Genomic DNA, 54,721 nt, shown 5'->3' on the forward strand with positions numbered 1-54,721 from the left:
ATATTTGACATTTGTGCTCAAAAGATACATTTTATGAGTGCGGCAAAAAGAGAGACAAAAAACCAGAAAGAAAAGGTATGAGAAATGGTCTATAGGTCAGAATATAAGGCAGGAATTGGTTGGAGATGTGTGTGGATCTGGTGGATATTGAGTGGAAAAAGATCTGGTAGAAGTTGGAGGATTATCGCGGATAGATAGAAACCAAGAAATCTCTGGTCTCTCCTAGTTTCACCTAGAAAACGACATTTATGACAGAAATCCATCAAAAAGAACTCTTTTTGGACACTTTCAGAGTTCTCAAAATGATATACCATCCCCCCCTACGTTTGCACGCTTTCATCGGTAGCATAAAAACTTTCAACCGAAATGATTTAAGGCATTCCTTCAGTCAGATTTGAAGCCAACAAATGATTTTAGTTGGACTTTTTTTGGTGGGAGGCCTTAATTGCCGACAAGATGATCCAATTTTAGAGATAGAGAGGAAAACTATTGGAAAAGCACACACACACAGACACACACGCACATGGATAGATAGATACGGCTGCCAAATAGATACAAAAATACGTAAAAGATTCTAAGCAAATGGAATAGATACAGATACAAATTGGAATACGAAAACTGAATGATTCAGCCACACCTCTCCTCGGTGGATCTTCTCCTATACTGATGTAACAGAAACGGATGTTTACATAGACAGCTGCTGTACTGTACTTACACTTATGGCGCGTACTGTTGGGCATTTATATGTAGATGTGGATGTGGAGCTGCTTTTATCATTCCAGAACTGAAAGTTAGTCGCTCTTCTGTTGCGATTTCTACCTTTCTTTGTGGCTTTTGTTTAGGCCGCTCACGTTGTCACAGAAACACGACGACGCGCAAGGAGGGGGCCACAGGGGGACAGCGGGACAGGGGGGGCGCGAGGTTAAGGTGTGGACGGTTGACAGGGGGAGGGTTGGGATAGGGCCCAAAGTATGTTAGAAAGTAAAACGCGCGAAACAACAGCAACTATTGATTACTGCGGCACAAAACACAACACAGCACTCCGTCCCACGACGGACAACGGGGGCACTCGCGGCGTACTGGGCGGGGGGGAGGGGGGACCGCTCCTCTCACAAGCCGTCGCCGGCTGAAGTTATCGCAGAGTTGGGAGTCGATTTTTGTTGTGTTGTGACAGGTCCCGCCCGCTGTTGGCGCGTTTCCGTAGACAAATCCAATTAGCGATACGAAATGCGCACACCAGACAGACACACCGACGGTTTCCTCGAGATAAAACCTTTTAAATCCGTTTCAAAATCGCCTTCTTTAAATGCAATTTTCCCAACAAAAAAAAAACAACAAAAAAACGCCACAAAATATTTGAAAAATCCACCAAAAAGACCACGGGCGCGTAGGAGAACGGGAATGCCGAGAACGCCCCGGATGACGGCGGAAGGACGGTAGACGGTAGATTGCGAGGCGCACGGGAAGACAACTAAAGCAAAACTGAACAGAAGACCAATCCGTAACGGAATCACAACCAAATAGCCAAAGAATAAGAGAGCTTTTCCACTCAGAACAGAGGCAAAAACACTCGGGCGGGGGGGAAAGGCGTGAGGGAAAATTCTATTTTTGCCAACAGAAAAAACCGACTCAAAGCAGATGAAAATGTTTATAGAATCGAAAGAGTGAGTGGCAGTAGTGGGTGCATGGCGCGCCGGCGTCCCTCGGAATGAAAGTGAATATTGTGTGCGTGAGGGCGGGAAAAAGCATTGAAAATTAACTTATAACGGTGCGGCGCACACTCCACTCACCTTGACATTCGACAGCTGGGAAATCTGTGTCGGGCATCAACAGCTGTTTGGATAGAATACTTTCGATTCAAATATCCTTCCATTTCCTTGTCCAAAGTTATCCAACTCCAAAATTGCCTTCCATTTCCAAAGCTTCCTTCCATCCCCACACAAATGCACTTTTTACACACGCACTTTACACACACACAAACACTGCATTTACCGGTTGACAGAAGGCGCAGGGGGCCCTAAAACCACGTTTTGTTGTTGCCGCAAAAGTCGTACATTTGTGCCGCCAGCAAAACTTAAAGCAAAAAACTTACCTATATATGGCTGATTGATTGAGCCCTATACCTGAGCACCTATTAAACGCTAAACTAAGCACTTAATCACATCATTTTAATTATTAACAACTATCACACACACACACACTTATGGCACGCGGGTTAATAAATTTTCGCGCCGCAAATTGTTCCAATGGGAATTTTGGTTGGTTTCGGGTTAAATTTTTCCGCACACCGCGTAAAATCAGCAACGGTGGCTCTGCATAGGCACAACAGTACAAAGGATAGTATATTGAATCGATTTCGGATCAGTATTTATTTAATTAAACCAATAAAACTTAGGAAAACCGGATATTATTTTGGAATATTTTGTTTGGACAGTGTTAGTGTTGTGAAATTTGCAGGGCAAACATATGACTGGCATGTCTAGACTCTAGAGTGGGAAAACGCTGCGGTTGGCAGAGTTGCAAAATGTCGATGGTCTTGCAGCCCTAGAAAGAACGCATTTGGTTAAAACGTGAGAATTGATTTGAATTTCTCAGCCAAGAACGCATCAAATACCAGCCAAAAATGGCCCGTTCTGAGGTGGAGACCAAACCGAAGCCCAAGGGCAAAAAGCGCAAGCACGAGAAAGCAGCAGCTGCCTCGAATAACAGCAGCGACGACGAGGTGGCCACCAAAAGTTTGATTGTGGAGCCCGAAATGGAGGAGCAAGCGCAGAGAGCAGGTAAGTGGGAGCATTGCTGTCCCAGAGAATATCCATTTACCTTGCAAATCCATTCAGGCAAGCGTAGGCAAAAGGAAAATGACGCCTTGGCCAAGCAAAAGCGCATTAAACAGTCCCCAGTAGCCGTGGCCCCCGAAGAGGTGGAGGATAACCCACAAATTAGTCCCCGGAAGGTAGCCAAACGCAAGCAGCGTGAGGAGGCGGCTGCCCTCAAAGCGAAACGCAGCAAGGACGATGGGGACGATGATGAGGAAAACGAGGAGAGCCTGCCCACAGATGCACAACTGCAGGAGGCCTCCAAGCCGGAGAACACCAAAGCCATTGTCACCGTGCGCCAGAAGAAGAAACAGAAGCATCAGCAGCGTCTCGAGGCCCAAAAGGACCAGAACTCCAACAAGGAGGCCAAGCGCAATGAGGAGTACCTGCTGCAGTGGAAGAACTCCCGGGCGGAGTGGAAGTTCGTGAAACTACGCCAGATATCCATACAGCAGACGGCCTTCGATGAGGAGAAGCTTGCTGCAGAGATCTGGGACATAGCCCTGGAGTATCTGGCCAGTTCCCAGGGCGCAGCTCGCGCAAAAATCAGCAAACTGGCTGATGAGGTCATCGAAAAGCTGGACAAAGAGGGAGAGAAGCTTGAGGATGAGGCGGAGCGCCAGAAACTGATAGAATCTACACGCTATCAGCGAGCCCGTGACCTACTCCAGAGCTTCGATTGAGTGTTACGCCTATTGTTAGTGTTTTTTCTCTAGAATTTAATAAATAAAACTCTTTCTATTTTGTAAATTACAAGTCCACGTAGGCCAAGAGCTTGTCCATCAGATCCACGCGCTGCTGCAGCAGCTCCTGCTGCTCTTCCTTCAGCTTGAGCTTCGACAGCTGCTCCTCCTGCAGCAGAAAGTGCTGCATGAACAGACGAATGCTCTGCTTGAACTGCTGCAGCTTGGAGTTCTTGGCAATGCGCTCGAACGACTGCTGCAGCTCTCGCTCGTCGCTGGCGAGTAGCAGCTTCACCATGATCTCGCGCATGAAGAAGAAACTAAGCCTCTCCAGCTGCATAAAGTCAACCACTTTGAGCACAGACAACTGCAGCCCCGCGGAGAGTATCAACTGCTGCAGAAAGCTGGCAAGATTGCGGATCTGCGCCTTCGACAGCGATTCAATGTCGTTGATGCGATCCCAGGTGGCAAATTGAAACGCCAGCTGGTACTTTCGATTGTACTGACAGAATTTGAGGGCCAAATGCGCATAGTAGGGATTCGCGCGGCGCTCGTTGAGGGCGCAATGTATGATCACATAAGCCACCGCGCGCTGATCCTTTAGCGACAAGTGGAGGATCTTCTCGAAGGCATCCACGTAGTCGGCGGCACTCATGATGATGCAGAAGATATTCCTTCGCTCGGCTGTGTTCATCTGCTGCTTTTTGGCCAGCTCCAGCAGTTGATCGGCAAATCCCGCAGAGGATCCCGACTGGTTCGGCTTCTGCTTGGATGCCGTGCCCATTTCGTTGAGGTTCCCCGTCCAGGCAGAGCCCACAATCCACCATTTGCCCACCTTGTCGGCGCGCAGCAGATCCGCCAGCGCGATGTTGAGGGTCACAACATAGCGATCGTTCTTCAGCATGGCCTTGAGCCGCTTGCGCAGGTTCTCCGCCAGCTCGGGGTCGTATTGGGGCAGCTTGTTCATGTTGTTGTTCTTCACGGCATTCAGTATGTCCACCATGAAGCGCAGGCGGGGATTCTCCTTGAGTTCGAGCGGTGCGGCGGCAATCTTTGACTGAACATTCTGCATCATGGTCTTGAAGGCCAACGGATCGTCCTTGCGCAGGCGGAACCCTATCGACTGGAAGATCAGCAGCAGACATTCGACTGTCTTCTCGCAGAGGTTGTCGGCCAGGCGACCGATCAGCTCCATCAGCAGACTCAGTTCGTAGATCTTGAAGATGTACATGTAACAGAGGAGCAGCACAACGTTGTTCAGCTGCTTGTCCTCCACTGCCAGGCTGGCCAGATGCCCATCCTTCAGATGCCCGTCAAAGAGCTCCACAAAGGTCTGCAGAAAGTGTGCGCCAATCTCGCTGCCGATTTGCGCGTGCAGATACGCCAGCAGCACCATATGCTCTTGGACCATGCGCTCCTGGGTGCGTGTCGGTCCCAGCAACGCCTCCTGCAGCAGCCTTGTGAGCGTCTCGTTCATGTTGTAGCGGGAGTTCTTCATGTAGAGGGCCTCAATGCCGACGGCAATCTTGTGGAGATTGGCCTCGGACAAACGATTCAGCAGACCCTTGCATTGTTTGAGGAGGCGTGCCAGGATCTCGGCCTGCTTTTCGTTTGTGCCGGCACTGGCTGCTGCCATTAGGGCACGCTGATGCGGCGGTATGTACTTCTGGCCGGCGGCTGTGGCCTCCTGTTCGATGGGATCGGGCAGTATGTTGCCCTCGGCGTCGCGTTTTCGGCCATAGATGTCTTCCTTGACTATAGGGAGGGAGATGTGAGTTTAATGGAGGTGGGACCCACTTGGAGATACTCACATTTGGACGGCTGCTCATCCTCCTGCTGGTCTTCATCGTCTTCTTCGCTGTACTCCTCTTCGGAATCATCCGTTTCGCTCTCCTCTGCTCCTTCCGATTCACTGTCGCCGTCGCCTTCTGGCAGCTTCATTTCCTCGTCTTCACCTTCATCCTCGTCACTCCACATGCCCGCCTCTTCCCTCTCCTGCTGCTCTTTCATCTGGCGCTTTCTCTCCTGCTTTTCCTCCCACTTTTGCTTCTCCTCATCATCGTCCAGGCAAAAGTCCAGCAGGTAATCCAAGCCATCGTTGAACATCTTGCGGACCAAACGATTCTTGTCCTTGCTTTTGTTGAGCTTCAGCTTCTTCTCCAGCTTGGCGATCTCCCGGTCCTCCTCCTCATTGTCGACCTTTAGCTGCTTCACCCGCTGCTTGCGGGCCTTGCCCTGCAGCTCCTTCTGCTGTCGCAGCTCACGTCTGCGCACCTCCATCTCATCCTGGCGCTGGATGGCGCCGCGCTGCACCTTCGGCTTCTTTCCCAGCGGTTCATAGGTCTCCACCTTTCTGCTGGCGGGAAGGAGGGCATCTACCTCGGCATCGCTGAAGTCCGAGGCAATGGATTCGTCATCATCCGCGTCCACTTCCCCAGACAGCAGCTGTTCCACGGGAATCTCCTCGGGATTCACTTTCGCTCTCCTCTTCTTCTTCTTCTTCTCTCGGCCGCCCTTTGACGACTGCGCGGCCGCTTCCGCAGCGACCACGCGCTGTGTACCGTTTGTTTTTCCCGCATGGTAGAGCCTCTTGTGGGTTTTCTTCACCTCCTGTTTCTGTTTGCGCTGCTCCTTGCGGGTGAGACGCTTCTTCATGGGCTCCTTTTTCCTGATTTTAACCATTTTATGGAGATGATGGCCTGATGGGACTCCCTCAGAATCACATTTAAACAATCAGCTGTTTTGACGATCCAGTGTTGTGTAGCACGTGTATTCACCTGCACGCTTTTTGGCATTATTTAGTGCATTTAAGGGGAATTCAATTTTATATTAATTTGCATTTTATTGAATAAAAACAAACATCAACATTCAAGCCATGTCATCGCGCTGGTACCCCATCTATCAACGCGGCAATCCCCAGCTGCGGGTATTCCTGCCCAACTTCTGGATGAAACTGGTGCGGCCGGAGGAGGCGCAGCCGCCCAATGTGGTCACGTTTTCGGTGTCCACGGAAATGACGATCCACGATGTGCGCAGCTACCTGGAGAAGATCTACAAGCTCCCAGTGATAGATGTGCGCACTCGCATCGCCCTGGGCGAGACGAGGCGGGACCAGACCTATGGCTATGTCACAAAGAAAGACGATGTGAAATACGCTTATGTAACGCTGGTAGGTGCAACATGCGGCATCATCGCATCTCAATGGGGGGTGGTGCTATCTAATGTTTTCCCTTCTTGCAGCCCAAAACGGAGGAATTCACCTTTCCCGAGCTGTTCGAAAAGAAGGCCGAGATTAAAGAGAAGGAGGAGAAGTCCATGGACGAGTCCAAGAATGGCTTCCGCAAGTTCCTGGATCGCAATAAGAAGCGCCCCGGCACGCCCGGCTGGTACTCCATTTAGAACATAACATACGTTTAAGGCATAGGATTTAAGATATTTGTTGTTGCAACGGCCTATTAAACATTTATTTCGAAAGTCCAAAGAAGTTTTGAAGTAACTTAAAGCTTAGCTCCATTATGTTGACATCTTCTATGCTTCGACTAGTTCTTGGATTCCTTGACAGCGGCAGCGACCCAGGCGCGGATCTTGTCCTCGTCCTGGAGTCCAACCATGCGCTTGATCTCCTTGCCATTCTGCAAGACCACAAGAACGGGCACGGCCCCCACGTCGTAGTCGAGGGCCAGCTCGCTATGCTCATCGATGTCAACTTTGGCCAATTTAATCGAGCCTGCATTTTCGCCCACAATATTCTCAATGCGCGGCGTCAGCAGCTTGCAGGGATTGCACCAACTGGTGGAAGGCGGGGAGGTAAAGAGATTTAGTATGAGTTTTCCTTTTACGGAATGGAATACCACACTCACGTTGCGAAAAAGTCCACAATCACGGGTGTCTGGCTGTTCTTCACCTTTTTGTCGAAATCCTCGGCGCTCTGCACTTTGAAGATCTCCCGACGCTGCGCCGACACTGACAGCGGACGCATCTGCTGTCCATGGATGAGTTGACGCGTGCCGCGTCCCAGGGTGTTTAGCAATTGGCGCTGCATTTTGTATTTGAGCGAAAGAAATGTTATGTTACGAGAATTGATTGCAAAATTGTGGCCTGACAAATGACAAATGACAAAAACAAATGTTGAGGGTGCTGCCAGCTGATTTGTGTGGCGTTGCCACAGAGTCGCGTTCGTTTTCGGCGGGTGTGTGAACACTGCAGCACTAGAGGTGAGCCAAGTTGTTACTTCAAGGTCACGGTGTAATCATGTTATGCGAACAAATTTGAATATTAATTTCACTAAATTTGAACTGCAGGAGTATTAAGTTTCTGCTTACTATTTCTATCTATGCCAGAGATTCCCAGCCTGTTTTGCTTCTAAAATATTTTCCAATTCTTGGGTTATTGCAGGGTCAGAGTTGGCTATTTTCGTGACACCGTTTGACGTGACTTTTCGAACATCTCTAGTTTTGTGATTTTCCTCAAATTCGAAAGTGTGCACACACCCGTTCAGTGGCAGCTATATTTTTTAGTGAAATATTTTTGTTTGTCGTAATATCAGACAACCACTGCGTTTTCGACCAAATTCAGAAATTACTTCAGCTCTAAAAACTCTCGTGGGTCAGGTGACCACCGCCATTGTCAGGAGAAACTATAGCTAGTAGCTACAACAATTATCTGCGACAACACACACGTAGTCGCCGTCGTCGTCGTCGTTGCAGTCGTCGTCGAGTGGAAACCCCAATTAGCGAGCGACCCCCTCGCTAAACTGCGCTGCGCAAATGGCCGTTGGCACTTGTCGGCGGGAATAGTAGACTAGACACCTAGGATACGCGATGGACGATCTGTCGCAGGGCGACATTTGTCGCGTGTGCCGCTGCGAGGCGCAGCAGGACCGCCCGCTCTTCTATCCATGCATCTGCACGGGCAGCATCAAGTACATCCACCAGGACTGCCTGATGCAGTGGATGCGCTATTCGCACAAGGAGTACTGCGAGCTGTGCGGCCACCGCTTCAGCTTTCAGCCCATCTACGCCCCGGATATGCCGCGCGTGCTGCCCGTGAAGGATGTGCTCGTGGGTCTCATGTCCGCGGTGCTGGAGGCCGCCCGCTGCTGGCTCCACTACTCGCTGGTGGGCCTCGCCTGGTTCGGACTGGTCCCCCTCTCCGCCTACCGCACCTATCGCTATCTCTTTCGGGCCAACTCCTTTGACATGATCCTCTCGCTGCCGTTCGACATCTTCTCCATGGATAATCTGCCTTCGGATGCCTTTCGTGGATGCTTTGTGGTCACCTGTACGCTGCTCTCCTTCATTGGCCTCGTCTGGCTGAGGGAGCAGATCCTTCATGGCGGCGGACCCGATTGGCTGGAGCGCGACGATGCCCCTGCGGCCGCCCAGCCAGCTGCGGCTGCTGCCGCTCCAGGGCCTGCGGCCGCCCCTCCGGCCGATGAGGCAGATGCTTTCGCTGCCGCTGCGGCTGCCGCTGCGGCTGCCGCCCAAGATGACAACAACAATGGCGAGGCCCCACAGGATGTGCCCCCCATGGACAATGCAGCACCGGCCCCGGCCGACAACGAAGGCGATGTCCAGGGAGCAGGCGGAGATCCGAGAAATCCAGCTCCAGTTGCCGCTGGGAACCCAGCAGAAGCAGAGGCCGATGAACAGAACTGGAACCCCATGGAGTGGGATCGGGCCGCCGAAGAGCTGACCTGGGAGCGGCTCCTGGGACTGGACGGTTCGCTGGTCTTTCTGGAGCATGTCTTCTGGATCACTTCCCTCAACACGATGTTCATCTTTACGTTTGCCTTCTGCCCGTACTGCGTGGGCAACTTCATACTGAGCTCCATGGACCTGCTGCAGCCGGAGAAGCCTCTGCTGCACTTCCACGGCCTGATAACGACTCTCTTTGGCTACTGCTGCATCGGACTGACGCTCGTTGTGCTGCAATTTCTCGCCCACACCTTCCAAATGCGTCGCGTCTGCTGGTTCATCGGCCTCTGCTACATTGTGGTGAAGGTCTCGCTCCTCTCTGTGGTGGAGATTGGCGTGCTGCCGCTCGTCTGCGGCTGGTGGCTGGACATCTGCTCGCTGCCCCTGCTCGATGCCAGCCTGAAGGATCGCAAGGCGAGCTTTAAGGCGGCCCCGGGCACCTCCCTCTTCATTCACTGGATGTTTGGCATGGTCTATGTCTACTACTTTGCCGCGTTCATCTCTCTGCTGCGAGAGGTGCTGCGTCCGGGCGTGCTATGGATCTTTCGCAACGTCAACGACCCCGACTTCAGTCCCATTCAGGAGATGATCCATGTGCCCATTGTGCGGCACATCCGGCGACTGGTGGCCTCGGCCATGATCTTTGGCTTCGCGGTGCTCCTGATGCTGTGGCTGCCCATACGCATACTGCAGGTGGCCTGGCCCAATTTCTTGCCCTATGCCCTGAGCGGAGATGCGGAGGTGAACGATTTGAGTCTGCAGCTGTTGCTCCTGCAGGTGAGTCGCTGCTCCGCCTTCCTGGAATGCCCGTTAATCCTCTGCGATCCTTTCCATAGATTGTCTTGCCCGGGTTCTTTGAGCAAACCCAAACACGCATCTGGCTGAAGGGTGTGCTCCGCATCTGGTGCACGGCCGTGTCCTGGCTTCTGGGAATACGCAGCTACCTATTGCCCGCTCCAGAGCCCGAGCCGGCAGCCGCCGCCGAAGGCGAGGGCGAGGGCGTGGGCGTGGACGGAGCCGTTGAAAACGCCAATCCAGATGTGGCGCCGCAGGCTCCACCGCCACCACCGCCGCCGCCCCCTGTGGATCCGTTTCCCATACATCTACCGCGAAATCTGGCCGCCGCCCATCAGGCGATCATGCAGCGGGATGCGCCCATGGGCTTCCAGCCGTACGAGAAGCCCACTCTCTTCGCCTTCCGCCTGTGCGCGCTTATGACTCTGATGTGCCTGTCGATTGTGGGCGCCGCCATACTGACGCTGACGGTGCCCGTGTACATTGGTCGCCGCCTGATGGTGCTCTGGACGGGACAGCAGGCCGAGAAAGGAGTTGCTGCTGCTGCCGCGGCGGAAGGACCCCTGCCAGCCGTAGATCCCGAGGCGGCAAGGAAGAATGAGCGACTGTTGCGCGCCCACGAGCTGTACACCGCCGAGATTGGGGGCTATCTTTGCTGGATTGTGCTCCGCGGAGTGGCTGTGGTCGCGACCCTCCTGCCCCAAGGTCGCACGGCGATTGTCAACAAGCTGAAGCACTGGGCCACCGTCACCCTGCAGTACGCCCTGCCCGTGATCACGCTGGTGGGCATCTTTGTGCTTGTGCCGCTGCTTTTCGGCCTGCTCCTGGAGCTGGTGGTGGTGATACCGCTGCGCGTGCCCCTACGCAAGACACCCATACACTTCTTGTGGCAGGACTGGGCGCTGGGCATGCTCTACACAAAGATAGCCATTGCTCTGACCCTCATGGGGCCCGAGTGGCATCTGCGGCGTGCCCTGGAGCGCGCCTACACGGATGGACTGCGAGATTTCGACCTGAAGTTCGTGATGCGGGACTTGGCCGGGCCGGTGGTGACGACCTTTGGCCTTGCCCTGGCCATACCCTATGTGATGGCCAGGATGGTGCTGCCCGTCTTCTTTGTGGATCGCTACACGCGGCAGTGCATCTATCGGCTGGTGTATCCCGTCAGCTTCGCCGCGGTGGGCACCATCTGTTTCGTTCTCTTCCAGATCAAGCAGCTGAAGAAGCTCTATCTCTCGATCAAGGTGGACAAGTACTTGGTGGGGCAGCGTCTGGTCAACTATGAGAACCGCAAGAAGCAGCAGCAGCAGCAGCAGGAGGAGGAGCAGAAGGCACGCGAGCTGAAGGAGCGCAGGGACAAGGAGAAGGAGCTGGGCGTCGATATGGCAATGGTGCCCGAGGAGTATGCCGATCTTTACGGCGCCATCGACGAGGAGCCGGATCATGCGGACCTCCTTGCACGTGTGAGGAGACGCCGAGAGCTACCGCCACGGCCCCCCCTGCGGCCAGACGCCAACGAAGAGCTCCTCTAATGCTGCTCCTCTGCCTGTGCCTATCGTCGTGTATATCTTTGTCGAAGACGGAAGCTGACGGACAAATCTTCAAGTGAAATATACAATTTTTTTTGTTTCTTCCTGCTTAGCGCCCCTTGCTCTACGGCCCCCCCCCACCACACGCATACATATGTTCTTGGTTAAGTTAAGCTTCTGTTGTGGTTAGTTTTTATGTTTTAGCTACAATTGTTGAACTCGAGATGACCCCCGCTCCCCCCACTGACCGTGTCTAGATTCTAGAGTTTAAGTTGTACCTAGGAATATAAGAGAAAACAAACAACACCTATGCATCTACTGCACTTCAAAATAAGTAGATAACCCCCAAAACATAGTGTAGAGTAATGGCCCATATATTAGATCGAAGGCCCTCTTGAGAATCCCTCTTGAGAATCGTCTAAAGGACATGCGAAATTTCCCCTTTCGAGAATCGAAACCAAAACCAAATTCAAAATAGATGAAAATTAGGAAACGATTAACGAAACATACATTTAAAACATTTAAAAACCTTTTCGAGCTAGCTTTACGAACTTGTAAAAATTATATATGTATACATAATAAATATAAATGATTTAAAATTAATTAATAAATTTAACTTTAAACTTCACAAAAAACGTCTACAATTTGGCTGGAGCCTCATCCCCCCCCCAAAAAAAAGGGTTAAACAATTAAAGAAAATTAGCAGAAAAATAGGGAGCCAAAAAGGGAGCCCCACTTGAAAAGACCAAAGAGAAAGCAAAAAAGTCTTAGAGGAGCAGCAATTGCGAAAAGGAGAAACAATGGAAGACCCAAGCCATGGGTGAAACCGGACCCATATAATCTTTATAAGCCTCAACAATGGAAAAAAACGAGTATAATTAATTTGATTTCCATTCTGGCATTTGAATGATCTCTTTCTTTTATTGCCACAAAGGCGTTTCCAAACGCCACTGAAATTGTCTGATAAAATTCACTCCTTCAGGAAAAGGATTCCAATTAGGGCACCAAATTAGTACCAGCCAAAAAAAAAGCAACTAAATGTTAATTGGTGTTCTTTCTTATTCCTTATTTTCTGTTAGGTAATATTTAATTATATATTAGCTATTATTTTATATTTATTTCCCTGGCTGGCCTTTGGGGTTCCAGTTTGGGCTCTAATTCGCGGGCCATGGCCAAATCTTTGTAAATGGTCCACCAATAAGAATTTGGTCATGATCATCAGGAGAATTTCCTATAGTGGAAGGAGGTGCAGTAATATGTATTAAAAAGGGTCCACTAATAAGGATTTTGGAAGGTGGTGCTTCATTTTTGAGACCACGGATTCATTTAGTTAAATACATTTAGAAATTTTTAATAGACTTCTATAATAGACTACTATATCACATGTGCTCCAACTTATGGCAATAGTTTTCTCCTAGCTGAAAAATTACCATTAAATTCGAGGTCTGTCATGGATCTGTATTGTAAGACTTGCGGGCCGCTTTAAGTAATTTAATTATCTTATCTATAAATAATACTAGCAATACTAATGCCATACCATCACGACTCAAGTTTGAATTTGAGGGCACCAGTTAGCACTTGCGGACGAATGGCTCGTATTCCATATCTCTTTCTCTTACTCGATTGTAAGACGAAGGAACGGAGCGGATGTCTGTCTCCGTTCCAGTTGTTGACTTCGTTCATCTCGTGCCTCGCCATCGGGACATGCTCACACGCACATTTTCGTTATCTTGTTGGTCGAGGCACACGGCAGTTTCCAGTACCAAATGGCCTGGATGAAGAGGGCGATCTTTGCCCAAGGTTAGAGGGAAAATTGTGAAGCCAGACATTGCCTGCTTTGGCGAGGACCAGTTTAGATGAAGATATCGAAGAGTGCGACCCTCCGACTATCATGGGCACTGCAATTCGACCAGGACCGAGCTGTGACCGGCTTTGGATAAATTGCGATGCTGTGCGCCGGGCTGAAAGGCGGATCGCTGCCCAACAACAAGGGGGATATGGGCCCTTCTTGGTCACTGTGACGTTGGTGTTGGGGAGGACGATCGCCAGGAGATCAGCTATACGTATAAAATAAAATAATATATTTTTTCCAAACAAAATAAAGACAATATTGCCATAAAATTAGGGTTTCGCTTGCCTGCTGGCCTTCTACATAATTATATTTTGGGGGCTGCTCGCTGCCGCCATCTTTCCAAGCGTCGTCGCTGTTGCTATCTCTTTTCGTCTGCTGGTGCCCGCTGTCTCTGCTGCTGCGCTGCTCGTCGCATCGTCTCTCGGGCCGGCCGCTCTGCTGCGGTTTTTGTGGGCTTCTGTGTGTGTGTGTGTGTGTGTGTCTGGTTTGGAGAGGCTACTGCAGTCCGTCCCCCTTTGCTAATGCCACACTCTCTATCCCCTTTTTTTTGAAGCCCACGCCCGGACAAACGCATGCTTTTGGTTTATAATTGGATTTTGATTCGTTTTGCATAAAAAGTGTGCTTATATTCCAGACGCCAGCCTGACTATTCGCTATGTGTGTGTGTGTGTGTGTGTTGTGCGGCTTCCAGAGGCGCCACTGGGTCCCTGACTCTCCAGTCGCCAGCCGAAAAAAAAAGAAAGAAATTGCCACAGCAACACCAATGACACTTATTTGCCGCCGCAATTGTGTTGCGGCGCTGCTTCTCGTCGCATTTTCGCATTTGAATATAATTTGACTGCATTTTACATTAATTATACCCTCACGAAAGGGTAGTATTACTTGCTCGAGAGGTTTGACACATAACTCTCCATTAATCGGTGGGAAAAGTCCTCGGAAGGGTTCGAAAGGGTAACTCATTTTCTCTCTTTATGTCCATTTGCTGCGTTTTGTTGGTAGTGTATTAGTGGAGTGGCTGTGGCTGTGGCGGTGTTTATTGCACAAAACAAACCACGATTTTGCAAACCAATTTACATATTGCACATACGCATATGCCGCTTCTTTTGATTGGAAAACAGCCCTGGGTACGGGGGGGACGGGGAGCAATTATATTTTGTTGGTCCATAAAACAAATGCATTGTATATGTGGCACAGTCCACGCAGGAGACGCAGCAACTAATTGGACTCGCCCAGGATGAGTTTAGGCGTCACCACAACTGCTCTCTTTCGAGGACCATCCTATGCGGCTGTCAAACGTGAATAACGTCAAGCGTGTGCTATCCCTTTCTAGCGCTTGTCTGTCTGTGAGCGCCGAGAGGGAGAGAGTGGATGGTCCTCCACACAGCGGACGACGTCACCTAATCCTAGACTCCTCAAACTAGAAGATTCCGCTAAAGTCACGAGAAAGAGTTAGGGAAATTCCATTGAAAACAACCAACTTTCTGTCAGGTCAATGAACCAATTTCTCTGTTTTTAAAGAGCCAACTGATCTGCCCCTCCTGCGCCTCCTCCTCTCCGGACACCGATTATGGGGAGCATTTACCAAGAACCCGGAACAAGTGGCTCGTAAGTTGAGGTTAATCTCTCGCATCTTGTTGGTCCTTTTTCCAGGCAGCCAACAGCCAGCAGCCAGAAACTAATAAATTTATACCACCCACTGTGCAGCAGAGCAGCCACCCACCGTGCCCCACTGTGACCATCCCAGCCGGACATTGTCCGGTGAACACACCTCTGAAAAGGATATGAAGCCGAGAGGAGGGCCCGGCCCGAGAGCCCGGCCGAGGCGTATTTAATTTTTTAAGCACAGTCGCTCCTGCCGGAGGAGCTCTGGCGCCGACATGCGTGCTTTATTGGCCATAATCGTGGGGGGGTGGACAGGGCCCAGATGGTGGGCCGAGGGCACTTAGCACTCCTCAAGTTTAACAACTTTACGCTCAATCAGGCGCCCCGTCAGCGGCACAGTGGGCCATAAAAAAAGTAACAGCTCCTCGAACTTCCAACTTTAACCCCAGCCGGGGAGGGCACGGGCTGGCACGGGCTGGCACGGGCTGGCACGGAAGCGCGCCCACTGCCGGTCTTTAAAGTGTGCGAACACTGTCCATTGTTGTTGTTCTTGTGGCTGACAGGAAAAACAAACCCCCAGCACAGGAAACTCGCCCAAGAGGTTAACAAAAAAAAAACGCCCAAAAGAGAAATAAATACAATGGGGATCCTCTTTTGGGCTGCAAAAGTTTTTTTGTTTTTACGCTGGGGTTTGTAAAAGGAATTCCCTGCACAAATGAGGGGTACATTAGTGCAGGTAAAAGGGTGGTAATGGGGTGGAAAGCCCTTGCAAAAGGGCTCAAATAGGGCCCAAAAGGAAAGCCTCGACCAGCTCTCGAGTCCCTTGGCCTGATCATCGAATTCTGCTACTGCCAAAGAGCATCCACAGATCGCCGTGGGACCCCAGCTCAGATCCGTTTTGCACCTATTTGTTTTATATTTTCCCCCTTATTTTTCTGAGGTTTTTGTTTTTAGGACTCGCCCAGTTTTGGTTTCCTTTCTTCCCATCTACCGTCTCCCATCTCCCTGGGCAATGGCTTTTATACAAATTATTTTATTTTGCGTTGGGATAATAATAAATTATGGCAACGGAAATCAAAAGGCCACTCCACTCCACTCCATTCCATTTCATTCCACTCCACAGTAACAACAACAGACATATTTTCTATGTTGCTCTAGCTTTTTCCCCTGCCCCCCCTGCCCCCTCCCCCAGTCCCACCACCGAAGCAGAGGATGCGGATGCGGATGCGGATGATGGCGGTTACCATGGAGCCGGGGGCCCCCCGCCCCCCTGGTGTATCACTATAATAGAGCATAACGAGCTTAAGAGAGGGTGTCAAGGGCTGCCGGCAGGTTGCCACACACTTGAGAGATTGTTGCAACAAAGCTGTTTTTCAGTTTGCTTTTGTTTATGGCTAATTTTAGACAATTTATGGAGTGTTGGTTGCCGCTTGATAAGAGCTTCAGCACCAGCGAAGGCAATTCATGCAAATGAGCTTCGCTTAAAGCCGTGTCCCAGTCCCCCCCAGTCCCCCAGTCCCCCAGTCCCCACCCCCCATGCTCGTGTGTGGCACGAATGATAAAGCTGCGACAACGGGGATACACTTTTTATGCGAGGTGTGTGGGTGCGTGTGTGGGTGGGTGCGTGTGTGTGGCATGGGGCATGAAGATATCACTGCTGACATATGAAGTTGTTAATTTTCACAACAACAAAGTGGGACGGGAAAGTGTTTGCAATGAGGAGCATAAAGAATGCTTTTGGATGTTGACAGGAGTTCGGCGACGTCATGGAGGAAGGACAGGAGCCCCCTCCCGGCTCTGTTTATCCTTTGCTTAATGCGCAAAAGCAACTCCAGTCTCCAGTATCCAGTATCCAGTCCGCAGGATTGTTTAATATTACCCCCAGGGTCCCCAAGGATTTGTTAACATTTATTATAATGCGAATCCTAATTAAAGTCGGGCACATGTCGCCAAGAGAATTTCTAATTGAAATTTAAAACAGAAATCAACAACAAATATATTTCCCAAATTGAATTAAATATTGTGGGAAAACAGAGTGGAATTTCGAATGAATTTCCCAAAGAAATCGATGTCCTGTTTGGGGCAAAAGGAAACCTGATGGGGGAACCAAGTTTCAGCTGGAAATCCGCTTAGGTCCCTCAAGAAAAAGTCATCAATTTTTGCTGTAACATAAGGTGGTTCTACAGATGTCTAATGGAGCCATCAAATTGCATTCTGTGGTGCCTTGTCGGGTGCTGAGCAACAGGGCAGGACAGGACAGGACAGGAAAGGACAGGAGAGGGGCCAGCAGGACCCAAAGAGAGGCAGTTATGACCGACTGACCGATTGCAAAATGCATATTCACATAGTTGGAAATCCAATTAAAACTATTTTCCCCAGGCAGCTTAATGAAGTCTGCTTTTCCATCGGAATTTCTGCATTCAACATCATCGGGCATTCCCTTTGGGCATTCTGGGCATTCGATCTTCCGTTTCGAATGATTTTCATTTAACATTTTCGTTCAATGAACTTTCAACAAAGTTATAAATGGTTGAAATTTCTGCACTATCCCCGTGCCACCCCACGTGCCACCCCACCACCGCTCGACCACGGGGCTGGTCACTCCAACACGCGGCCAAAAGTTTTCCATTTCTTGGTACTACTTGAGCACGCGCTCTGGCGGGTCGAAATGTTTTGGGCCACTTTCAGCTTTGACATAATGCAAATTATATGATTTTCTTTTCATTATTTGTACAGCACTTCCCCTAAGTGTTTAATTTGGCTAACATTTCCATAGTCTTGTGTGTGTGGGTGGGTGTGGGTGGGTGGGTGTAAGTCTTGGCCTTGTCAAAAAACCACAAAACAATTTAAGTTAACAAACCTTCGGGGAACTTTTGCTATTTGTCGCCAGCGACAATTGCAGCGACAACAGACACCAGACAGGCTTTGACTTTGAAAGGAAAATCTCTCCCTGTCTGTCTGTGTGTGGGTGTGTGGGTGGGGGGTGGGGTGGAAAACTTTTGAGTTCTTTCTTTGTGATTAGGCTTTTCTAGCAACATACTGACTTTCTCTTTCGAAGAGCGAGAGATAGGGAGAGAGAGAGCGAGGGAGAGAGAGCAAGTAAAGCCTTCGGGCAGACCCTGTTGTTGATGTGGCACACATGGCGTATGATTGACATTCCCCTCACATCCTTCAACATCCTCCTGTCATTAGATCTCCACTTGAGTGAGTCCTCCGTCCCTCATTGCCACTAAGAGGACACTCGTGGAATGAGTACTACTTCGTTTAATATGTTTGGACATTGATTAATTGTCAGTCGAGTCGTTCGTTCAGTGCTTCCTTCTCGCTGGAACTGATTTTCGGGCAGGGTATTCCCCGCTTCGGCGTGCTCGGGTGTGCCCGTTTCCCGTTGATTTGCTTTCGTTTACATTTCATTAGATTCAAATTTGATCATAATCATCATCATTACAGCAGAGGCTGCTGCTGGGGGCAGGGGTTGGGGCAGGGGTTGGGGCTGGGGGCTGGGGATGGGGCTAAGGCTGGGGTTAATGTGCACAGCTGGGTGCCCGTGAAATCAAAAGGATAATAGGATTAGATTAATTACAAATGGCACGGTGACTAAGAGCGTGTACATTGTACATGCATACATATATCTATCACATGAAGAGACTTAGAAAATTAAGCAACGCCCACAACAGATTAGGAAGGATACGTGTACAGACATTTGTGTAATGTAACGGGAATCTCTCACCTATGCGGATCCTCTCCCACACACTTCCTAACTCGCCCCCCTCCCTACCCTACAGAGCAGGCAAGGCAGGCTATCCATATTCCAAGGCAGCAGCAACAAAAAGCAAGCCGCTCTTACATGCATAGAAGCGCTTACCTGCGCTCTTAAGTTTTCGCCTACGCTTTGGGTCATTGCACTCGCAACGACACCACATGCAGTAGGAAGAGAGGATCAAAGATAAGAACTCTTCAAATCTACCTCTCCTCTGCTGATGATGTCATCTATGCGCTCACTCCCTCCACGCTCCTAGAGCATAAGGCAAAGCAACAGCACACACAATGCAAAAGCAAAGCCGCTCTCAGCGAAGGTGTTGCGCTCTTAAGTTTTCGCCTCCCTTTTAGGGCATTGCCCCTGCACTCACACCACATGCAGTAGGAAGAGAGGATCAGCAATAAGAACTCTTTAAAGTAATCTACCTCTTCTCTGCTGATCCCTCCCTCTATCCATCAAAGCAACAGCACACACATTGCAAAAGCAAAGCCGCTCTCAGCGAAGGTGTTGCGCTCTTAAGTTTTCGTCTCCCTTTCAGGGCATTGCCCCTGCACTCACACCACATGCAAGAGGAAGAGAGGATCAGCAATAAGAATAATCTACACACCTCTTCTATGCTGAAGAGGTCATCTATGCGCTCTCTCCCTCTACCCTTCAAAGCAACAGCAAACACCTCACATAAAAGCAAAGCCGCTCTCGAATTTTCTCAGAGAGTGCGTTCACCTTGAATTGAGCGAATGCTGCGGGAAGAGCGCTCGTCGCAGACGCATTTTTTTTTGCAACGTGAAGCTAAAATTGCGGAAAAATAGTGGAAAAAGTGCGGAAAATTATGTAAAAACCCGTGTGATAAGTGTAGAAAGGGTTTGCAAAGAAAATCTGCAGGAAAAGTGGTGAAAAATGTTGTGAAAAGCCAGGAAAGTTATGAAAAGTGGTGGAAAAAGGCCGCAAAATGCAATTCCATGTGTATCGAGAGCCAAAGGATAAGAAACAATTAAAAAAGATCACTGCAAGTGCGCAAATAATCAATTTCAATGTTTTTTTTCTTCGTGAAAAAAAGGTCCGAAAAAATTAAATTGCGTCGCAGTTTTAGCGCTGCTTCCAGCGCTCGTTTCCAGCTATGGGAATTTGAGTGGAAAGAAGACGATGCAAAATAACGGCATCAGGGCGAGTCCCTTCGCTTGAGTATTTTTTGTTGAGTTTTTTTTGCTTTTTTCTGCTGTGAAAGTGAGTGTGCAGTGCAAAAAGTGAGTGAAAGTGTTAAAGTGAGATCAAATTCGAAAAAAATCTACCGCTAGAACTGTATAAAGAGCGTAAATAGGAGTAAGAGAGAGAATATCAGCAGCAGCGGCCTCTCTGGCTTTGCCAGGAAAGGAATGTAAGGTATTTTTAGCATTTATTCCGTTATGGCTGTATTAATTTTCGTTTGTTTTATTGGAAATGTTCTGCTAATTAAGTTCTGCTTTAACAGAAGGAAAATTGCTTTCCAGTTGGGGAAAACTTTTCATCTAGCACGAAAAGTTCTTTGGCTCGGTTTGTGAATGTCATTTATGGGGAAACACTTAGGCTTACAACTAGGCCACAATAAGGAGGTGGGTGGTGGTTGGCGGGTGGTGGGTGGTGGAAGACAGCGAAGGGAAAGTCAGAGCCATGGCAACATTTTGCAACTAATGACAGAACCACAAACTGAAGTTTCGACAAGTCGCAACACTTTGAATTGACGAACTGCTTGCCACGTGACACATGTGTACAATTCGAGAACTTTGTCTCCCTCTTACACTCGGGCTCCATGCGAGAGGTTTTGGTCGTTTAATCATTTGCATGCGATTTAATAAATCAGTTGGATTGGAGAGTTTTTGATGATTTGTTCTCTATGTTCTCTATGGACTCTATGGGTATCTACAAATGTACATTATTTCTTTAGCTTCGGTATTCCATTTGTCCATCTGGGGCTCAGAACTTTTGGCAACATCTGTTGACCCTTCCCCCTTCCCAGCCCATGCATATGATATGTGGAACAAAAGCAATCCCTGACGGGACTCTCTAGGGATAAACTTTACCCAAAATGCAAAGAGTACTCCCTCTCTCTCTCTCTCAGCGTGTGTAAGTAGGCCAAAAGTAAGGGGAAGGCCATCAAAAATGTAGCCATGATATGTGGCATGCAGCATGGGGAAAGCAAAGAAATGTGTTGCATTGTAAACTTTTTAATAAAGCCACAAAATAGCCAGAGAATAGCCAGAGAAAAGAGGAGTGTCTGTGTGTGTGAGAGGGGAAGGACGCGTGCCATATGGGAAATGGAAAATGGAAAATGGACAAAACAATATTTGATGCATGACAAATCTGCTCGTAGAAAAATTGTTGTTACAGACAGATAATACAGTGATTTCTCCATACAATGGAGATGCTGCCAGCCTGCCATCCCGCCATCCCGACAGCCACATTTTTATGCGGGGCTTTTCTCATGCATATAAAATGCTGTGGAAATATGCAGATTATAAGAATTTCCAAAGGATACAGAGGATACACATGCATGAGGGCCCAAGAAGAAGGCGAGGATCCCTCCCTTTGCTGGCCCCTCATTAATTTGTATTCATTCACCTTTCAATCTGAATCACGCATTCATTATTCATTCGAAGCGTAAGCCCAGAGGGAAGCGGGGGGAAACTCTATCTCCATTTTCTCCACGATTTGCCCGCCGCACACACTCAGCATTCAACATAAATCTAAATCAGCTTTCGGTCTAGCCACTTGCCGCTTGCCACGTGCCACGTGCCACAAATGTGTGAAATGTGTCTCCCGCTGCAAACAATTCCCACACATTTCATTCATTTTTTTTCGTTGTGTTCTGTTTCTTTTTAATTCGCACAAGTGTCGTCCCCACCACGACACAGGGCACACAGCACCCCCTCCCCCCCTCCTCCCCCTCTGACACCAGTGGCAACGTCAACAACAACAACGACTGCAAGTGGCAACTAGCAGCCGCAAGTGGCAGGGCGGTTAATTGGAAATGAACTCAACAGAGCAAAGGGCACACAGAGAGGCAACATGGCAGAGGTTCATTGCCAGAGCAATGGAAAGGTGATCCCCGTGATGGATCCCTGACAGATGAGAGTGGAGGAGGCCCGCTCCCACCTGGGCAGCGAGCTGTAAAACAGTTTCATGTTTAAGCAATTACTATTTATTGGGAGTTTCGATCTGCTGGGATCGTGGGATCCTCAGTTGAGCGCCGACACCGCCTTCTGGCCATAGGCTCCACCATAGTGACTCTTCTTGAGAGGTTGGATCCCATCTGGAGCTTGTCGAGGGGACCATAGCGCTTGGCCAGCAGAGGTCGGACCTGCTCCCAGGCATGCCAATCGGCACCGTCCAAGTTCGCGGCAGAGGCGGCAGCACCAGGGGCATCGACCACATCCACATAGCCGCCGGGACCGGAGCGGTAGCTGGGCCTGTGTGCCACAATGGCCGAGATGTAGCAGGCCAAGAGCAGGCAGAGGAGACGCATCTACCATTTGTGTTGGCCCGCGATTCGTGTGCTGCCCAGACGGGACCCAAGTCGATGCCCAGTGCCGCGGGGCGGATCAGGCACTTTCGGGGTGCCCCGGCAGCATCCACATCTCAAGCCTGATAAGGCCCGGAGACTCCAACGCCACCGGCTTCCATTTCTATGCTGACAGAGCCGGAGCCGGAGAACCAGCCAGCAAGGACTACCACAACCTCCGGGAAGAGAGGCTGGCCGCCCCAGAAGCGAGCCCCCGGCTAGGCTCAGGCGCTGGCCACCTCCACTGCACTGCACTGCACTGTATCTGCAAGAGGCCGAATGTGGCACGAACATGTTTGAACAGTCGGTCTCCAGGGCAATTATCTCTGCGCTGTGCCTCCTGGAAACATTTTTCATTAAACTCAATTTTGATGCGTGAAAAAGGAGTTACGCTTTCGAGGGATGTGCCCGAAAAACGTGTTAAATTTTTCGCAATTTGTTACTAATTTTGGTTTCGGAATTTGGGCAATAAAAAACTAAATTTGTTTGCAATGAATTGGCACCGATTTTGGGCGAAATATGGCCCAGAGAAGAGTACTTTTGCCTGGTGTGGTACCCATGTAGAGTACATGTACATGTATATGTATGTAAATATGAATTTTACATGTAGATAAGAATCCTCTGGTCTGGGGCTATGGTTTCCCCTTTCGCAAAAGACCTTCCGAAACGCAAAAGCAAGTGAAAAACGGAGCCCGCTCAAAAAACTCTGACAATTTCCACAAAAGTCGATGAAATGTAGAGTGTATGTCGTACATATCTACCCAATACTCTACACTGCATGCTACATTCTACACATCGGTGTATAATCTTGGTTTATGGGCTATCGAATGCTCTCTGGGGCTTCATTCGTTCGTGTTTGTCTAGTTTTTGGATGAGAACTTGTTGCCTTGACCCTTGTTGGTCGTAGCTCCTCGTTGCTGCCGCATGCTGTTGCTTCATTAGCAAAAACACGTCCAGAGAGTGGACCAAAAGGGGCTGAAGAGGCCGAGCCAAAAGAGGGTCTAAGATGCAGAGGAATTGGGAAAGAGGTGCCTCTGAAGAGGCCCTAAGGGAGAGGGCCAAAGGACACACAAGGGGTTTCAAATCACTCTGACCCCAAAAACACTGGGACCATCGCCTCACAGATGCTGTAACCCGAAACGCAGTCAAATGTCAACAGCTGCGGAAAAGCTGGGGAAAGCCAAGAAAACAAGAGACGGGACGAGACGAGACGAGCTTCGGGGGCAATACTTTTCGACAGTATGACGCCCTTGTGTATCCCACGCCCACATTATGTCTGTGTTTCGCCAGTGTACATAATATATGTACTTAGGCATCGTGGCATGGGGCGGGGATCATATTTATGCGATTGTGTAGGATGTTGGACCTCTTCTCGAATGCTTAGGACCCGCGCCTGGAACTCCTTATTATTAAATGCCAGGGCAGAGGCGCCTTAGATGGAGCCTTTGAAGTCCTCGCCAGGACGACTGGAATGTGGAAGGTGTGGCAGCTGCTGGGGAAATAAGCCTCGCAGATGCCACCGCCGTCGATGAATCTGAATCTCCAGCTAAATGGTTTAGTGGGGGCTTATTTTGAATGTATTTCGCGGGCTCGTGGGTTCAAAAGCAATAATTTACTTGATTTCACGCGCCTCCAAGGCGGCGGCTCCAGCCTCCCAGCCTCCCATCCTCCCATCCTTCGGAGTCTAAATGGATACCAAATGGAACGCAAATTGTGTGGAATTATGATTATTGTTGGGATTACTAGTTCTCGGGGTTGGGTGTTGGTGGCGTATCACTCGCTTAATTGCTTTTTCCTCTGACATTAGCTAATGAAAAGTGTCCCTGCCGTAACCAGGAAAAGCGCCACGAAGGAGTTGCCAAGAAAATTTACCGAAAATTGGCTTTACCTTCGATGCGAAAATTGCCAAAAAAAACTTGTCCCTTTTCAGCAATAAATTTGCCTAAAAATCATGCAAAATGGTAACAGATTTCCCTTCCCATACGATACACGACGATATACGATATACGATACGATGTATACATTTTCAAACAGGATTCCTTTTTCTTTCTAATTGATTTATGAGATAAAAAAAAGGCAATTTTCGATGTAGAGAAAAAGTTTAGCGAGGCAGAGAAACTTTTGTGGATAGAAGATGTTAATCCTCCGGGGAGAGCCCCCTCCCCTGAGCCCCCCCTATAACATATGCCTGCCCGTTGACGTCATACTCCCTTTTGGCCAGAGAACAATGGAAAGTCGGCTTCAACAAGTGTTTGCAAAAATGCAAATTGTTGTCCCAAGTAGTTTGTGGCTATATCTACATATTTAACTACAAATACATGCATGTATCTACACAATACATATCTACACATACATCTTAAATACATGCATATATCTTTTTCGTATCTTTATTATGGATTATGAAAATGGGAAAATAAGGCAAATGTGCGGTATTTGCATAATTGATATTTAAAATACAAATTGAAAAGCATAAGAAGACGGCCATCCCCCTTGAGAGAGAGAGAGAGAGGGAGAGAGTAATATGTCTCCTGGTCATATATATTAATTGAAAAATAATATACATGAATGAAGGATATGGCCCAAAAGGGTTTGCCACTGGACTCCGCCCCTTTCTGAGAGTGTGGGCGTGGCAGGGGGGAGTCCTGAAACGTTGAGTGGCGCCTGAGCTGCTTTTGCAGGGCCGCCACCCTCCACCCTCCACCGCATGTGTGGATCTGTGGCATTTTGACGATTTTGCCTCCGGGAAAATGCAGTCGAGTGCATGGCCAAAGAGACGGCACAACCAAGAGGGAAAGAGCAGTACAATTAAGCGAAAGAGAAGGGACTATTGTGAGAGAGCGAGAGGACTATTGTGGGCATAAGTAGGGCCGACAGAGAGAGAGGCAGCAGATAGTCATTTACTCAGTGGAAAAGTTAATGATGCTGCCACACAGCACAGCACGGCACGGCACATCTTTCAAACATTTACTTTTGTAATTAAATTTGCAACAACTGCGGCTGCAACACACTAAAGGCGGCAGAGGAAGTGCTACGCGGCTCTATTTGGGGCGTCATTTAATATGTAATTAAACGTTTATCATCTCCTCGCGACACAAAATTACCCTGTAAAGCCCCCAATGGGAGCTCCAAGGAGGTAGGACCCATCTCCTATCAGAGTATTTCAGAGATTTCGACGAGACTTTGCCCCGAAATGGATCGCATAAATGGATGCATAAAATATTAACTATTAAAAGCCGTCTGTAGCCCAAACAAAGGCCTCGTTAAATGACATGTGTTGCCTGATTAAATGTTGATTTATAGTTTATTAAATGGCAAAAAGGTCTTTTGTTGCAGAAGTTCTCTGACATTGAAATGGGAATTAAAATCATAATTAGATCAGTAGCGTTTTTTTTTTTTTTAATTTTTTGTATAAAAAAAATACATAAACTATGCAAGAATTACCCCACAAATTAAATTAAATTAAGTAGAATTTTGAGTGCATTTTAAATGCATTTTCAGCTCCAATTAAATGAATAGTTATTTAAATCCGTGTTTTGTTGGGAAAAATCTATCTATGGAAACACTAGGAAAAATCAGTGAAATTTATATGAATATTAATTAAGGAATCGGTGAATTAAATACACTGTAAAAAGTGGGAGGGGTAGAGGAAAAAGTAGCCTGAAACAGGCTAAAATCAGTGAACTTTTTTTTTAAAATTTTTTAAAATGTAGAAAATTGCATTTCCCAAAAATGAACGCCGAATGCAGTGTTTTTGTTGTTTTTGTGGGGATCCTCTAATGTACTCTGTCCCCAAAATTTGGTCTTAAAGCACGAGACCGGACCTGCGACCCTTTTTTCAGTTGCTTTTCTTTTTCTTTCTTGGCAAAATAAATATTTGGCGACACTTTTTTGTGTCGCGGCATTTGTTTTGGCTTAGTTCTCTGCTCTGCTCCGTTCTGTTGTTGATTTTTTCAAGGGCAGAGCAGAGCAGAGCAGAGGAGAGACGGACGGAGGGGCCATCATCATCATTAGAGACAACCCACGTTTCTTGTCGCTTGTCTAGCCGCTTGTCTCATTTGTTATTTCGACAGTACAGTTTTTTTTGGCAAAGGGATTCCGGCAAAACTTTTGCCTAATTAATGGCAAATGTTGGCCAAAAACCCCACTTAAAATGATCGATGACAGCAGCGAAAACAAAGCCAAAACAAAAGCCAAAATTGTTAAATGAAAATGCAAACAAACATGCTAATAAAAATGTTTGCCATAAGGGGGAAAAAACTGAGGAAAATTACGAATTGGTTGCCCTACAATATGTTTATCTATGATGATGATGGAATGCGGAAAGTTTTCCTCGGCAGGGGCTTGTCTATAAATAAATGGCCAACATTGGATATTGTTTCCGATAAAAAATACATAAATTTGTACAGCTAAATTGCGATAAATATGTATTTCCCATTTCCCATTTCATGTTTGTGTTGTGTTTAGTTTTCTTCTGTCTAATCGTTGGCCTGTCCCACATTTCCCTCTGGTTTTCCCAAAAATCCAAAAACTTGCCTGGCTCTCATTTCCCGCCAGCATTAAGGGGGGGGGGGGGGGGCTCCGCTTATCTGATTATTGGCAACATTTTTGGAGGGGGGGGCTTGCCACATGCAGCCCGACAACATGCCGCATGATTTTCTTCATCATCGGAGACCACCAACAGGCGGCCATAATTTTGTTAGTCTCGTGGCTGGTGGATGCACTGCGGCTCTAGGACTCTAATTGATTCGTTTTGGGTGCGCAATGATTGGTGTTTTTGGGGTGGAGGGGGGATTGTGGTGGGGGGCAAGGAATGTCCATCGATCAGATGGACTGCTGGCCTGCTGGCTTGCTGGCCTGCTGGCTGTTCATTAAATGTGTCATAAAATGCTGGCCTCCCCCCCAGCAAATAATCTAATTAAGAGAAACCCCCCACAGCCCCCCCCCCTAGAAATCAGAATCGGATTTAGAGCCCAGCCAAGGCTCATAAATAACGTAAATCTGAGGCCAGAAGGCAAGTCATTAAATTTATGGCCACTGACCGATGAAAATCAAAGCATTTAATTTGGATTTTAATGGCCAGCAAATCCCTGTTTGGCCCTTGGTCCTTGGTCCTTGGTCCTGTGCAAATAGCATGGAAAATGAATGGAAAAACAGCGCCTAGAGAGCCGGACTTTTATTAGCAATTAGCATATTCTACAATTAATTGGTAAACAACGAAAGGAGTCGCCTCGAGTCGAGTGATTATCGTCGCTCATTTGCCAGTGGATCGATCCCCAAGGATAACCCCTAGATGGAGATCGATTTGGCAAATGGCAAATGGAAATTGGAAAATGGTAAATTAATTGGGGGAAAAACGTTGAGGCTATTTACACTTTTGATTCGCATTTGATTGCCGCACGAGAAAGTAGGAGACAACAAATGTCGCCCTCTCTCTCTCCCTCTCTGTCTCTGGTTTTAGTTGAGCAAATATTCGGATTTTCCCTGTGCATAGTTTTCCCCATTTCCATGGCTGTCCGAAATGGCATTTTTTGGCTTAATTTTGAATACTTAATGAATGATTCAATGAAGAGTCTCCAAATGTCTCCGAATGTTAATCCCCTCTCTCTCTCTGTCTCTCCCTGTCCCCCCCTCTCTCGGACAGCCCCCTGAAAATGCACTTTATGTGAATTTTATGTAAATTAATGGCACTTTAAATACAACGCAGCCGGGCCCTGGGCGTGGCCAAGGGGGCGTGGATCAGGGGGGGGATGAAAGCGTAATACAATCTGACAGATGGTCGTAATTAATTTGTAAGCGTGCCAGTAAGTAAGATGACACTTAAGATTGTGCTCGTGATTGAACGATTGAAATGCCCCCAAGATTATTATATTGACTTTCCACTAAAGCATTTTCCTTTGATTTTCCCACATAATAATTGATGGAAAATATGCCGCCAGGCTTCAGATTTTTCTCCATTGCTGGATAATTAATTTTCAATTGATTTTAAGGACACGGCCAGCAGCAGCTTTAAGCCAAGTTCTTGGCATCCACAGCTTGGAAGCCAAAGTTTTGGCGCTTTATCCGGATTTATCCAGACTTTTCCGCATCTTCCGCAGCTTGCAGTTGGCCGACGCAATGTTTTGGCCAATTAGCGGATTAAATTGTAATTATAATCACTCCGGAGAGAGAGAGAGAGAGAGAGCGATGTCCTGCCGGTAAAAGTTAATTGATATTAACACAACTTCTGTCTAAAGATAGTTCCCCCCCCCCCACCCACCAAAAATGAGGTGAAAGAGGAGAAAAGGTGAATGCCACGCGACAGATTTAATTAAGGCCCAGTGCGATGAGACCCCTTGACGTCTTGACAATTGAGTTGGCCCCGAAGAGCCGGACGACTGCTCCGTCACATTCTACGGGCCGTAGAAGAGTGCGGGAGGGGTGGAGGGGGGGAAAAGCGACACCCAACCAAAGGGCAAGTACTGGCCGGATTGCCGGCGCGTTGCAACGATTTTAATTTACTTTTCCTTTTGTTCTCAACTTTCGGTGGAAAGTGCTGCCGTGAAGAAAGTGGAGAAAGTGGCAGAACGACATTCGAGGAGCAAATTGCAAGGCAGGCAACAAATCGGTTGCATCCGCCGGCACGAAGGGGGGGGGGGGAGAGCAGCTTGGGTTTTTTTTGCATGTCCAGCCGTAAATCTCGTGACCAACTGCCGGCAGTAAGCTTTTCCCCACTCTTATGGCTGCCTCCTCCACTTGCTTCCTTCCCTGCTTGTTCGTGTGGCACCTGCCGGTGGCACTGGGGCACAGCGGCATTTATTTGTTTTCCTTCTTCGATGTTTCTCGATTTGTTTTGTGTACTCCTCGCCCGTGTCCTGCGATTATCTGCCGAGTGGCGGCGCCACAGAGTGCCGGAGTGGTTTATGTTAATAAGTTGGCGCCAAGCCCTGCCCTGCCCTGCCCTGCCCTGCCCTGCCCTCCGCAGATTGTTTAAATCCGAGAATGCAATCATTGTTTATGGCGCCCCGCAGTCCAATTTCGGACACGACTACAAATCGCATCCAATCGATGCGAATTTATGCAGAATTATGCCCCCTCGCCCCCCCCGTATCTGCTTTTGGGGTAATTTGAGCGTATTCGAGAGCCCAAAATGAGCTTAAGATGGAAATCTTATGCTTGTTATTCGAGAAGGTAGATAGAGTAGGGCTTTGTGCCTCTTGGAGTCTCTTAGAGTCGTTTTCCTCGCAGGACATGTCTTTGGCAAAGTAAAACCTTCCTGGGAACCTTTCTAGGGATTTCCTATGATCCAAAATCATTCTTTATTCTATCCCCCCAAAGAAAAAACACCCAAAAAACTCATTAAATTCCCTTGGTTCCCCCCGCACCTGCTGCAAATGGTGGAGCGAATTCGAATTTAAAGCCAACAGCAAACATTGGCTGGCATTTTCCCCCTACTGGAAATGGAAATGGAAATTGGAGAGTACTACCAAAAAATGTACAAATAAATTAACCGACTTAGCGCCAAAGCTAACAAATTAAGTGCAGAAATGTACACCCAAAACAGCCACCCTCCCGCTCCCCCCTCCCCCCATTGGGGGTGGTTGTGTGTGTGTGTATTCCGCATTGCCACGAGGGGTGCTCCATGTATTCCTGGCTTTATTCGGAGCCCAATTAAATGTTTGGTATTTTTTTTGTGATATGCCGCTGCATTTAATTTTTTAACTTTAATTTAATTTAATTTAATTTAATTTGAATATTTATTAAAGAAAACATATTTGCTGTGATATTCCTCTGCATTTAACTTTTTAATTTTAATTTAATTTAATTTAATTTGAATATTTATTAAAGAAAACATATTTGCTGTGATATTCCTCTGCATTTAATTTTTTAATTTTTAATTTAATTTAATTTAATTTGAATATTTCCTAAAGAAAACATATTTTCTGTGATATTCCTCTGCATTTAATTTTTTAATTTAAATTTAATTTAATTCAATTTTAATATTTATTAAAGAAAACATTGATTTTCTCCCAAATTTGATTGTGGATTTTTAAGATCAGATTTGTTGAAATTTTAGAACGGTGAAAAATCAGCTGTGGTGCCCCAAAATATCAATCGATGTGAGGAGGAAATATTGGGGAAAATTGGGGCATCCCTGGGTGGATTTTCATTGATCAAAAATGTGGCCATCACACAAAAAGTGTGGCCCGTGTCGCTACGAGTCATGGATATGTATATGCTTTTGATTTTGAGCCCCACCAATGAAATGCGTGCCCCAAATGCCACAAAAGCCTCGTTTTTAAAGTGCTCTGCTGCTGCGCTTTTTTTTTAGCCCCCCTTAAACTTTCATTTTGTCTGCCAGATACGACGGCTGCTTAAAGGCCGAAAGTGCCCCAAAAACTTCGTGGAGAATAAAATAAAAACAAAAACAAAAAGAAACGCATTTTCAATCATCAGAAATATAAATAGCAACCTGTGCACGTTTTACAAATTTGAGGATGTTTTTCGGAGAGCGAACACAGACCTCTCCTCCCCCCCACCCTCCTGGTGGCTACTGCCCCGCCGCTCATCATTGATTCAGTTTTCTAGTGCAAATTACATTTCGAATGTGTGTGCATCCGCAGACAGCAGGCGGAAACAACACATACACAGGCACGAGGGGGGGAAGGGGGGAGGCTCCAACAGGTAACGGTAAAGAAAAACAGGAAGAATAATGGGCGGCGAGAAGAGGGAACGGGCGAATCCAGGGGAACAATGATAAAACGGCAGAAAAAGCTAGAAACAGTCGAAAAAGGGGGACAAAAGGGGGGACAGAGGGGGAACCAAGGGAGGAAAGCGGAAGTTGTTATGCAAATGTTCCATTAAATGTTCTCTTTTGTTGTTGTTTTTTGTGCGATGCGGACCCAGGGGGGGGGGGGGGGGGGGGGAGAGGGAGTTCCGTTCCATGCCCCACACCCCCCACTCCTCCCCCCTTCGACTGTGGAGTGTTCCATTAGGCGGCTGCTGGCGGTATCTAAATATTCGCATTGGACACCACATGAAAGGACTCCTTTGTTGTTGTTGTTGTTGCTGTTGTTGTTGTTGTTGTTGTTGTTTTCTTAGCCTTTTGAAATACTTTCCCCCCCGGCTAAAGATTCACTGGGGAGTCGCCTGCTTTGCTGCTGCCCCGAAAAAGGTGTCGTACAGCAGAGCCTTTGGCCAGGGCGCTTGCCTTCGATGTGATTTCCCAGCTGGCAGTATTTGCGAGAATCGCTTGCAGTCCATTAGCTCTTTTCAGGTGCACCCCCCACCCCCCCAAAACGAGCCAGAGAGAGGGCTGGGGGGGGGGAGAGTACCTTGAGAAATGGCAGATCCTTGGGCCCCCCCTGGATCGGTCGCAGTGTGCCTAGCATTTTGTGCGCGTGTGTGTGTGTGTGTGTGTGTCTATCTAGTGCCTATTATTCAGTCACCGACTGGATAGCGTGACGAGCAGTTCAGTTTTACTGTAGCTCTCTGAAATTTATATATATATTTTTTTAAAAAATTTATTTTCAATATTCTAAAGCAAAATGGAACAAATAATCGAACCGAACTCTTCGCTGCTCTCGGGATCGGGATCGGGATCGGGGCGCTCAACGCCCTCCTTTGATGGATTCCCAATGGATGATCCGGACACTAAGGACCCGGAGCCGGCAGTGGCCTTTGAGACCCAATACCCGGCCATGTCCCTGTACGACGTGAACCTGGATAAATACGTAAGCGTGGAGACCAGACACCAAGGTAACCTTTTGCCATGACCCCTGACGCCGCCCGCCGCCCGCAGCCCTTTTGCCAGCCGTGCCCCTTCGCCACCGATGCGAAGGCCCTGGAGGAGCTGGGGGCCTGCGACTACACGCAGCGCATCAGCTACGAGATGGCCCGCTCGGGGCAGGCAACGCGTCGCGTGCGCGTCTATGCGGATGGGATCTACGATCTGTTCCACCAGGGCCATGCCCGGCAGCTCCTGCAGGCGAAGAACATCTTTCCGAACGTCTATCTGATTGTGGGCGTCTGCAACAACGAACTGACGCTCAAGATGAAGGGCCGCACCGTGATGAACGGCTTCGAGCGCTACGAGGCGGTGCGCCATTGCCGCTACGTGGACGAGGTGAGTGGCCACACACCCCTCCCCCCCGAAAGGGATTCATTCCGACCACCGTTCGACCACAGATTGTGGCCAATGCCCCCTGGACCCTCACCGATGAGTTCCTGAATGAGCACAAGATCGACTTTGTGGCCCACGACGACATACCGTATGGCGGGGCCGGGGGCGTCGACGACATCTACGCCCATCTGAAGGCGCGCGGCATGTTTGTGGCCACCGAACGCACGCCGGGTGTCTCCACCTCGGACATTGTGGCACGCATCGTCAAGGACTACGACCTGTTTGTGCGCCGCAATCTGGCGCGCGGCTACACCGCCAAGGAGCTGAACGTGTCCTTTCTGTCCGAGAAGAAGTTCCGCTTCCAGAACAAGATGGACGAGCTGAAGGATCGCGGCAACATGGTCCGGTGCGGCCTCCTCGCCCGCTGGGAGGCCAAGTCGCGCGACCTCATCGAGGCCTTCCTGCAGGCCTTCGGCCGCGAGCGCCTCTGCTCGATCTGGCGCGAGTCCAAGGGCAAGCTGATGAGTATCTGGGGCTCGGCGGCATCGCTCGAGGCCGGCGCCATCGACAGTTCCGATTCCGATTCCGATTCCGAGGACGAGTACGAGGACGCCCTGGGCGAGGTCGCCCACGTTGTGGCCGAGAGCGACAGCGGCCTGGAGACGGCGCGCTGGCACGACACCGTGGCCCCCAATCTGAGCCGTTCCAGCAGCTCCCCCGAGGTGGGGACTGGCGTCTGCTGAGCACCTCAGGCCGCGAAGGCGATTTCGTTTTGTTTTTGTTTGTGTTAATTGTTGAATTTTCCTCTGGATGCCACCCAAAACACACACAAACAGACGCCACATGGAATTATTAAAGGCTTGTCCAAGGATCGCAGCAATCGGAGGGTCTTTTCCCCCAAATCCCAGGACACTTTAAGGCGAACAGCGGCTGGTCGCAATCCCAAGGCCATCGTTGACGTTGGCGCTGCCGCAAATGGAAAATATAAAAGAAATTGAACGAAAATTGGCTCCAAGGAAAGTCGAACGGCGAGTGCCCTGTGGAAATTGTGCGACAACGAAATGGAACCTCCACCCGAAAGCCCATCAAATATCTGGGGAACCTATCCTGGGATGTTCCGCCTTTAAGGACTCTTTTTTGAATGCAAGACGATGATTGGGCCATCAATTCGCCAGCTTCTTCGTTTCTCTATAGTGATTGAGATGGGCGGAAAGATCCGTCACCTATCAATCCTTGCCACTGCTCCTCCCTGTTCCTTTCCTTGCGACGGAACCCAACAAATTGTCATCTTGCCAGCAGCTACGAAATTTGCATGTTGCCTTTGCACCCAAAAAAAATGCTTCCTCTCTTTTGTTTTATGAAAATTTCATTCATATTTTGGCAAATTGCCCACTTCCTCGCGCGGCAAGCGGCAAGTGGCATGCGGCATGCGGCATGCGGCACGCGATACATGCAATACCACCAAGATGTTGCCACCGAAAAGAGTCCTTCTGGGTGCTGGAAAATCTACTCTAATGGCACTTTAGAGCTAAGTGAAAATTCGGAAGCTCTTCTGGTTTCGGGTTTCGGGTTTTTACCAGAGCAAAGGAGTGGCCAGGATGGGCTAAGGGATGCCCAGGGGACACAAGGATGTCCGCTAATTAATTGTTACACATACGCCGTGTTGCAGGATTCTCGGGGGGCGAAGGGACAACCTCCTCTACTGCCAGAGACAGACTTTGAAGCGCCACCCCCAGAGGCAGCTCCCCAGCAAAGCGGAGCACAAGAACCAGCTTTCATTGTGCCACAAAATGTACGAATCAACGAAAAGAAAACTATTTATGTTGTTTGGCCATAAACCAGCTTCAATGGCCAAGAGAATGGCCATAACCATAATGCAATCAACTTGAGAATCCACTTGAAAATCGTCTCCTTTTGTGGCGGCCAGTGGCCAGTGGCTTTTCTTTCAATTTTCCTTGTACCTTTGACATTTTCTTTCGGGGGTTTTTTTTGGTTCTTTTGTTTTTGTGCGACTTAATCAATTGTATCTTTCGCTTGATTGCGCTCGCTTTACTCCTTTACTCCTTTTTGTGGCCTATCGAATATCAGGCCACAGCTCAAGACCGATATATATCGGCTTACGTTTGTGGCTTGGCCTGCAGCAATTATTTCGGCAAAACTCGGATATATTTTCCATTGAAAAAGTGAATTTATTAAAATTTAGTTGCAGAACTGCCGCCCCCTCCCCCCACAATCCTCTGAATCAAATATTAACTCACACAAAATTCATGGCATCTGCTAATTGTTGGAAAATTGCATTAATTTATTATTTAAAGCCCAGACTCTTCTGCCTCTGCCGCTGCCGCTGCCGCTGCAAACAATTTTCAAGCATGAAAATGTATTATTCAAAAAGCTGCTGCTGCTGCTGCTTCATCAGAAAAGTCAGGCAAAGGTTTAACTTGGGTAAAAGCAAAAGCTTGGGGGCTGAGAGCTTGGGGCCAAAGTGTTTCCATAGTTTTTGCCCCTTCGAGGAGGAAATTCCATGAGAAATGCCGCTTGCAGTGAATTTTTTGACTAATTTATGTGCTTTTTTTTTGGCAGGGGCACAACAACGTTAACCTTCAGTCAATTACCGAAAGTTAATGGCCATTTTTGGTTTTTTTTTGTGTTTTGTGCCATTTCTACTGCCGGAAACAATTTTGGCTCGTGGCCCCCGACTTACGGCTTGTTAATTATTTACATCAAACACAATTTCCCCTCCCCCCCCGGGTACGCACCCCCCATTCGCGTCGGGGGAGAATTAGTGGGGCATAACGGTGCCTTAAAGGTGCACAAAATCATCAAGAATGTATGAAATACCCTTCCCGGAAGATCTCTCGCCCAAAAAAAAAGGACAAGTATTGGCTAATGCAAGTCCCCAAGTGCCCCTCTGGTGGCCCACACTTGACATCACTTTCAAGTTATTTTCTACGCCAAAAAATCCCAATCCCAATACCAAATCCCAAATCCCAAATCACCAAAAACAAAAACAAAAAAACATTCATAATTCCAGCGAGCAAAAAGGCAGGAAAAAAACCCCCCAAAAGATGTACTTCAAAGCGGCAGAGCACATTTCGTGGCCAAAACTAATGCATTGGGGAGCAGGGACAGCGACAGGGCCAGGACTCACTCCGTTTAAGCCATTGGAGCGCGACATTAAAGCCAGAGACAGAGACAGAGGGGGAGCCAGAGACAGAGAGAGGAGCACAAATCTGTTGACCGAAAGGAAATCTCAGTTGCCCGACAATTGACAGTAACATGAAAAGCGCAGCAGCAGTGGGACGAGGAGCAGCAGGAGGACCAGGAGAAGCAGGAGGACCAGCAGCAGGACCAGGAGCAGGAGCAGCAGGACCAGGAGCAACATTTACAGTGAAAAATCGTTCTGCCGCTGCTGCTGATGGTGGTAAAAACCAATTATATGTAAGCCTGGCTTTTAGGACAGATGTTGCCACTGCCACAGACTGTTGCCACTGCCACCATGGCCGTAATTTGACAAAGATTGAATATCCCAATGTATGTAATTTTCAATTTGGAACAGAAGTTCGAGCCGAACGTGCGACTGACCAGAACGTCAGACCGAAACATTAAGCTGGTTTATTCCTGAATTATTTAGACAGGACATTAGGCTGGTCCTCAGGTTTCTCAGCCACTGCTCGAATGTCCTGCCATTAACTTTAATTGCAACTGAATCGCAGCCACAGCCACGTGTGGCAGCAGCAGCGGCAGCGGCAGAGGCAGAGGCAGCGGCATTGGCAGAAAGCAGTCTGTGCGGCACCTAAATGCGAGTCTACTTGAGTGCCGATTAATCTGGCCCTCAAATATACACACAATCCATGAAGATGATTAGTAAGTTAGTTGGTGTTTAGTGCCCAGGATTACATACAATCTTGCAACATTTATAATCACAAAATGTCAAAACGAGCTCGTTTTAATGTACTCTAAAATGGGAATTAAAGCCACTGAAGAACTAATGCCCAAAAGTGGTAATAAACTGCTCAAAATAGATTTTTTGAAAGTCGTTTAAAATTGCATAAAGCTTTAACTTTCGGTGGTTTCGGTGGTCTTCTGGTGCTTCCACTCTATCGATACGAATCCAAAATCGAAGTCCAACCGAAAGGTCGTACAACTTTCCATCTAAATCTTACATTTTTGTGGATATCAGTGCTTCAGATGTGGAGTGAAAGTGCCCAAAGTCGCAGTTTTTTAAGTTTTAAATTGAATTTTTGGGGGTTAAATTCCAAAATCAAAGAATGAGGAAGAAAAATACTCGTCTCGGCCTACAAGGTAGTTTTTGTCTCGTGCAGAGTACATTCCAAAAGTGCCAGTGTGTCGTACAGTGTTTTTATAGCCGTTTTTTGATACTTGTCCAGTAATTGATTTTTTCTAGTATTTTCTGTTATTTTTGTTTTTACCATTTCTTGTTTTCGTAATATTTTTTATGTTATATTTCCATCATAATTATTGTAGAGCTTTGTTCTAGTATTTTTAGATATTATTTTGCTTGTTTTATTCCACTATTTTTTGGTATTTTATAATTTTAAATGTTCTGATGCTTAATTTTTTAATTGTATTTTCTGGTAATTTTATAATATTTTCCTGGTATGCTCTAGCATTTTTCGTGGTATTTTCTAGTATTTTTCGTGGTATTTTCCAGTATTTTTCGTAGTATTTTCTATTATTTTTCGTGGTATTTTCTAGTATTTTTCGTAGTATTTTCTAGTATTTTAAGCCTGGTATTGAACCTTGTGGTATTTTTATAGTATTTTATTAGTATGTTCTAGTATTTTCCTAGTATGTTCTAGTATTTTCCTAGTATTTTTTTAGTATTTTTCTTAGTATTTTCTAGTATTTTTGCAGTTTTTTAAGCCTAGCTTCCGTTTACTTGTTTGCGTTCACTTTACGTAAGCTTTCATAGCGAATTAGCAACATTCACCCTTGAAAAACGAAAAATGTATAGGCCATTTTCCAGCAATTGACAGTCCCAGAATCCCAGAGCATCTGCAACCATTTGCCTTATCAAAATTCAAAGAGTGTCTTGAACCGGTGATGTATCTCCGGGCAAAGGTGTATCTTCGTGGCACTTGTGTGTCTTTTCCTCCTGAAATTGAACTTCTGAAGTGACGTGGATGTAAGTTTGAGTATTTGAACATTTTGAGTATTAGTTTCCCACTCAGCAAACAGGCAAACGAAGCAAACAATCTGCTTAGCGCTTCTCGCGCACACAGAGCGATTATCCTTTTGATGTGGCAATGAGGCAAGTGAAGCAAATGAAGCGCACACGCACAGTGCCACTGGCAGAGCTGATGGATTCTTGCCACAGTTATTGCCGCTGCCACTGCCAGAGCCAGCAAAATCACGTAATTACGTTAATGAGAGGCTCATTAGATGCCCTGATGCTCTGATGCTGCTCCGCGATGAGGAATGGGATTTGTTTGCCGGTTAAGTGGTTGACTTTTGTAGCGAACAGCATTTTAAAGCCCTCACCTGCCATCCGCTGCCATCCCCTGCCATCCCCTGCCGTCCCCTGCCATCCCTTGTCCTGCAATTAGTTTGCATGGGAAAAAGCAGCAGCAGCAGCATCAGCAGGTATTAGTGCTGAAGGGCTTTTCCCTGGACGCATATGAGATATGTGGCACGGAATGCAATACGGCTGCTGCTGATGCTGCTGCAGGCATCCTCCAGGGTCCGGTTACAGAGCTCTGGACACCGAGCTGTGGAAGTCATGTCAGTGTGGCAGTGGCACAGCTGCCGTGGCTAATTGTAGACAAATCCATTATGCAAATGGCAGGACAAGAGCTCCCCTAGAATCCCCGACATTTAAGCGCCTCTGCTTGCACCACGTTCTGGTAAAAAAAACGTGAAAAAAAGGGACAGAAAAAAGGGGGAAAAGCGAGAGGTTCCCGCACGCATTGCCATGGCATTCGGTTGCCAACGCACGAGCCTCTGGTCCTGCCAGGAGCTAGGCACAGGCTTCGAGTTCGTAGGAAGATTAATCTCGTTTCACGGGGAGCCAGAGCCAGAGGCAGAGGCAGAGGCGCCTCCTTCCTGTCTCCCTCCCGCATGCCTTGCATCAGTGGAGAGTTTTTCCAACGCGTTGAAGGTCTCCTCGCCATCATCAACCCTTTGAAGAGCACATCAGAACAGCAGTTTTTCTCTCTCTCTCTCTCTCTCTGTATCTGTGTGTGTAAAGTTTTTCAATCAATTTCAAATGAAAAGTTTTGAAGCGGCCACCAGGAAGCAGAAGCCAAGGAGAGCCAAGGAGGCGCCCCTCGCCCACATTCAAGGAAGGCGTAGAGCGAAAAGCGAATCATAATTATGAGTCGAGTATATTGACTTTAATGAATGATTTATAGTGTGTTTTGGGGCTAATTTAGATGCAGATATCGGGGGATTGTCTGCTGAAAGAGAATGAAAAGGGGAATCCCATCTGGACTGCAGTTGATGGAAAATACTCTATGGAAAAAGGCACCATAGGCCCAAAGAAGAGGCCTAGCCGCATACCTCATAGAAACCTCTGTTGATCTGTAAAGAAAGTGGAATAAAAGACATTTTGCGAGAGACAGCAGCTGGCACTTTCGTTTTCTCCATGAATCCTAGCATATTGGCTGGTTTTGATACCCTGTAAGGGTCCAGGCATGTCCTCACATTACCATTAAATGTTCTGGAAACAAAGATATATCCAAAATTGTTGTAAACGATATGGAATCCACAATTTGAAAGCTATAGACTTCTAGTTCTGTTATTTTTGGAGCCTGTTCTAGAGTAAAGGACATCTCACAGTCCAAAGACCATATGCTTTCTACTTTTGGGCCTCCGCATCTCGCCGGAATCCTTCGTGCCGTTCCGAAGTCGCAGCACGTTCCAATAATTGCCAAAGTTTTAGCCATTTTTTTTTGTGCGCCTTAACTGCTTTCGATAAAATGTGTTTATGAGAGCGAGCCTTCTGTCTCCGCCTCTTTTTTGGCCTCCCGCCTCCGTGGCTCCCCGCTGCTGCTTTTTATGGCCTTTCGAAAGAGAAAGAGCCAGAGATTTTTGGTTATTCAAAGGCCAAAAGTTTTGCCGGGGGAACTCATATTTAATTGAGCAACGGATAAAATTAACAGTCGAATGGACGTGGCAGGGGCAAGGGCAGGGGCGGGGGCAAGGGCTGGGGCAGGGGCAGTGGGAGAATGCAATTGTAGCTGTCAAAACGCGAGAGCATTAATTACAAATATCCTTGTGGGGGGTGGTGGGGAGGGGTAAAAGGGGGGGAGGACAATGGCCCTCGAACTTCACTTGAAGGTAAACCCAAAGGCAGGCGTCAATTGAGTTAATTAGGAGATTAAAAGGGGGCAAGTAACCTTCCCTTTGAACGGGTTAATAATTCAATGAGACCCCCGAAAATCGTGAGAAGAGAAAGCCAATGAGCGAGAGAGCCAGATGATTATCAAGCGGGAAGAGAGGAAAAAGGGGGATAAGAAATGATTGGGATTAAAATTCGATGGAGTGAATATTGCTCGCTGGAGACTCGAAAAGAGGAATCTGTGCCCAGGCAGGGGGCACCAGGTACCAGGAAAAGTGTTGTTCCAAATCCCAGCTGCCAAATGGAGTGTTCCCAAGTGCCCTTTTGAGACCACCCCCCCCCCCCCCCCCCTGGTTTTCGTCCATGGCTTATCAGGGATAGAGTCCCCGAGTGCTGCTGTCACAGCGCCGTCGAGAGAACGGGGTAATCGTTTCTATTTTCCCCGAAACTACGATTCTTCGAAGAAGAACTGCAGGAAAAGTTGCGGCACACACAGAGAGAACTTTCCCTTTGCGGCACTCCGTCTCTCCCCACTGCTGCTCCTCGTCCTGCTGCCCACTGCCCACTGGCCAGTGCCCCCTGACTTTTGCGAGACGCCTCCTTCATGTTTCGAGAAGGAGTTTGTTGTTTGGGCCGTAACTTTGTTTGTGGCCCATTTCTCATGCTTATTGTTTTGAATTCCATTACATACCGCTCTCCCTCCGCCTCCCCCTCTCCTTCTCTCACTCTAAACTTTTCCCTGCTGCGGTTTTTCCTTCCATATTTACATTTTTTTTTTTTTGTTTTTTTTTTTATGGCTAATGCAAATTAAACTTTTTTGTTGAGATACGTTCGCTCTGCCATAAAGTTGTGCTCTCTATTGGTCTTTACATTCTGCTGCTTAAATGAAAAATAATTGGAAAAACTTTCCCCAAATTATTCGCCGAGCAGCCCTTCCCTTGGCTTCTCCCCAGAAATAAAACACACATTTTTGCCGTTGCTGTTTAATTTAATTATATTTAATATTTGGGTTTTTTTCGCCTGTCTAAACACTAAAACCTTTCCGCATTTCATTTATGACTGGTAGCTTTTTCTGCTGCTGCTGCTGCTGCTATTTTTCTTATATGTAAAAAAAAAACTTAATTTATTTTGGGGGGTTTTTTTTTTGTTTTTTTTTTGGTTTGTGTGTTTTTTGAGTAGGTTAAATCACACTTAAATATACATTTAACAAACAACAAATTAATATCAATATTTATTCAATATGTATGCTTACTTTTAGCAAACACTGTGGCAACATTATAAATGTAATTTAATTTTTCTCTATATTTATACGAATTTTAGTGCTAATTATATGGCACGCGCTCTCGCTCCCTCTCGCTCTCTCACGCTCTCCCTCTCCCACTCTCTTCTGTCTCTCTTTTTCCCATCATTAAATGTCTATATTTTATTTATTTCTTCATTTTTTTGTAATGAAATTCTCTTTTGTGGTTCTTTGATTTATTTATGTATTCAATGATTCGAAATATTTGTCAGGGGCTCAGTTTGCTGCACAAATACTTCAATCATCAATCATCAATCATCATATTATGCGTGTCATTTGATGGGCGACGGGACTCCCCTTTAATGCCTTTAATTTGGGGCAAAAAGTGCTGCAGCGGCGGACACAAAAAAAACAAAAAAAATTAAATTAAATCTACAAAATATCCTACAAAAGTGTGACAAAAAAAATCCTCATCCGCATAATTTACCCATTAAAGGAAACCCTGTTTGTCCTCCAGGATAAAAGGAAACCTATTTTTGTTAAACGTTTCACAGCCTCTGCTTCCAAAATAAGGGATTCTTTCTCTTAAAATTAGTGACTCTGCCAGCCAATGGTTTTTCCACGAAAATTGCCTCACACCAACACACACACACACACACACACACACACACACGTGCACACACGTGCAGATTTATGCCCTATATCCGTATGCGTATCTATGAAATATATCAGACACTTATTCCGTTTTCATTCCGAACGAAATCGTTGCCAAACAAATTCGTAAAATTCGTAGTTCTGTAGAGCACACGCAGACATATTGCATTTTGCATACTCTTTTTCCTGGGGTTTGTTTCTGTTGTTGTTGATGATGAAAATTGCAGCAAAGCCCTGCGATTCCAAATGTGATTTATGGGCCAAAACACTTGAGTGGCCAGCGATGCGTGTGCGTATGATTGATTTGTTCTGCATTTTATTCGAGTTCTGTCATGGGTCTGAGGGGTCTGAAGGACTTCAAGGGTTCCTCCTGCAAAAAAAGTATGCAAATGCCTTGTGTTTAGCTTTTTTTTCTCTTACTTATTGCCTAACAAATGGGGGGTTTTTTCTTTTTAGAGGAAAACTAGAGAGAAATCTTATATATTTTACAGAAATATGTAGCTAGGAAAAACCATCCTCTAGATTTGATCTAGTTTGCGGGCCTCAATTTTCAATTTTTGCCAGCGGTCCACTACGCCATGGCTGGCGCCTCGTCAGTGGGGCACAAGTGATGATCCGTGGCGCCGCTGGCCTTGTCCACCACCACGACAATTGCGTGGAACTGCAGGGCCATGGCCTCTGCCTCGGAGCCGCCCAGGGATCCTCTGCCGGCTGGCGCTTCCCTGTCTGCGCGCGAACCCCCCTCGGCCGCGTCCCGCCTCCGCTTCAGCAGGCTCAAGAGACGCCCCAACATTCTGCTGGGATTTCTATGCTACAGATTCGTCACTTGAGTGGTGCTCGTGGTGGTGGTGGTGGCACCGGCAGCAGTCACAATCTGCCGCTGCTGCAGCGCCGGAGCCACAGCCGAACGCTCCGCCCGTGTGGCGGCCACCTCGTCCTGGGCCACTGGCAGCCAATTGTCGAGGAATTTCGGGCGGAAAAGCAGGGTAAATGTCGTACGAAATTGCTTGCTCATCGAACAGTACAGAATAAAGTTGATGCTGGAGTTTATCAGGGCCAAAATGTCCATCAAGTCGCCTGGAAAAAAGGTGGGCAAATCAAACGGAAATATTTATTAGCGAAGGAGCCCCCGTCGTCGAGGCGAAGAACTCACTCAATCTCAGGTAGCACTGCAGAAAGAAGGCGTCCCCCAGGAGGGCGTTCAGCAGACCCATGATACCCTGGGGGAATTCCGTGATCAGAAAGAGCAGCAGCACCGCCAGCAGCATGCGCGTGGTGCGATCCGTCTGCTTCTCCTTCTCGAGGAGCTTGCTGTTCTTGCGCGGCCGCTCCGAGGGCTTTCCATTCACCAGCGGCTTGCCGGTGCCGTTTCCATTGCTGGCCGCCGCCACGGCGGGGGTGGGGGGCTTGCTGGTGAGCTTCTTCCGGCGCTGCTTGGCCTCCAAGAGGGCCAGGATCAAGCGCACTGAGAGAATCGTCAGGGCAATGCAGGGTATCAGCTTGATGACCACGCTGTAGATCAGGAAGGTGGCGTTCTGCAGGGAGGCATTGTGCAGGGCCAGATCGCTGTGGTAGAGCCGGTAGACGGTGACGTTTCGCGCCACCAAAGGAGCGGGGGCAGGGGCAGGGGCAGGCGCAGGAGGTGCCACAGGAGGGGCAGGTGTCTCGGTGGTGCCCGTGACATTCAACCACAAGGTTTCGTTCAGATTCAGGCTCTGCGGAGTGGCATTCAGTGCTGCCACCTTGACGCTCATTCCGATCTCGTTCCGATAGTCGATTACGTACTGCGTCATGGGTATCGAGTTGATGACCTTTCCCATCGCGTCCAACTGGTCCATCCACTCGGTTATGGCCGTGATGAGGTACAGCGACGGGGAGACGACCAGAACACACACCACGTACGCCGTGAAGATCGTGATGATGGTCGTCCGCATGCCGCACCACACGCGATTCTTCTGGGGATAGCCCACGGCTATGTAGCGCCACACCGCCAGCGTGACCGTCAGCCAAATGGAGATGGTGTGCAGCACCTGGGCAAAGATCGAGTGGAAGTTGATGAAGCAGGCCCAGCCGTAGCTCAGCTTCTGCTCCCGCGGCAGGCTGTCGGTCAGGATGTAGTCGTGGATCGTGTAGGGTATGTACTCGAGCATCACCGCGAGATCGGCCACCGCCAGGCCCGTGAGTATGGCGTTCGTCGGGGAGCGCATCTCCTTGCGGGTGAGCACAATGATGTTGAGAGTGTTCGCTATCGTTCCCAGGATGCAGACCACCAGGGAGACATAGCCATGCATGTTCTTGTAGCTGCAAAGAAAGAGAAAGTAGGGGGAACGACGTGTAATCCAAATTATATTCGAGTTATTATGCTCCAGTTAGCCCCAACTTTTGGCCTCAGATCCCAGCAATAAAACCATCCAAAAAATCCCTCATTTCCGTAGCAGAAGGCAGCAATGGGAGAGCGTCAGGAGGAGGCCCGGCAGTGGACAGGCAATAAAGTGGCTGAACCCCAAGGCTCTGGCTTATTCGTACTCCCACAATGGAGACGGCTGTAGGCGGCTCTCCGCCTACGTTGGGGATAAACATTTTACTGGCTTTGCTGCCTGCCAGCCTGCCTGCCTGCCTGCCTGCCTGCCTGTCAGCCTGCCTTTGTTTAGTTTGTCGTCGAGCTGCGCTCTCTCGTCCTCTCTGAGGCCACAAAAAACCCAGCGAGAAAACAGTGGGGGAGTGGCATAGCGGCAGGGGGGGGGACAAACGCCAGGCAGCCCCAAGCTGCGGCTCAAAAGTTTTTCGGGCTACCCAAAGAATGTGTGAGCGTGAAAAAGTGCACAGAAATGGCCCTAATAGACGTTAGGCAAAACAACGAATACTGAAAAACCCATTTAAATATAAATACTACAAAATATACTGAACGTTTAATTGTAAAAATTTTAAAAAAATACTCATAAATACTACTACAAATTCTAGGCAAAATATAAGAAGTATTTTCTTATACCAAGACCTAAAAAAATACCGCAAACTACAAAATAATGGAAACAATTTTTTAAAATACCCAAAAAAATTCCAAATAAATATATTGAAAATATTAAAATAAAAAAAATTATTTTTGAATACTACTGCTAAAAAATACTACAAATTAAATTGTACAAAATGGAAAAAACTTAAAAAAAATATATATTCAAAAATACTTTAAAATACTAATACAAATTCTAGGCAAAATTTAAGAAAATATTAGACTAAGAGCTAACAAAAAATATTACAGAAAAATACCACAAATTAAAAAACAATGGAAACAAATTTTGAAAATAACCAAAAAATACCAAATAATAATATGGGAAATATTTAAATAAAAAAAAGCAAATTAAAAAAAAAAACTTCTAAAAAATACTGATAAACTCTAATAATACTGAAAATTGCATCTTAAAATATTGATAATGCTTGCTAAAAATATTTTGATATTTAAATGCAGGGCACAAGGTGCTGTCCACGCTTTAATTTTGGGCCTTTGCCCTTTGGCCCTGCACAGCCACAGCCCAATCCAAACTCGTACGTTTTCCTTTGTTTGTTGTGTGCTTTCCGGCTGCTGTTGCCACAAGCCCGCCCCCGCCGCCCCGTGGGCGTATGGCTGGCTGTGTTGCATCTTCCAGCACGACTTCTGCTGCTGCCGCTGCTGTTGCATGCACAAATTAGACTTAGCATAAAATTTATTATGAAAATCCAAGGCCAAAGCCCTGCCACATGTTATAGCAGAGCAGCAGGGCAGCAGCAGCAGCGGCAGCCTCCTGCGATTCTGCATTTAACTTTGGGGCATAAGCCGCAAAAATGTTTAATAAACTTGCCACCGCCCCCCCAATGTGGCGGCAGTCACACTCTCCGAGACTGAGTGAGTGAGTGACAGGTGTGTCCTGGCTGCTGCAGGTGCGTCCCGGCTCCCGTCTCCCGTGTCCCGTGTCTCTTGTGTCTCTTGTGTGTCTTGGGTCTCCTGTGCTCTCCGTGTCTCCTGTCAGGACATTGGTAAAATTGTTTATTGCTTTCCCCTCCTTTCACTCTTAATTCCAGAGAAAACCAGAAAAGCTAAACGAAAGTCCCCAAGTCTCCACGTCCCCAAAACGAGTGACAGACAGGTTTATGGAGAAATTCAAACCAGAAAAACTTCCATTCCATTGTAAAACCGAAAAACTACCCAAACTGCAGGTCCGATGGCCAGGTGCCCCGCCAGCTCTGGGGGGAGGGGGACTCAATAAACTAAAGAGGGGAGAACAGAAGAGGCCTTCTCCATTGTCTGGGCAGCGGCAGGGCCCCAAACTATGAGAATCTATGTTTATGTTTGCTGCTTGTTGGGAATTTCCACTTCATTCGTGGCTTCAATGCCTACGATACTCTCTTTTCCCATTTCAGATCTATTTTTTCGAGTATTTTCTGCTCGAAAAAGTGTATCCAAAGCCTCGACCAGCCCTCTAAGGCCTTGCCCTGACTTTGCTTGATTCCTTGGGCCAATAACTTTTAGTCCTGGCCATCCCCACCCCCCCCCAACAGGATTCCAGGACTTCATTTGCTGTTGTCGCCGTTGTCGTTGCCCTCGCCCGCCATTCATCAACATGGATTATCAAAGGCAATAAATTAGACGAGGCCAAGACACATTCTTAGAGGTACAGAGGGGGGGGGAGGGAGAGAGTCCTGGCAGGAGGAGGAGGAGAAGCAGAAGCTATTGGCAAAAACACGGGAATGTTTTGTGCTTCTTGCAACGTCAGAAGTTTTCTTGTGAATTTGATGAATGGAGTTGTAAATTCCCAAAGAGTTGTGTGCCCCCCCCAGCCCCCCCGCCATAAAAAAAAACCCAACACGACACAAAACGAAACGAGACGAGGGTTTGTGCCCCACGTGCCCCGTGCCCCGTGCTCCGTGCCCCGTAGCCCGTATGCCGTGCATTTTGGTGGCTGTCAAAAGTTGTTTCAATGTCGCCCATGACTCACGTAGGCCTTTTGTGCCACCTTGCAACCTTCGGGCCGGCTCCTCTGACACTTGCAACAGCCTCCCTACGGCGGACACACACGTCAAACGACGACGAGGATGGTGGAAAATGTATTTTATTGTTTTATTGCTCAGGGAATACCCCTGCCTCCCCCCACCCCCTCGTACGCACAGAGCAAAAGGAGTGAAAGCGAGAGACCCATTTGGAAAATTAAACATTTTCCACATTTGCCGAGTCGTGGGCCCATCGATGAAGGTCCTGAGCCCCCAACCAGAAATATCCCCCATATATAATCAACTAAACATCTATATTATGGCCAATGAACACAGATGTAGGATGTAGGATGTAGGATGTAGGATATGCGATGGGTAAAATATTCATTCGGGTTCGCGCATCCAGTCGACGGAGCTGTTCAGGAAGTGCGACACTTTGGCGAGATTGCGGGTGCCTTTGGCCAAGGCGTGTGGGTCCAGGCAATTGATCAGTACCTCCTCGGCCCCCAGTTGGTGGGCGATGGCGCCGCGGCGATTGGGCGGGCGCTCGGCCAGCCGATCGAGCATGGTGCCCACGACCAGTATGGGCACATGGTGGCTGTTCAGCAATCGCTTGTGTTTGCGCTGCTGGCTTATCTCCACCAGGGGCCCGTACATCCAGTCGTGCAGGTTGTCCTGCGTCTCCATATCCTGCAAGTTGTAGACCAACACGATGCCGTCTATCTTCCTGTACAAGTGCTTTCTGGCGCCGCGACACTCGTTCGCCGCTCTGTTCATATCGTAGAACTCGACGAAGTGCACAGCACCAGAGGCGTCTGGCGGCTCCTCGAGCTCCTCGAGCTCCTCTGGCCCCTCCGGCTCCCAGATGGGGTTGTAGTCGTGCAGACGCACCTGCACGGTCCACTCGCTGTCGGACACGGTCCGGGAGGAGCGTGTGGGCGTCATCGGGCTGTTGGCCAGCAAGTTGCTCAGGCAAGTCTTTCCCACACCTGCAGGGACGTTTTTCCACGTGTATTAAGGAGTCGGTAGCCGCCCATAGAGTCTCACCTGGATCGCCCAGTATCAGAATGCGAAATGTGGCCAAGTGCTTTGGCCGTTGCAAGTCCTGCTGAAAATATTTCATTTTTCTCGAGTTTTTTAAAATTTATTTTTTGTTTTTTTTTTTTTTTTTAGCTCCGAACTGTCGAGAGTTATTCCGTAAACTGGGGATCTGTACTGCCAACAAACTAAACGTATATTATGAGCCTACTTTAATTGCACAATTTTACCGATTTAATTCCAATTTGATGGAAGAAAAGAGCCTTCTGACAGGAACGACTATTACTATTCGATATATTCGAGTATTATTAATCGGGGAATATATGGTCACACTGGCACACAAAGACTGAACGGCATTACCAGCATAGACGATCTCATGAACACAAAAACCAGGCTCATAATGAAAAAGGAGTACGAAAAAGTAGAATCATAGACCAAAGAAATTATGAACCAAAGCCAGAACCGATGGGCGAAAGTTCCGAGTTCTGTCGGCATTATTTGATATTTGATGAGAATAATATTTAACCCAAACATGGCAGAACCTGCTCAGTGATGGATTTGATGGGGTAGTGCCGTTTAAGCATAAATTTATGCTTCACATTGCTTCTGGCCTCCATCGATAGCCGACATATCGAAGCAGAAGAAAAAGATCGAATACAACGGTTTTATGGAAGCTATTCGCTCCCATTCGATGTGACTACGAGTGTACTGTACTTTCTGTGCAGTTTATCGACGTCTAACCCGTCCACTCCCCCAGCCACTGCCCTTTCCACTCCCCCTTCCAGTCAGCTCTCCAGTTCTCCATGCGAGCTTTTTTTCCTGCCTCGGATACGATCCCCCAGATTTTCTTTATTCTCCGATATAAAGAACTGGGAAAAGTGTTACGGTGCTGGGGCGTCCAGATTCTATATTCCGCTGTTAACGTTTGGATTTTTCAAACAGCTGTTGAGGCCATTATCGATAGGTTCTGAACCGATTATATTTGAAGCGTCGCGATAGCAAGCAGCATGCAGCATGCTTCAAACGCGTTTACCAACACTGTACTTGACTTGTGATGGATGCCTTAGACTTTTCCGATATGGCAGTGCATAAATGCTTGTATTCGCGAATGAAACAGCTTCCTCTAGGATGTTAATTTGGAAGTTGGAATATACCTATGGTTTGATGCCTCGAAGGAACTGGAAGACGGGCCCTGGCTTTATAACCGATCGAAACTTGGTTGATAATAGTTGGAGCCATGGATTAGGCATTGGGTTTGGGGTTTGCGGATTAAATATACCGAAGTATCGAAAAATAGAGCTGTGGGCTGTGCCAGAATGCACTTCCCGAAGATTTTGATGGCTTGCCCGATGCCCAATGCCTTTGGCCTAAACGTTTAAACCGACTCCCAGACTTAAGAGCCCTTTATATGTAAATATAGACCGACTCCAAGATCGGGTATTAAACCAGATAAGCATCTGGTTGATGAGATACGCTAAGATATAGAAAAGTATCTGTGGTTGCAGGAGGAATATGTAAATAGAGTTCTGGGAAAAGCTCTCTAGGGAAACGAACTGAAAGTAAAGGTCACTCTTCATCCTTTTCAAACATTTGTTTGTTTGTAAATAGTTCTGTAAGCCCTATTTGGGCTCTGCCTTTCCAACCGACATTTCGGAGAAACTTTCATCTCGGTTGGGACAGTCGCTGACATTAAGTCTCGCATTGCAGGAAGGGAAAGAGAATCAAACCTTGTAAATAATTGTTGACTGGGCTTCCATTTTATTGAGTGCATATTTCCATATATTTCCACCAAATAAGGACATGTTGCTGAGCACTTTTCAGCGCCATCTTGCCAGCTTTCTAGCCACAATCGACCGCTGGACCACGGTGGCTGCAGGGGGCTTTGAAGAAGGGCCCTGTATCCAGTGCGACACCTAACTATGTGCACATGTGGGTGCTATGCCACTGCAGGACCTCCCAGCAGTGCCCCGTCCTCGAATCCCTGCAGGGCTTCTTAATGTTTGCTCGTTTTAATTGGTTTTCACAGCAAAGTTAATGCATTTCTATGCCATTCGATGGAATTACTGAGCCTTCAATCAATTTTGCCATTTCGAAAATATCTTCTAGACAAAAGCCCATGGAAATGTGTGTGTTTGGCAGGCCCTGTTCCAGTGGATCCAGTGGATCCAGTGGATCCTGGCACAGCGCGACTTCTGGAGGCGCGTGGGATGTGTTCCATAAGCAGCACGTGTGCACACACGCGTGTGTAGTGGTGTGTATCCATGGGAGTGCGTCTGGGGGCGGGCGAAAGCCGGCGAGAAGCATTTGGAAAATGAAACAAATTTCACATTTTTCACATTTTTCACATTTTTCGGGGGGTTCTTTTTTTTTTGGGGTTTCTTTCTTTTGTGCAACAAAGGGTCGTCTCGTCTGCCGCCATCGACTGTTCTTTATTATTTATGTTAATTGCTCGTTTTGTGCGTGTTTTCCTGCGGTTTTTTCTGCTCTCGTTTGTTGTGCGGCAGAGAGGCCTCCTTTTGATGGCTCCTCCGCAAGCCATCACATCACGTCAGCCATCGATTCGATGGAGAACGGGTTGCACCTGACCCCTCTGACATTCGGGACTCCTTTGACTTTGACTTTGACTTTGTGCCGTTTGTGCCGTTTGAGTGGCGCTTGACTCGCAGGAGGCTGCGTGGCAGGTCTGTCTGGGTCTGGGGCGTGACAGCGTCAAGTGGCACCCCCCCCCCCCGACCACCAGGGGATCTGTCGCTGGCAATTTGGCACGTCTTTGACACGAACAGAGTAAATCCCACGTCCTCGTTCTCGTCCTCGACCAAGTGTTGGATACACATCTAATTGTTGCTGCCAGAACCGCAGAGAGAAATACGACATCTCCCCCCCCTTTGCTGGCATTCCTTAATTATATAGAAACCCCATTCAATGGTGGGCGGGGCGGGATGCTGTGGCAAGCCACTTTGTGGCCATTAACATTGCGGGGCACAGACATTGGATCTCTAATTAAAACTAAAGGCATTGCAGGAGGCGGCAGGCACAACGGTGCAACATTCCCCGTAACCGAAGCCCACCCCGCCCCCCGAAAAAGTGAATGAATGAATAAATGACCAAAGGAGGGGGGGGGGGGGGGGGGATTTATTAGCTCCAAGGATTCACGGGATTCATGGATTTGTAGAGTTTTCCAGGCCAGCTTTGCCACCCGCCGAATCCTTAATGAAGTTTCTTGCCTCTGTTGTCCCCTCGCCCCTCCCCTCGCCACTCCCCTCGCCCCTCCCTTTTACGACCTTCTGCGGCAGTGCCATAAATTCCATTGCCAAATTTCCTTTTTTTATGGATGCAACAGACATTCGAGTGGACATTTTGGACATTTTGGACATTTCGGACATTTCGGAATTACTTGAAGGAAATTGCTTATCAATTAAATTGATTTCTCGTTCATTAAATTCCTGTTGTTGTTGCCCCTGACCTTGCCCCTTGACAAATCTGCTTTGTGTTTTGTTGCCTTTTCGGTTAATCGTCCAACAACAACAACAACAACAACAAAATTATATGTCCAAATCAAAATTGAAGCGCTTCCTCCGTGCCACCTCCCCCCTCCCTACCCCTCCCGAATCCCCTCCCGACTGCTAATCGATTTCTGAACGATTTGTTCCACATTGTTGTCATCGTGCCGCCAAAGTGGGCGGCGGCGCCGGTGGTGGGTGGTGCCTGCACCCTTGGGAGAAGATGATTGATGGTCGGGCCGGAGGATTCTGGAAAGGGGGCTTCGGCGCCGAGATTTGCGTGGCAGCAACAACCAAGAGCGACCGAGGGAGACTTTCTTGTGTTCAAGTGTCTTGGAGATTGTTTTCCTCAATCCTCTGGGAGCAACTTCTTGGTTCGACTCTTCTGCTTTCGAATCTATCTGATTAGAGCCTGCTTCTTCCACGTCTAACGCTCCTTCTTCTAGGATCTACCCCCTCTGGGATCTCCGTTTTCTGGAATCTCCTTTAGCTCAGCCTCACTCTCCTTCCTCCTGGATCTCCTTCCTCCAGGATCTCCTTCCTCTAGGATCTACTTCTTCTAGGGTATCCTTTCACTATGATCTACCCCTTCTGAGATCTCCCTCTTCTAGGATCTCCTCCTTCTAGGATTTTCCTCTTCTATGATCTCTCTCTTCTAGGATCTCTCTCTTCTAGGATCTCTCTCTTCTAGGATCTCCTCCTTCTGGGATCTCCTTCTTCTAGGATCTCCTTCCTCTGTGATCTCCCTCTTCTAGAATCTCCTCCTTTAAGGGTCTCCTTCTTCTAAGATCCCCCCCTTCTTGGGGTCCACCCTCTTCAGAGTCTTCTGGAACCTCTTTCCTCTCCCTTCGCCATGCCCTGGCTCTTCTTTTTCTACGAAACAGCTCTGCCCTGCAGACTATCTTCGAGTTTCAATGAATTTCAATGAATTTCCACTCCAGCCCTCGGCCAAAACTTCAACATTTCCCCTTCTATTCCAAGGACCTTGAAGCCGAAACCGAATTAAAGTTGCGCACAACACACGAGTGGGTACAAATTTCACGGGAAATGGTTACGAAAGGGTATTCCGCAGCCTTTCCATTGCCGCTGGGGTGCATGCCCCTTCTGGCAGTGACTTTGACATTGCCCCCGGGGGCAACAGTGGCTGCCATGCAGGACCTCGTTGTCCTCGTTGTCGTCGCTGTCGTCGCTTACCTTGTGTGAAAATTATCCATGCCGCTGCCGCAGTAGAGCGGCGCTGTTTCATTGTTGCCACTCGACATGGTTCCCGTTGCAGTTGTTGTTGTCTCAGATTTAGCTGGAATTGCTGTTGCTGCTGTTGTTGCTGTTGCTGCTGTTGTTTTTGTTGTACGTCTATTGTGATGATTTCTGGCTGTCACTCAATGCATTCGTGGCTGTGGCATGTGGCATGCTGGGGCTTGGGTTGGCTGCCAAGGACAGCGGCAGCAGGAGCAGCAGACGTGGACGATGCATAGAAAATGTTGCATTAATCATTAATTAATGGCGAAAACTATTCACAGCGAGTGTCCTGCAAAGAGAGGGGGGAGAGAGGGGGAGACAATTATACAATTAGATATTCCGTGCAACACGTCGTATAATTAATGCGAGTTGTAATTTGTTGCCAACTGGCGTCCCCCGCCTCGCATTCCACTTAAAAATGATTAAATGTGCTGCGCCCCAACGATGCAACGTGATGGGGCGTGCCGCCGCCGGCAGCAGCAGCTGGATGCCCCTAAGCCGATTAGCGGAGCTCACCCATTCACATCCACATCCGCATCCTGCCACAGGGCATCCCTTTTTTCCATCTTTCCTTGCGCTCCACTCGAATTTTAGCGCCTGCTGCTGCTGGAACTTAATTAGCTGCAACGGGGGCGTGGCGGGGCGGCACTGCCTAAGCTTTCGTACTAAGTTGGGGAGTTTTGGGCTGCTTTGGTGCCCTGCAAAACGGATTAAGATTCGAAGAGCCGCGAAATAACAGTAGAATTATGGCTCAAAGCCCTTCGCATGCCCATCGCAGACGAAGAAAATTGCCGCAAATTGGAGATTTTCTTGAATAATTCACCGAAAAACAAAGACCATCGTGGGAGTCCAAGATGCCGCATCCTGCCACACGCCACACGAACATGACGCTGATGGATAAACTGAATTATCCGGCGGCGGCCAGGGGGGGGGGGTGGGGGTGGGACCGATGGACATCACTCGCAGGAGTCGCAGGAGCCGCAGGACTCGCAGCCCTGGATGCAGAATGGTTTCTGAAATGTATCTGCGGGGTATTTTTAGTGCCTTTGTGGCCTTTGCTGCAAATTAGATTCGTTTTTGTGGCTCTGGAGCTGGGATGCTGGGATGCCGGGAAGCGTGACCCAAGCACAGAACGTAGATAAATGCTCTCCGCTTTTCTTCCCTCTGTGTTTTTTTTGTTTTGTTCTCTTCTCTGGGCTTTGTTGTATCTTTCGCTTTGTCCATCCCATATTTCTCTCGCTCTTGTGGTCGCAGGAGCTCTGCTCGCCCGCGTATTGCAATATGTTATCTGTCATGTGTTGCCTCTTTGCCTCTTTCTCTAATTCTCTAACTGGCATTCCACACCCGTTTCGCGCTGGCCTCTCTGTCCGTCCCGCTGTGGCTGCAACAATTTCTTCTTTGCTCAAAGATTTTAATTGCATTTGTTAGAGAGGCTGCAAGTGGCAGATGGCACGGAAGGCAGGGGGCAGGGGGCACGAGGCGGGAGGCGGGAGGAGGCAGCCAGCGGGAGTCGAGAGCAGCAGCCGCTGGAGACACTGAATGTGGCTGCAATTAACACGTTCCGTGAGGCGCAAAGACCGCAAAGCCAACACACTGCTTAAATATGCATACGATGTGGCAAGACACTTCCACCCAAACGATAGACACAGATGGCTATAGAGAGAGAGGGAGAGGCGCCTCCAGCTAATGTGTGTGTGTGTGTGTGTGCCTGTCGAAGGAAGTGTCGCGCGGATACCCTTGTACGTAATTTGATTTGCAAATTTGCCTTCGTTTTCGCCTTCGCTTCTTGCTCCGTTTTTGGGATGTAAATGAGGCAAACGTTTAAAATTAGTATCTTCTGGCGGTGCGGGGCGGTGCGGCTTCTGGGGCCGTTTTTTGCCAAATTAAATGAAATTTGGCAAAGGCCACGAGGGGGGGGGGGGGGGGACTAAACGGGGGAAAATTCAATTTGCATTTAATATGGAAATTAGTTGAGAAATTCGCAGGGAAATCGAGGATATTCTCGAATGCAGGCCTCAATTAAGGGGAAATTTATGATTATTTCAAATGCATTTTGTTGCCAAGAAAATGCCGAAATTAATTGATTGATGGAACAGGTTTTTTTTCTAATGGATGGAAGGGACTCTCCCTCCCTCTCTCTCCCTCTCGCAGAGCGAGAAATACTAGAAGCAATGGCAAAATATTAATTAAAATCCTGCTGCTGTCGGGGCTCGTTCAACCATAATTCGATTATATCCATTAATTGCCGCCATACATATCGCTGTCATATTTCATAAAAGAACAATTCACACACGCACGCACACAAAGATACAGATACAGAGATACACCGAATGCGGATGCGGATACGAATGCGAATGCGATTGCCACTCGTTTGGGGAAATCAACGGGAAATCGGATATCATTTACGTTTTAATTGTTTAATAT

The 54,721-nt window shown here is 47.9% G+C and overlaps 8 protein-coding genes across 8 annotated transcripts; 4 read left to right on the forward strand and 4 right to left on the reverse strand.

Moving 5' to 3' along the window:
- The first annotated feature begins 2,556 nt into the window (after positions 1-2,556).
- On the forward strand, positions 2,557-3,572 carry LOC6601203 (uncharacterized protein C7orf50). Its single transcript, XM_002026198.2, has 2 exons — positions 2,557-2,780; positions 2,838-3,572. Exons 1-2 carry the CDS (start codon positions 2,624-2,626, stop codon positions 3,497-3,499), a joined length of 819 nt encoding a protein of 272 aa, XP_002026234.1. The 5' UTR covers positions 2,557-2,623; the 3' UTR covers positions 3,500-3,572.
- Positions 3,515-6,181, reverse strand: LOC6601202 (nucleolar MIF4G domain-containing protein 1 homolog). Its single transcript, XM_026992244.1, has 2 exons — positions 5,311-6,181; positions 3,515-5,254 (listed from the first exon to the last, which is right to left on the reverse strand). The coding sequence occupies exons 1-2, from the start codon at positions 6,179-6,181 to the stop codon at positions 3,567-3,569; spliced, it is 2,559 nt and encodes an 852-aa protein (XP_026848045.1). The 3' UTR covers positions 3,515-3,566.
- A 164-nt stretch (positions 6,182-6,345) lies between these two features.
- LOC6601201 (39S ribosomal protein L23, mitochondrial) lies at positions 6,346-6,973 on the forward strand. Its single transcript, XM_002026196.2, has 2 exons — positions 6,346-6,668; positions 6,740-6,973. Exons 1-2 carry the CDS (start codon positions 6,375-6,377, stop codon positions 6,896-6,898), a joined length of 453 nt encoding a protein of 150 aa, XP_002026232.1. The 5' UTR covers positions 6,346-6,374; the 3' UTR covers positions 6,899-6,973.
- Positions 6,935-7,662, reverse strand: LOC6601200 (thioredoxin, mitochondrial). Its single transcript, XM_002026195.2, has 2 exons — positions 7,360-7,662; positions 6,935-7,288 (listed from the first exon to the last, which is right to left on the reverse strand). Exons 1-2 carry the CDS (start codon positions 7,539-7,541, stop codon positions 7,039-7,041), a joined length of 432 nt encoding a protein of 143 aa, XP_002026231.1. The 5' UTR covers positions 7,542-7,662; the 3' UTR covers positions 6,935-7,038.
- A 362-nt stretch (positions 7,663-8,024) lies between these two features.
- Positions 8,025-12,024, forward strand: LOC6601199 (E3 ubiquitin-protein ligase MARCH6). The gene is made up of 2 exons (XM_026992251.1): positions 8,025-9,972; positions 10,032-12,024. The coding sequence occupies exons 1-2, from the start codon at positions 8,320-8,322 to the stop codon at positions 11,520-11,522; spliced, it is 3,144 nt and encodes a 1,047-aa protein (XP_026848052.1). The 5' UTR covers positions 8,025-8,319; the 3' UTR covers positions 11,523-12,024.
- A 9,762-nt stretch (positions 12,025-21,786) lies between these two features.
- LOC6601198 (chorion protein S16) lies at positions 21,787-22,232 on the reverse strand. The gene is made up of 2 exons (XM_002026193.2): positions 21,964-22,232; positions 21,787-21,874 (listed from the first exon to the last, which is right to left on the reverse strand). Exons 1-2 carry the CDS (start codon positions 22,230-22,232, stop codon positions 21,787-21,789), a joined length of 357 nt encoding a protein of 118 aa, XP_002026229.2.
- Positions 22,233-31,770: 9,538 nt separating this feature from the next.
- LOC6601197 (choline-phosphate cytidylyltransferase A) lies at positions 31,771-33,247 on the forward strand. The gene is made up of 3 exons (XM_026992308.1): positions 31,771-31,978; positions 32,047-32,370; positions 32,433-33,247. Exons 1-3 carry the CDS (start codon positions 31,793-31,795, stop codon positions 33,108-33,110), a joined length of 1,188 nt encoding a protein of 395 aa, XP_026848109.1. The 5' UTR covers positions 31,771-31,792; the 3' UTR covers positions 33,111-33,247.
- Positions 33,248-41,066: 7,819 nt separating this feature from the next.
- Positions 41,067-52,568, reverse strand: LOC6601195. The gene is made up of 3 exons (XM_026992382.1): positions 52,253-52,568; positions 42,715-43,862; positions 41,067-42,638 (listed from the first exon to the last, which is right to left on the reverse strand). Exons 1-3 carry the CDS (start codon positions 52,318-52,320, stop codon positions 42,373-42,375), a joined length of 1,482 nt encoding a protein of 493 aa, XP_026848183.1. The 5' UTR covers positions 52,321-52,568; the 3' UTR covers positions 41,067-42,372.
- Between the last annotated feature and the right edge of the window lie 2,153 nt (positions 52,569-54,721).

Source organism: Drosophila persimilis, unplaced genomic scaffold (genome assembly GCF_003286085.1).
Source record: "Drosophila persimilis strain 14011-0111.01,24,50 unplaced genomic scaffold, DperRS2 tig00000732-arrow-arrow-pilon, whole genome shotgun sequence".
Classification (NCBI taxonomy): Eukaryota; Metazoa; Arthropoda; class Insecta; order Diptera; family Drosophilidae; genus Drosophila; species Drosophila persimilis.

What these genes read in the sequence shown, in the direction of transcription:
- LOC6601195 (XM_026992382.1), bottom strand. Translation starts at nt 52,320, where the DNA reads ATGTCGAGTGGCAACAATGAAACAGCGCCGCTCTACTGCGGCAGCGGC. An exon ending in ATGGATAATTTTCACACAAG is followed by an intron (nt 43,863 to 52,252) that starts GTAAGCGACGAC and finishes CTTTCTTTGCAG; the next exon opens with CTACAAGAACATGCATGGCT. An exon ending in GCAGTGCTACCTGAGATTGA is followed by an intron (nt 42,639 to 42,714) that starts GTGAGTTCTTCG and finishes CCTTTTTTCCAG; the next exon opens with GCGACTTGATGGACATTTTG.
- LOC6601197 (XM_026992308.1), top strand. Translation starts at nt 31,793, where the DNA reads ATGGAACAAATAATCGAACCGAACTCTTCGCTGCTCTCGGGATCGGGA. An exon ending in ACGTGAACCTGGATAAATAC is followed by an intron (nt 31,979 to 32,046) that starts GTAAGCGTGGAG and finishes CGCCGCCCGCAG; the next exon opens with CCCTTTTGCCAGCCGTGCCC. An exon ending in ATTGCCGCTACGTGGACGAG is followed by an intron (nt 32,371 to 32,432) that starts GTGAGTGGCCAC and finishes GTTCGACCACAG; the next exon opens with ATTGTGGCCAATGCCCCCTG.
- LOC6601199 (XM_026992251.1), top strand. Translation starts at nt 8,320, where the DNA reads ATGGACGATCTGTCGCAGGGCGACATTTGTCGCGTGTGCCGCTGCGAG. An exon ending in TGCAGCTGTTGCTCCTGCAG is followed by an intron (nt 9,973 to 10,031) that starts GTGAGTCGCTGC and finishes TCCTTTCCATAG; the next exon opens with ATTGTCTTGCCCGGGTTCTT.
- LOC6601201 (XM_002026196.2), top strand. Translation starts at nt 6,375, where the DNA reads ATGTCATCGCGCTGGTACCCCATCTATCAACGCGGCAATCCCCAGCTG. An exon ending in AATACGCTTATGTAACGCTG is followed by an intron (nt 6,669 to 6,739) that starts GTAGGTGCAACA and finishes CCCTTCTTGCAG; the next exon opens with CCCAAAACGGAGGAATTCAC.
- LOC6601200 (XM_002026195.2), bottom strand. Translation starts at nt 7,541, where the DNA reads ATGCAGCGCCAATTGCTAAACACCCTGGGACGCGGCACGCGTCAACTC. An exon ending in ATTGTGGACTTTTTCGCAAC is followed by an intron (nt 7,289 to 7,359) that starts GTGAGTGTGGTA and finishes GCCTTCCACCAG; the next exon opens with TTGGTGCAATCCCTGCAAGC.
- LOC6601202 (XM_026992244.1), bottom strand. Translation starts at nt 6,181, where the DNA reads ATGGTTAAAATCAGGAAAAAGGAGCCCATGAAGAAGCGTCTCACCCGC. An exon ending in GGATGAGCAGCCGTCCAAAT is followed by an intron (nt 5,255 to 5,310) that starts GTGAGTATCTCC and finishes CCCTCCCTATAG; the next exon opens with TCAAGGAAGACATCTATGGC.
- LOC6601203 (XM_002026198.2), top strand. Translation starts at nt 2,624, where the DNA reads ATGGCCCGTTCTGAGGTGGAGACCAAACCGAAGCCCAAGGGCAAAAAG. An exon ending in GGAGCAAGCGCAGAGAGCAG is followed by an intron (nt 2,781 to 2,837) that starts GTAAGTGGGAGC and finishes AAATCCATTCAG; the next exon opens with GCAAGCGTAGGCAAAAGGAA.
- LOC6601198 (XM_002026193.2), bottom strand. Translation starts at nt 22,232, where the DNA reads ATGCGTCTCCTCTGCCTGCTCTTGGCCTGCTACATCTCGGCCATTGTG. An exon ending in GAGCCTATGGCCAGAAGGCG is followed by an intron (nt 21,875 to 21,963) that starts GTGTCGGCGCTC and finishes ACTGTTTTACAG; the next exon opens with CTCGCTGCCCAGGTGGGAGC.